The sequence below is a fragment of the Crotalus tigris genome, unplaced genomic scaffold, assembly GCF_016545835.1.
Source record: "Crotalus tigris isolate CLP2741 ecotype Arizona unplaced genomic scaffold, ASM1654583v1 scf7180000019066.130152, whole genome shotgun sequence".
Lineage (NCBI taxonomy): Eukaryota > Metazoa > Chordata > Lepidosauria > Squamata > Viperidae > Crotalus > Crotalus tigris.
In genome coordinates this window covers 48,578-120,666 of record NW_024097357.1, presented here as the reverse complement: position 1 = coordinate 120,666, position 72,089 = coordinate 48,578, and the positions used below count along the sequence as shown (strand labels likewise).

Below are 72,089 nucleotides of genomic sequence, written 5' to 3'. Positions count from 1 at the left end.
GCATATCACTTTGCCAGCTGTAATTTTTTTAATAGCCCAATTTAATAAAATGTAGCTTAATACATTGGTGAGCAGTTTTGGGGATATTATTAGCAAGACAGGCCAGATATCACAAATTTTCAAAGTTTGAAGGACAGAAATGTTAAGGATTTTGATTTGGAAAGAAATTGGTTTCTTAGAACTGGAGTTAATGTACTAATTCTACTCTTAAAAGTGTGCAAAAAGCAACAAGTAGCTGAATAGAACTTTAAGTATTTAGTTAATCAATATGTCCATAGTTTCCAATTTAGCTTCCAAACACTTACCAAAGGCTTTGTACATTCTGGACTTGAATATTCATTATCAACACGTTTCTGGTGAATAGCTTTAATGTTTGCTGACAGTTTTTTCACCTCCTCAAGTGTGTCATTTGGTACATTTTTAGTGAATAAGAGTGAAACACTAGAAAAAAGTTAAGATGAATTTTTTTAAAAAAAGTCTGTGAATAGCAACATATTCAACAGTGGAATCCTTGGTGCTTTCTGAGCTTGGCTATTCATTTGCAGACATTTTATTACCTAACTAGATAACATCATCAAGCACCAAGAATTCCACAGTTCAACCTGAACTATATTTATTCTCTTCTGTTGCGGGAAAGTAGATGATACAGAAAAACCCTGAGAAGGGCCTGGATTCCATTTTCCTTTTATTCTGACTCATGATATGCTAGATATATCAACAAACGCTGAACAACAGAGACTATTCCATCTTAGGGGAGACGAATAGCAATTTTATGATGATTTTATACCATTTTTTTATTGTAAGCCATCACTATACTATAATTTTCAATCTCTGTGTATGGGATATCTTTTATTATTTAGCTTTATAATTTATAAAGCTAAATTATTTAGCTTTATAATTTATCACACAATTTTCTGGAAGACTTATATGGCACCAAAATCATTAGTTGATATTTGATAGGCAAAGCTAATGGTCCAATGATGGTCATCTGTAAAGAAAGTAGGGAACAAATTTTACTCACTGTTACAGGAAAGAATTATTATTCTTTGTCTCCTTGGTAAACAATTATTTAGTATGATATCTTATATATGAGAACAAATTGATGTATTCAAAATTATTTAAAATATTGAAAAGATTGAGGAGAGCTTCAGGATGTACTTTCATATTATTATTATTATTGTCAATCATCGCACAGTCAGCCAGATGTTCAGACTGGATTTGGCATTTTGTCTACCTATCGAGTCCTTACCCAGGACCTGGGATAGGCAGATGTGGATGTTTGATGGTATTACAGTATCGTCGCAGGATGGAAGCAGTTCCTAATAAGGCCGCCTTTTGCAATTGACTAATAGCAAATTTGTCAATGCCAATGGTGTTCAAGTGGTGCTCCAGTTGTTTTGGGATTGCACCCAAGGAGCCTATGACTATTGGTACTACCCTTGCTTGCTTTTGCCACAGTCTTTCTATTTCTATTTGTAGGTCTTTGTATTTTGTTATCTTCTCCAGTTCTTTCTCTTCTATTCTGCTGTCTCCAGGCACTGCCACGTCCACTATCCAGACTTTTTTGTCTTTCTTATCGACAATTGTTAAGTCTGGGGTGTTATGTTGCAGGTGCTTGTCTGTTTGAATTCTGAAGTCCCAGAGCAGTTTAATTTTATCATTTTCTATGACTTTCTCTATTTTATGATCCCACCAGTTTTTGCTTACAGGCAAATGATATTTTTTGCAGATCTTCCAATGCACCATTGTTGCTACTTTGTCATGCCGCTGCTTGTAATCAGTCTGTGCAATCTTCTTGCAACAGCTTACCAAGTGGTCCACTGTTTCTTCAGCTTCTTTGCATAGGCGGCACTTACTGTCTGTTGCTGTCTTCTCAATTTTGACTTTGTATGCATTTGTCCTTAAGGCTTGGTCTTGTGCAGCCAGAATTAGTCCCTCGGTCTCTTTCTTCAATTTTCCTGCTCTTAGCCATTGCCAGGTTTTATTATTATCTGCTTTCCCAGCTATTTTTTTCATGTATTGGCCATGTAGTGCTTTGTCTTCCCATGCCTCTATTCTGTTCTTCATTTGGTCTTTCTTGTAGGCCAGTTTGGTCTCTCCAGTAGTTAGTAAGCCTTCCTGATATACTAATTTCAGTGCATCTTCATCATTGTTCTTCAGATATTCTTCCAAAGCCATTTTTTCTTCTTCAACCATCTGATGTACTTGTAGCATTCCACGCCCACCTATTTGCCTTGGTAGATAAAGTCTATCAATGTCACTGCGTGGATGAAGGGCATGATTCATTGTCATTATTTTTCTGGTCTGCCTATCCATTGCTTTTAGTTCTGCTTGAGTCCAGTCCACTATTCCAGCTGTGTACCTAATGACTGGGATTGCCCAGGTGTTGATTGCCTTTATGGTATTTCCTCCATTGAGTTTGGATTTTAAGATCTTCTTCACTCTCTTGATGTATTCACCTCTAATCTTTTTCTTGACTTCAGTGTGCTTGATGTTGTCAGCTTGAAGGATACCCAAGTATTTGTAGTACTCTTCCTCATCCAGACTCTTAATGTTATTTTCGTGGGGCATCTTGATTCCTTCAGTTTTCACTATTTTTCCTTGTTTGATAGTAAGTGTGGCACATTTGTCCAAGCCAAACTCCATTACAATATCTTGGCTATATATACGGACAGTGTTGAGCAGCGATTCTATTTCAGATGATGTTTTTCCATACAGCTTCAGATCATCCATGTAAAGGAGGTGGGATAGTCTAGCAGATGTTTTTGATGTTTGATAGCCATGTCCTGAGTTATTCAGTATTGTTGACAGAGGAAACAGTGCAATAACAAATAGTAATGGTGATAATGAATCTCCTTGAAATATTCCTCTCTTGATATTAACCTCTCCCAGCCTCTCACCATTGATCTGCAATTGTGTCTTCCATTGTGCCATCGATCTTTGCACAAATTTTCTGATGTTTCTACTGACTCCTGTTATTTCTAGGCACTTTATTATCCAATCATGTGGCAGAGAGTCAAATGCCTTTTTGTAGTCAATCCATGCCACATTCAGGTTGGTCTTCCTTCTCTTGCAGTTTTCCAAGATCATTTTGTCTATTAGGAGTTGATCTTTTGTTCCTCTGCTATTGGGGCGGTTTCCTTTCTGCTCAGGTGGAAAGAGATTGTTTTCAACTAGATGCTGTTGTACTGCATCAGCTACCACACCAGTTAGTAATTTGAAAGTTGTTGGTAAGCAGGTAATTGGCCTGTAGTTACCTGGTGTTGCCCCTTTTGCTGGATTTTTCATTATTAGGTAGGTTTTCCCAGTTGTTAGCCACTTTTCAATTTCTCCTCCTTGTAGTATATTGTTGAACTGTTTGGCAATGAGTGGGTGTATAACAGTTAGATGTTTCAACCAAAACCCATGCAGTTCATCTTCACCTGGTGCTGACCAATTTTTGATTTTCTTTGCTCTTTTTTCTACCATTTTTGTTGTTATTACTAGTTCTTTCATTTCAACTTCTGTTTTATTTGCATCCACCTCTTTTAACCAAGCCGCATCCTTGTTGTATTTCTTTGGGTTATCCCATATCTGCTTCCAGAATTGCACTGTTTCTTCCTTGTCAGGTACTGACTGATTCCTTGCAGTTTCTCCATTGATGGATTGGTAGAAACGTTTCTGATTGGATTGAAATTGGAGGTTCTGCCTATAGTTTGCAATTCGAGCTTCATATCTACTGATTTTCCTGGCTATAGCTGTTATTTGTTGCTTTATTATTTCCAGTGCTTCCTTGATCTTCCTTGTTTCTAAGTGGTATTTCTTGATTAGGTATTCTTTGGTCTTCTTGTTCTTCAGCTTCTTTTCTTTCATCTGTTCTAGCTTGCTTGCATGTGATCTTAACTTGCTGATCTTATTTTCTAGTCTAACCTTCCATTTTTGTGGTGCACTGTTTGTTTGTTTTTCTTTTTTGTTGATTTTACATCCCAGGTATTCTGTTATAACTGCAGCTGTGCTGTACATTAATTGGTTTGTTTCTTGCAGTGAATTGGTGCTTATACTTGCTATTGCAGTATTTGCATCTTTTAATGCTTGTGCTAGCTGTTTCTTTGGAACAAGCTTCAATGCAGGCAGCCTTATTCTGTTGTTTTTGTGCTGTTCTAGATGCTCAGTTATTCTTTGTTTCAATTCTTTTATTTCTTTAGTTAGAGGGTTTTGTTCTTCCTGAGGAAGAGGTGCCTGGTTTCCAAATGAGAACAGTTGTATATCTCTGCTGGATTCCTTCACTGCCAACTCCCCCTGGTTTGCCTCTACATTCTGAATTACTTCTGGTAAGGCTTTGATTTCTTTGCCCTGGGTAAACCTTTGCAGTTCGTCCAATTCTGTTTCTGTAAATACTTTATTTCGTGTTATAAATCGGCGTTGATCTGCTAGTCTCTGTTCTGTTATTTCTGATTCTGGATGTTGTTCTTTCCAGAACTGGTGCATTCGTTTTAGATATCCTCTTCTTGTTGGACTTGATCTGTAGTAACAGATCATTATTTCTTTGTTTTCCATCACTGTGTATCTGCGACGGGTAAACACCTTTTCTTCCAGTAGTTCTGCAGCTGCTGGCCCTGGTTGCTCAGCCAACAGTCCTGAGTCCTGTAACCCATTTTTCACCAGATATCCAGGAACTCCAATATCTAGTGCGGACCTTGTTAACCCGGGCGACGTCCGAGCCGGTATGGCATTCTGAAATTTACGTCTCACCATATTTTTTATGGGAGAGACACTCTTTGTCTGACTCCTCTGATGAGACCTGTCCAGTATGGTTGAACCTCTGGCATAGCTCTCATCTTCCTCAGAGTACACAAGCCCCACAACCACGTCAAGGTAGTGCCTCACTGGGGGTATTATTATTATTATTATTATTATTATTATTATTATTATTATTATTATTATTATTATTATGGCAAATCTGCCGAATAATATAAATAAAATTCTTACAAAATAGCTTTGTTTTAAAATTTGATTTTTTTTTGTGATGAAACAAAAGACTGCAATACCCTAGGGATTGGGCGGCATATAAATTTTATTAATAAAATAAAAAAATAAAATAAATGTATTGCAACTCCCAAGAACTACTTGAAAACATCTTATGTGGTCTTCTTGGCAATAAAACAAAGTTGTTTTATCATTTCCTTCTCACAAGTATTTAGATGCCTCAATGGAACTACCTTTCTTCTAATATTTCTTAATAGTCCACTATATTACTAGTAACTAGATAAGATTCAGCTTAGAATTTGGAAATAAATCAAAGTCAATGAATTTTGCAGAAAAAATAACTTCTTAGTAATTTCCTATAAGCAACTAATATGTTTTACAGTATTATACTTGATTAGAAGAGATGTCAGAGGCTGGAATAAAGAATACTATGATTTGTGGCACGGAAAATATACATCAAGATTGTTAGTCACATAAATAACATTTTGGATTTACTATGGGTATTTCTTACCCTCCAAATATTGCTAATTGTCACAAGCAGATCCTATTATAATAATCAATCAAACGTAAGTCACTGGGAAAACCTTGGATAAAAAAAAACAATTAAAAATGCGAAAGATTCATTCAGTCTGATGAAAAACTAGGTATACTCTAGAAAATTCTATTTAGTCCCTGGGGACTAAGCTTTTACTCTGTGCTTCCAGAGTACTACTATGAATTCAATACAAATCTGAACAATCAAATGAAGATCTAAAAAGTGAGAATGAGAAACAGAAAACATCATATTAGTATGCCAATATCTTCTAGGTAGGTTTTTCAACTCAGCAAAGCCTACCAAACAAAGCAAAGAGATGAATATTACCCACTTCGTGTTTCCAAATTGTTTTGGGGCTAGAATGAAGAAAGTAGGAAGAACACATGGACAGAGGTAACTCATCACCTATCCTGTATCCATGGAAAGATCAAAGGAAAAACACTTGTTAATAATTCCTGTAATAGAATATTTGCCCATTTTATTTGGTAAAGACAAATCGTGCCTGAAGAAATGTCAGCATTTTTTTTTCAGAACATGAATAAATAGACTTTTGGCTTATCACACTTCAAAAAAAGTAAAGTAAATTGTTTTCTCTCTTGTCCTACAACCTTAAACCATTGGAAATTTTGTTCAAAGGTGAATCAAATTGATGTGGTTGGACTAGCACTTTTGTGTCAGGTTCAGAGCAAAGGTCATGATGCCAATTGTCAAGGCTACACAAACATTTGACTTTTGCAATTCTGGGCTAGAAACTAATAATGATGATGTCTATACATGTGTAATCTCTTCATTAAAGGGAATTTTATGTATTGGATACACTCTCTCTGTCTCCCCTCTCTTTCCCACCCTTGTGTATGTATGTTTGTGTGTCTACATGTATGTATGTGCATTATCATAATTTCAAACCTATCCCAACAGGCTGGTACATCACTGATTGTCTAAGAAAGAAAGTATAATAATGGACAAATCAAATTAGAAAAATACTTTTTATTTTCATTTTAAGATGTATTTTTCTATTATTTTAGGCAACTTTTATAATTTATATTCACCACACAAAAATAAGACTGTTTGCTTCTATAATAGAGGGCATTAATAGTGAAATTCCTTTGGTATTGTGACTTCATCTATTTAAAGAGGTATGCCTGCATTCTGCTTCTTAGAAGCCTGAAATAGAGAAAATCGGCCCAAGTTTGTTTGTTTGTTTATTTATTTATTGTTTTTTAAAGGAAGCCTAAACTAATACTCTTGGACTTCAAAAATCTGGATGACAGCAAATAGTTAATTATCTTAGTTTTTTGCAATCTACATCTGATAGTCCTGCTTAAGGATGTCTAATGTTTAGGGCTTTCTCTTGTCCTTTAATCCCCCCAAATGCACATAGCAAATAGATTTGAAGATTGTGCTCATCTCAATCTAGTGTCTATGGGACTGCAAATGAGTTTCTCATAAGCCGTATTCACATACAAATTACAGGCTTCCATTTTTGAAGCACTATGTAGAGAAGAACCTTATTCAAGGGTCAAACTGAACAGATGTTGAAGAAGGAACAATTTCAATTGACAAAAATAACTGAAGTGCCTTATAAAATTCTATACTATGGGAATCTTTGTCAGAAATGCAATTAATCGATTCTGCAAATAAATCTTTCTGTTAAATTCCACTACCTTTCCTTCCTCAAACATCAAAGATATTTTCACAAATATGGAATTTAATGGAGATCATCTACTGTATGAAACCTAATTGAACTCTCTTGAGAGAGGGGTTCATCTATTCAAGAAGCCATTGTTAGACTCAACTGTTAGACTTACAAGTTGTTAGGGATGGATTCAGGAAGACTAAAGATTAGAAAAGATGAGATTGAAAAGGAGAAAAAGAATAAGAATCCTTCAAGTATTAATTTCAGACTGATTCTAACTCCATATTTTCCCTCCTTTGAGAAGATTGTAGGAACATTTGGTTTTTTCCAGTAGTTTGGCTTATTTTCTTCAATTTCTCAAAAACTAACCCAAAGTGATTGACATAATACTAGAAAAAATAGATCAAGTGCACAACTGCAGTATTACCATTTTTTTTCAGTATTTTGAAATATTCCAAGATTATCTTTCTCTCTGTGGATCCCAGCTTTGCACATATTGCTGTTTTGAATTAGATGTGTCTTTGGAATCTTACAAATCTGAAGTGAAGAGCAGTTTAAAAGAAAACTCTAAGAAAACTTTTATTTAATCCAGTTTGTTCACCACAACATTCCAGCTGAAATGGGTTTTAGCAATTTGAAGAACTAAATCCTGGTTTGACATTTGTTTATTTATTAAAGTCTTAAGGTTTTATTACTTTATGCACACTCGCACACCACTTTGGAAGGATTTTTTTTAAAGAACTAGATAAACTTGGAAGAAATATAAATTAAACATTTTTACATCATTTATATATCAATTTATTTTGTATGGATTTTCATTGCACATTTCTTTCAATACCATCTTTGCAAGCATGTAGTATTTATAGGTATCTTACAGTAAATTGTATGTTTCCTACATTTTCAATATTTCATGCTGGGAAACAGATTATGGATATAATAGAGATAATACAGTACATACTGTATTATATACTGTAAACAAATACTGAGGATACAGAGTATAAATATAAGAATGTCTGTTTCTATTCATAGTGATTCACAATGGAATTAAGACTGTCTTGCCCTCATTCAATCAATCAATTTTTATTATAATCACAGACCAACATTACAAGTAAAAGTATTAAAAATAATAATAATAGTAAAAATAAATAAAGGACAGGCAGAAAAAGATATTGTGGTTGGTGATGGTTTATTAGTGGGCAATTACAGTCTGCCTAATTTTTCATGCAACATAACAGAATTTGATCACATTCAGATCTGATAACAATAGTTGAACATATAAAAAGATCAGTATTTCCTGAATATTTTATTAGGTAAGATGTTATAAATTGAGTCCATGAGTCTCTCTAGAAGATGCAATATAGAAGAATGGGAGCTATAATGTCCTTATTACTATATTATATTGTCAGAAGAATAATTTGAGGTCCCAGTTCAAGCTGAGATTGTGCAACAATAAATCAGAATTAAATCCAGATACGCTTTCATAAAGCAGGGGATTAATTATTCCTAAATGCAAAGAGCTACACGGGTAGCTATAGAGAACATAAAGTACAGAGAGGGTGTTTTATAGGGGGACATCCTGTGGTGTTTGAGGGACATGGATGTGTGTACATGCTAGGTCTAATGTGTGACTCTGTCAAAAAGTCCATTTTAATTGACCTTCCTTGGGTCTGTCAGCATGCCATTGTTGGCTACATGGGGTCTGGGCAGCCCATTTGTAGGTTGGAGCAGTATGGATGAAAAAGTTTTTTGTTTGATTAATTACTCTTGTCTTGGTTTTACTATTTATCAGTTGATTGTTTAGCAGAGATCTACTTTCAATGATCTTTCTTAAAATGTAGCTATTTGATTGCAAAATACTATGGCTTTTAGTCTTGATTGGTTATCTGAGACAATGGGGAAAATCTGTGTGATTATTATTGATTAAACTTTTTCCTGCAATATATACATTTCATGTTGTATATTTTCTGTTCTAAATCATTTACTTCTCATGTGAATGAATTTCTAAGAGAGTAATATTTCATGAAATCTACTGAATCATCAAAAACATATTTGAATTTCTTTACTCTCACTAATATTATTTTTTGCTTACAATTTGTGTTCCAGTAGTAACTACAACTACTGATCATAGTTAACATTTGTAGTAACTACAACTTACTTAATCATAGTTAACATTTGTATAAATCCATCAGGTATTTGAGGTATTTCATATGTAGTCTTTTGTTTGGATCTCAACCCAAGGGAAAATGGCTTAATTATATCAAGTAATTTTACATGGAGTTTGATTAAACCAATCTTCTTGATTTGACATTTGAAGCCATATTCAACATTGCATCAAATGTCTTAAACAACCTAGGACCAATAAGCTTACAAAGTATAAATAATATGAGAAATATGGAACAAAATGAAATTGGTTAGAGGTGCTCATTTAGAAAGAGGATTTACTTATTAAAATCCTAAATTTGACTATTAATGAATTGTATCTACATGAAGGGAAGTATGTAGTGGGGTGCCCCAGGGCTCTGTTCTGGACCCAGTGCTCTTCAATATCTTCGTCAATGATTTGGATGAGGGGATAGATGGGGAACTCATCAAATTTGCAGACAACACCAAGCTGGTAAGAATAGCCAACACTCCAGAAGATAAGCTTAAGATACAGGAGGATCTTGATAGACTTGAACATTGGGTGCTGTCTAATAAAATGAAATTCAATGGTGAAAAAAGTAAGGTTCTACATTTAGGTAAGAAAAAACAAATGTACATGTATAATATAAGTGGTACCTTGCTCAAGAGTAGCAACTGTGAGAGGGATCTCGGAGTCCTAGTGAAAAATCACTTAAATATGAGCCAGCAGTCTGCTGCAGCTGCCAAAAAAGCCAACACATTGCTAGGCTGCATTAACAGAGGGATAGATCAAGATCATGTGAAGTGTTAATACCACTTTACAATGCCTTGGTAAGGCCACACTTGGAATACTGCATCCAATTTTGATTACCACGATGTAAAAAAGATGTTGAGACTCTAGAAAGAATACAGAGAAGAGCAACAAAGATGATTAGGGGACTGAAGGCTAAAATATATAAGGAACAGTTGCTGGAATTGGGTATGTCTAGTCTAACGAAGAGAAGGATGAGTGGTAATATGATAGCACTGTTCCAATATCTCAGGGGCTGCCACAAAAAAGAGGGAGTCAAGCTGTTCTCCAAAGCACCTGAAGGCAGGACAAGAAGCAACAGATAGAAACTAACCAAAGAGAGAAGCAACCTAGAACTATGGAGAAATTTACTGACAGTTAGAACAATTAATCAGTGGAACAACATACCTCTAGAAGCAGTGAATACTCTAATACTGGAAGTTTTTAAGAAGAGATTGGACAGCCATTTGTCTGAAATGATATAGGGTTTCCTGCCTGAGCAGAGGGTTGGACTAGATGACCTCCAAGGTCCCTTCCAACTTTATTATTATTATTATTATTATTATTATTAGTAGTAGTAGTAGTAGTAGTAGTAGTAATAGTAGTAAATCTATAATCTATGGTTGTCTTGATAAATATTTTTATCAGTTCTCTTGCAAACAAATATAACGTAGTGCTGTTTGTGTAACAAAAAGTTGTCTACTAAATATCCTGTGGATTCTTTCTTTCTTTCTTTCTTTCTTTCTTTCTTTCTTTCTTTCTTTCTTTCTTTCTTTCTTTCTTTCTCTCTCTCTCTCTCTCTCTCTCTCTCTCTCTCTCTCTCTCTCTCTCTCTCTCTCTCTTTCTTTCTTTCTTTCTAGATTCCTAACCATGTTGATCAACACTGATGACAAAAAAAGCTAACAGGAGAAGATGACAAAATTCTGTAGAATCAACCAATTCAAATAGAAAGAAGCTTGTAATAGTGGTCTGGCTTATTATGTTTTGTATTTGACTTTAACATCTCCTCACAAGATGAATCCCCAACTGCATCCCCCCCCCAAATGGCCATAAATCTATATGGATTCTAGATGGGGATTCTGCTGAGATAATCACTAAAAGTGAAGACTCTCTGATCCAGCTATCAGATGGCAATCAGAATCAGAGACAGAGGCATGCCTCAATGCCCCACACAAATGGTGGGGCTATCTTTACTGATGTCCCCATAGTCTTGCACAGGGCTTTTTCTTGTCACAGAATGCCCAGAATGGAGTTCCGGCACCTTTTTTGGATGGGACCCTAATTCTTGGTTAAATGCAAATAGTATTCAGCTTTTGGTGACAACATCACTCATCACAATTGTTTTCCAACAAGTGCCCCTACTGAGAACCTGAACTGACTATATGAAGGCCAGTGCAAGAAAAATACTTTAAACATCATGTCACGGTATCACATAGCTTGGTGGTATCGATTTAGAGACCTTAATTACTCTGATCCTCTAATAGATAAGGATATCATTTTGAGATTTGGACTGTTGATGATCTTCTGTTTAATGGCTATCATTCATGTAAGCTAAAAGCAAGGCCAGGCAGAGGCCCAGGGAGACTGAAAGGATGACTGGGTGTATTTATTTCTAGCAACTCGAGAGCAGAGCCCACACTGCTCCCTTTAAAACATGGTTTTAAGAAAAACTGAAACCATTTCTGTATGGCTGGAGTTGGAACACTATATTAGTAAACTCCTCGTGGAACACCCAAATGCCAGGTCCTACTAGGGGGAGATTTCAATGCTATATTAGGACCAGATGATTATACATTATTTATGAAATACTATCAATACCCACCATAGGAGGTTCCCATACAAATCAGCACCTCCCTCACATGACTCTCTAAAGATATTAGAGCTAATTATGCTGTCCTTTGTCTTGCAAAGATGGTGAATAAATTTAACTTTTTCATATCCAATGGCTCATGGGCTGACGACTATCCTGGCCAGTTTACATTTATGGCATATAATCAATGGTGCCAAAACTAGCACCATTGATTATATCCTAACTTCTATGAACTACTACATTATATAGAAAATTTTGACTTCCTACCTTACCTAGAAAGTGATTATCTACCACATGAAGCTCTTTATCTGGCAGGTGCCCTTTGGGGACCATTTTATTCCTGTAATTTCTATAGCAGGCCTAACAAGATATTGGGTCAAATGGACCCAACAACTTGACCACAAGAGAACAACTTTCAAAAAATCCACTCAGCCTTTATATCAGCCAACCCCTTACTCAAGATTTACTAGAACTATATAAAAAACATAGATCATAAACTACAACCACTACTAGCACAGGGCCAAAACCTCTCAGCTAAGAGGCTGTGTATCACCTTCAAACCCTGCTTTGATAAGGATTGTGTAAAAGCCAAGAAAGCTCTTGCCTTGGCATATAAGGTAAATGAGACTGGAAATGACAATAAACTCTTAAACATCTACTCACACTCAAATAACAATTTAACCAATTGATTGCACACAAGAAGAGACAGATCTTCCTGGGAACAGCTCATTGAGGCAGCAAAGCAAAAGAACTCTTTATTCTGGTGTCTAATAGCTTGCCACTCTGAAAGAATCTATACCCCCATTAGACTTCCATATATCTCCTACAACCTGGGAACTCCACTTCTGGAGAATATACAAAGACCCTCCAGTGAAAGAATAAGGTATACAATGAGGGATTTACCTGATGGCCTCCAGTTTCAGAATCTGAAATTAAATCCCTCATTGGCCAACTCAGGACTGGGAAGGGTCCAGGAGCTGACTGAATTTCTGCTGAACTAATAAAGAAATATGGAGTGGTGGATATGAGTCCTGCTGGCACTATTCACCTATATAGATTCCACTGGCCATGTCCCAGAGGATTGGGGCTTGGCAATTGTGGTCTCAGTTTATAAAAAGGGAAAGAGAGATACTGTAACTCTGGCAATTACAGACCAATAACTCTGCTAAATATAATCAATGGCTGGATCTTGGGAACTTGATTACTGAAGAGCAAACTGGGTTTAGAGAGGAGAGAGGCACCATAGATCAATGCTTAGTTCTCCATCATGTGATTGAAAAATATGTATCAAATAAATCTGTATCATTATGCTCTGTCTTTATAGATCTCAAGGCAGCTTTTGATACAATTACAAGGGTTAAGCTATGGGAGAAACTGGAAGCTGCTTCAATTGATCACAGGCTTCTCCATCTGTTACATGCCTTACATTCTCTGCAGCCTCAATACTCAAATTGGACTATGACCAAGCAAAACAAACCTTGCACAAAGGGTGGAGGACATAGAGAAGCAAGTGGACTTAGGGACAGCTCCGCTGTTTCTGGCTCCAGACTCTATTAGATATGCTGTTACTCCTACCACTACTGGAAAGCATTTTCGCTCGCATGAAGCCATGCTCTTCCATCGGCCATCCTGTACTTGCTGCATAAAAAGACTGAAACACTCTGCTCCTGTGGTTCAGGAGAAGTGGAGACCATTGGACACATGCTCCTTCAATTCCCTTTCTATAGGGATATTCAAAAAACCCATATTCTCCCAATAATTGATAGGTATCCTGCCCATTCTGACACTACTTATTTCCAGTGGCTGCTTAAGGAGGAACAGGCTATGATTATGGTGCAGGTGGCTAGATTCTGTGCAGTAGCACTGCGGATTTGTAGGAAACATAAATAAGATAAATATTATTTTTAGATATTTTTAATATTTTTTTAAAATTAATTTTATTATATGTATTCTTATTCATCATTAAATCGTGCTCAGTGCATTTTTATATATGTATATATGTAAGTAGCCTACAACTGGATATTTTATTGTTTCTGGCCATATGGCAGTAATAAACTGATTTGATTTGATATTTACTATGAGAAATAAATGATTTTATTAAGTAAGAATTACAATTTTATACCCAGGTTGATTATATTAAAGATTAATTTCAAGCATCAGATCCAATTATATTCTCACAATGTAGAGAGTCTACTGTATTGTTGAATTTATAACATTTTGGTAGAGACTGGGATAAAATCTTAAGGAACAGAGATTGCTAGTGGCCAAACAGATGTCAATATTTGTCACAGAGTATCATTTATAGATAGCATTTCAGGGAAAATAGATTAAAACAAATCTACTTTCCTTCTAAATGTCTATGGGGAATCCAAAACAGTATATCTCCTATAGGTAATGTAAGAGTACAATTACATTCTGATAGCCACTGACTATTGGAAAAATTATAAGTAGAATGTTTGAAAAAGAAAAGCTATTGAATCAGATTTCTACTCTCAACACCTTATTCAAATTTAAATAAAACTTCCTATGGAAGAATTTTTGGCTATGTCTTAATTTCCTGCGAGTCCTCTGGACTACAAGGTGATCAAACCGGTCAGTCCTAGAAGAGATCAACCCTGACTGCTCTTTAGAAGGCCAGATCCTGAAGTGAATTCAAATACTTTGATCACTTTCTCTTTGGAGAAGAGCCTAATGCTGGGAAAGATTGAGGGCAATAGAAGAAGGGGACGACAGAGAATGAGGTGGCTGGATAGAGTCACTGAAGCAGTAGGCGTGACCTTAAATGGACTCCAGAAGATGGTAGAGGACAGGAAGACCTGGAGGAACGTTGTCATGGGGTTGCTATGGGTCGGATATGACTTTGCAACTAATAACAACAACTTAATTTCTATAGTAATTAAATAAAATACCAGCCCATATACATTATAGTGGATTGAATATGAACTAGATGAGAAAATTTCCCGCATTTAAACAAAAACTGGATAATATGTAATTTAGGAAACTTGCTGAATTATAATTTAACTATAAACATTAATATTATGAGTGATAAATTATAATTTGATATTATAATATTGAAACTGCTCTTTTAGTGACATTATATATGTACCTGAAAGCTAAACATTCTACTCCTTCTCTCTTCCCTCCCTCCTAAAAGATTAAGTTTTACCTCAACTTACTTCACAATTATTCAATTTTTGCATAAATTTTAAGGGAGCTGCTTGGCTAAAGCTTTAATTTGTGAGGGAAATATGCAGTCAGCCTGAAACCTTTGTAACTTCTCATCTAAGAAATCCTGTTTTAGAATATAATAGTACTTATTTGTTTAATGTTCACAGTACACTTCCAAAATAACTTACCTTTTCACTTCTCTTCAGCACTGTTCTTCTGAACAGGGATGAGAGAAATGTGACTGAGAGGATCAACCATTTCCTATCTTGTTTGCATTTCCAGAACTTTTATTTTCCACATTTATAACTGTATCAATATCTAGATCAGGGGGAGAAACAAAAACAGCTCAGTGCATATCCATGGGGGAATTATTGAATGCCTTAATCCTTTTTGGAATCCTCTAAACATCTCTCCTCATGTTATAGTATTCATTAATGAGAATACAAATGTCAGACTTTTCTGTTTACAGATGTAGAAGGAAAACTTGCTTATGTTTAAAATGTGAATTTTAGTGAATTTTCACTAAATATATTATCTTCCATTTTAAAAAAAATAGGTATTTGGACTGTTCATTTAAAAGGATTTCCACCACACAGATAACTGACTTATCCAAAGCCCATGGCAAAGTATTTCCACATTCTAAAACTACTGGGAGTTCTCTGTAAAATTATTAGCAAAAATATTACTTTATTTTTGATGTATTAATTACTGGATCCTCTCAATGCACCCAGAATTTCATTTTCTTCATTCTCTTTTTTTCATACTGTTGTGTCCCGAGCCTGCAAAGGCAGGCTCGGGACGTTGCAATGGTCCCGGGCATGCGTGAGTTGCGGAGCATGCCAATTGTTGCCATTCGGCCTGGGAAAATGTTCTTAAGGGAAGCAGAGAGGCCTGCGAGCCTCAGAGCTGAAACGGAGCAGAAGAGACTACAATAAAGGCTTCTTGACACTATGAGATGTTCTGTGCTTATTCGTCATTAAGCTGAGGACTCAACACTGGCGACGAAGGTGGGATGCCTTACAATTAATTAAGAAGAATTGTAAGCTTACCCAGGAGTCCTGAGAGCAGCCAGGAAGACGGCGTTAAATTCAGCACCTGCCTGCCAGTACAGCATGGCTGATAGACCCCTTCCTTACAAAGGAGAAAATAGCGAAGATAGGGAGACTCTCTGAATTTGATGTCACGCATCCAGAAAGATGGGAGTCTTATGTGGCCAGAGTAGAAAACTATTTTAGAGTAAACCAAGTAAGAGAAGATGGCTTAAAGGCCGCTACCTTGCTGTGTGTCTGTGGTCAAGATGCATTTGAAATTGCTGAAAACTTAGCAGCCCCTGCGCCTCTTGAATCTGTCACCTACATAGATTTAAAAAAATTACTAAAAGAACATTTTCAGCCCAAGTTGTCTGTTATTGCATGGAGACATACTTTTGAACAGAGGGATCAACGGGCTGGTGAATCAGCTAAAGAATACATTGCAGCTTTAAGAAGAGCAGCTAAGCCTTGTGAGTTTAAAGACTTAGAAGAAAGGCTTAGAGACAGATTTGTATGTGGGCTTAGAAACAGATATTTGCAGCAGGGACTTTTTGCAAAGGAAGACATATCATTCCAAGATGCTTTGAGAGAGGTTACTGCAGAAGAGGCAGCAGGTGGGGCAATCAAGAATATGAGGCCTATACAAAAATTTCTGCTTATTTAAAGGATCATACACAAGAAAGATATATCATTGTATGGAGAAGATGGATAGATTATATTCAGAAAAAGTATGGAATTAAAAAGTTTCATTTATTTTATGAATGAATATTATAACAAATATTATAGAGAATTGTCTTATAGGTTATGGATTTAAAGGTTAATTATGATATTTTTTTTCTTTTCTTTTTTCTTTTTTTTTCTTTTTTATTATTATAAATGTTGTTATTATTAACCCTGTATTCTGCTCTGGGAAGTGAAGAGAGGGGGGGTTGGGGGTGGGAGGGAGGGCAAGGGGGAGTAAGTCTAGTATTGATAATGGTTGTTTATAGGAGTGCGGCCCGGGCACTCCCCTTATGCTGCGGTCAAGTTTTTTGATAGGGATGAGAGGAGAGAAGGTGTAGAGAGGAAGTAGGGTATTGAGAGGAGAGGGGGAGGGGAAAAGAGTAGGAGGGGAGGAGAGAAAGAGGAGGGAAGTAGGGAATGTTTTAAGAAAGGGTGAACACAGCCTGGGGGGAATGGGCGGGTCGCACCAATGGTTATGAATTTATCTTATTTTAAAATTGTATTGTATTTTTTATAATGCTTAAATGGAAAAAATAAAAAAAAAAAAAGAATATAAAAAAAAGAATATGAGGCCTATCAGAAGCACTCCAGAAGCTGTTTCCGTGCACCATGAGGGAGTCCAAGAGAGCTCGGAAGAGGATCCTGAAGAAGAGATGGATCATTTCTACCCAGCCAAAGAAAGGAAGCAGAAGGAAGGCAAAGAAAAGTCTGCAGCTGTACCCAAGTGCTTCGGGTGTGGAGGTCGCCACAAGAGGATCGACTGCAGGTTCCGTTCTGCAATCTGTAGAGCACGTGGGAAGCAAGGCAACATAGCAGCTGTGTGTCTGGGCCATCAGAAGGTACAACCCCGAGAAGAATTGCACCTGAAAGGTACCAGGGTCCCCAGCCAAAACAGGGTGGGTTTCTGTGCTTCACAAAGAAGCATTTATAGGACAGGCACACACAAGCCACTCAAAAAGAAACTGTCACTTAAAGTGAAGTTGCAAGGAGTTCCATTGGTTATGGAACTAGACACTGGGTCTGCACTTTCAATTATTTCCATTCACACATTCAGAAAGATTTGCTCCAGCAGTGGATTCCAGGCCAAGCTTAGGCCATCCAGTATAGTTCTAACAGACTTTCAAAACTCCAAAGTGTGTGTTAAGGGGGAGGCCACCCTTAATGTACAATATAAGGATTTTGAAGGTCCATTAGATGTATTGGTAGTTGGGGGTGAGCGCACGAATCTCATAGGACTCGATTGGTTTGAGGCCTTGGGAATACAAGTTACAGGGCTTAACAGTTTGCAAACAGTAGGTCTACAAGAACTCTGCAAAGAATTTGCAGATGTCTTCAGCCCGCAGCTGGGTACATACAAGGGGCCCCCAGTTTCCTTAAAGTTGGACCCCACTGTCACTCCTATCAGAGTAAAAGCAAGGAGAGTACCTTTTGCTTTAAAAGAAAAAATTGATGCTGAATTGGACAAATTGATTCAGCAAGGAGTCTTAGAACCTGTTGACTCCTTGGGAAACTCCCATAGTCATGCCTCTTAAAGCTAATGGGGACATTCACATCTGTGCAGATTACAAATGCACTCTAAACAAGGCATTGCAACAACATGCATATCCTGTACCTGTAGTCAGCCATATTCTGGCTTCCCTCAAGGGGGGGCGTGTTTTTGCAAAGCTAGATTTAGCACAGGCTTATAAACAGTTACCTGTTGATGAAGCTGCTGCTGTAGCACAAACCATTGTAACACACAGGGGGGCATTCAAAGTCAAAAGACTACAATTTGGAGTAAATGTGGCTCCTGGAATTTTCCAAAGCATAATGGAAAATACTTTGAGGGGTATACCAGGGGTTTGCCCCTATTTTGATGATGTCTTAATTGCTGGAGATTCCACTCAAAATTTAGCTGAGAGATTGAGGGCTGTCCTGCTGCGGTTCTGGAAAGCAGGCCTCAAGCTTAAAAAGGACAAATGTAAAATTGGGGTGCCTTCTACAGATTTTCTGGGATTCAAAATCGATGCCAATGGCATTCATCCTGCTGAGTCCAATTAAAGGCTATTATGCAAGCTCCTAGGCCTAAGTCCAAAGCTGAACTACAAGCTTTTCTGGGCCTCTTGAATTTCTATAATGCTTTCATTCCTAACAAAGCTAATGTAGCTGAACCACTTCATAGGCTTCTGGACAAACAGGCAGTGTGGCAGTGGTCACAAGCACATGAAGCAAGCTTCAATGAGGTTAAGGCCTTACTTACATCCAATAATGTGCTTGCACATTTTAATGAAACTCTTCCTGTGTGCATCGCTTGTGATGCCTCCCCTTATGGGGTGGGAGCAGTACTTAGCCTTCTAAGACCTGATGGAACTCAGGTTCCTGTTGCTTATTACTCCAGAACCTTGTCTTCTGCTGAGCGAAACTATGCCCAGATAGACAGGGAGGCCTTTGCTGTTGTTGCTGGAATTAAAAAATTCCATGATTTTTTATATGGAAGACATTTCACGGTCTACACTGACCATAAGCCTCTGTTGGGGTTGTTTACTACAAACAAACAACCCCCCCATATCATCTCCCCCAGGATGCTGAGATGGTCCATCTTTCTGTCAGCCTATGATTTTTCTTTAGTTCACAAACCTGGCAAAGAAATGGGCCATGCTGATGGCCTCAGTAGATTACCCTTACAAGTAGTGGAGGCTGATCCTGCCCCTGCTATCAACATCCTTTCCAGTCAGGCGCTGCCTGAGTCACCTTTAAATGCCAGGGGTGTGGCTGCTCAGTCAGCCACAGATCTCACACTCTCTCGTGTCTTATCCTGGGTTTTGTCTGGATGGCCAGAGAATTGTCCAGGTACTGAGTTTCAGAGCTTCTGGCTTAAGAAACATGAGTTATCCACTTTTCAGGGTTGTCTACTGTGGGGCAGCAGAGTTGTTATTCCTACCTCAATGAGATCTAGGGTCTTAGGTTCCCTTCATGAGGGCCATCCTGGCATTGTAAGAATGAAGGCGCTTGCGCACAGCCATTTGTGGTGGCCTGGGTTAGACAAGGAAATTGAGGCGAAGGTGCATGTCAGCGCTCATGCCCAGAAATGCCCCAGGCTCCTGTACATAGATGGGAGGAAACACAGTCACCTTGGTCTAGGGTGCACATTGATTACGCTGGGCCCTTTCAGGGTCAATTCTTCTTGGTCATTGTTGATAGCTATTCAAAGTGGCTTGAGGTTGTACCTGTCTCTTCAACCACCGCTTCCAAGACCATTCAAGGGGGATTTTTGCTGCACATGGGCTTCCGGATGTTTTGGTGTCTGACAATGGCCCTCAATTCACCTCTTCCAAATTCCAAGCTTTCTTACAGGCCAACATGATTCATCATGCCACCTCTGCACCATTCCACCCTTCCACCAACGGTATGGCTGAACGGATGGTCTGCATCACCAAGGATGATTTAAAGAAACTGACCTATGGGGACTGGCACCACAGGTTGGCAGACTTTCTTCTTGCGTACGGCACCACACCTTCAACTTCTACTGGGAAAAGCCCAGCTGAACTTCGCTGGGGGCACAAACTGATTACTAAACTTGACCGGTTGTACCCGGACATACTGCCTCCTAAGGCTACACAACCCACGACACCGAGGTATCTGCAAGTGGGTGCCCCGGTATGGACCCATAATTACAGGCCAGGTCACTTGTGGGTTCCTGCTGTAGTATGCAAGGTAACTCGTCCTTTGTCATACGAGGTCTCATTGGATGACGGTCATGTCCTTCAGTGGCATATTCACCAGCTGTGTACAAGACTGGACGTACCCTCAAAAGTCCTGGGCCTTTTCCGGGGGGAGGGGGACCACTATGGGCAAAGGGATGGGTGTTGGCAGCAGCCGGGCCCCAACAGAGAGGCCACAGACAGCCTATTCCAAGATTCCGCAAGTGTTCCAAACAGGAATCCATGGGAACTAGGAAGCACACAGGCACCAGTGCCTACTCCAGCCAGGGAGTTACCCAGGGGGCATACTCATCATTCACCAATACCATTCAGCACTCCAGTCAGGGAGAATAACTGGGAGCATCCTAATAATTCAAACATTGCAAGAGAGCTGGCACATAAACAGTCTAGTTGGCCCAGTACTGCTACTGTTTCCAGAAGGAGGCATTCACACAGGGAGTTGGTCGGAGAGGCAAATCCCAGTTCTGACACTTCCGGCACAGATGGGGGAGCAACTGAGTTTTGGGGAAATACTGAAACCCCAGACAGTCCCGTTACAGGACAGGGAGCGAAGGAATGCAGCCCCTTGATAGGTCCAGTGTGGGCCTGCGAGGCTCTACAGAGTTGCCTAACAGTGGCAGTTTTATAGAGGGGCCAGAGAGCCTACAACTAGGCAGGTCAACCAGGTTATTGGGAGAACAAAGTCCTGGTCTGACGAGCCCAGTGGGCAAGCAAGCAGACCAGGTAACGGGGCACGGTCCATGGGGACCACCAGGGTCTGAAAGAGGGGGCAACTTCATGTCATCCTCTGTGCAAAAAGAAATTGGGGATTCTCAGGGTCTAAGGAGATCACAGAGAGTCAAGAGATCTCCTAAGTATCTTGAGGACTTTGTAACTCTGCTGGCAAAGCAGAAACAGTGAGAGGATGTCTGTTGTTGGGAACAATGGAAATACGGGCATTGGGTATTAATCACCAGAACAATAGCCTGGTACCATTTAAAGCATGGGTTAGCACACCATGCTTGTGTTGAGGTCGCGTGTAACTATTCATATAGTTTATTAGTCTTAGCCGGGGGAGAAGGGGTGTTGTATCCTGAGCCTTCAAAGGCAGGCTCGGGACGTTGCAATGGTCCTGGGCAGTTGCAAGCTGCCCGGGACCAGACTGGCTGGCACCAGCCTCGTGTGCATGCGCGTGGCGCGGAGCACGCCAATTGTTGCCATTCGGCCCGGGAAAACGTTCTTAAGGGAAGCAGAGAGGCCTGTGAGCCTCAGAGCTGAAACGGAGCAGAAGAGACTACAGTAAAGGCTTCTTGACACTACGAGATGTTCTGTGCTTATTCGCCATTAAGCTGAGGACTCAACAAATACTATCTTTTGCACACACAAACATATACATACACACATATACACATATCCATACATGGAAACAAATAATCAAAGGCATGTAATAGCATATCTTTTTAGCATTAATTTGTAAGCCAATCTCTCCTTTTAAAGACTTTATTTATTTTCATTTTAAAGATTACTTCATTAGAAGTAATTTTTACACCAGAATTGGTTGTCCTTGGCATTAGAAGGTTGACATGAAAGCAGCAACCAAGAATGTTTGGGAACATTTGGATTCTTTATCTCCAGCATTCTTCCATTGTGGAAGCTACAAAAAAGAATAGGACAAAACTGTTATTTCTGGTACCAAAGATATAGATATAGAATATTTAAATTCAGTTCTCAAGAATTAAGGAAAAAGAATTAAGGTGAGAAAATGAATTTTGAGAGAGAGATTATGAAAGAAATATGTTTTAGTGATAATCTCATTGCTAGTGTTTTACATGAAACATATTTTGGAGACAACAATGCAAATGGCAACTGAGCTAAAAATAACCATGACACTGTATAAGAATCTATGTGTTCCAACATAAATTATGGCAGCTGGATAAATAGCTAATTCAACATTTCATTTTGTTGTGGTCTGTTATAAACACAAAGAGAAAATATTAGTTTAAACAAGAGGATTTTGAGAAATAATTCACTTTGGATTTTTCAGGAAGGATTTATTTAAAGAGACTGAGGAATCGTGTTATCTTAATCTAAGGGATATCATGATTGGATACAGGTTTATTCATACATTTGTATTTTCCTATCCCATTCAAGCATCATCATCATAAAATCACTAAAACATTGAATATATTTCCGTATTAGCTCACCTTAGAAAATTACTGGATTATATGATCATTTTGGATGTCTTCAACCAGTTTTTGACCCTGAAATTGAATATATATATATATATGCTGAACAAAGTAAATTATACAAATCTTCATCCAGTTGAATAAATTAACTATGTTCCTCCTAACAGCCCTCCTAAATTAACTATGTTCTTCATAAGAGTTCTACTAAAAAAATATTCATGGGGACATGCTTCTTAGATTTGTCAGTTTCTCATTCTACAAGAAGATACAGAAGATGTGAAGATGTGTGACTTTATGTTCTTCCTAACAGCCCCCCTAAAACCTCCATCCTCATATTCATGGGGACATGCTTCTCAGTTTCTCGTTCTACAAGAAGATACAGAAGATGTGAAAATGTCTGTCTTTATATATAAAGTGACTGTTTATTGGGTAAAAACAATGGTTTGTTATACAAACATCTGTCTGCTACCTGAGCTTTCGTCAGTCCCCTGTCAATGTCATCAGAGTAAAAGCTTGGAGTTTGGAGAGTCTGCTTATAAGCCTAGTTCAGTGGTTCTCAACCTTTCTAATGCCGCGACCCCATAATACAGTTCCCCATGTTGTGGTGACCCTCAACCACTTATACATCACCGGGTGCCAGGGGTGTGGCCAAATAAAAGGAGGAAAAAATGGTGGATAGTCTTGTTTGGCGACCCCCATGAAATGGTCATTCGACCCCAAATGGGGTCCCGACCCACAGGTTGAGAACCACTGGCCTAGTTGTTTTGGCACTCTGCTCATTGAGTGTGTAATTGGCCCATTCGCCCTAAATGACTGTAACTGCCCTGAATGCCTCACATCCCTTTGTATGCCATTTGATCCTACTGCCCTTTCTCCTCCCATTATTCCCTTCCTTGTCTGTTCCACTTTGCCGTCCCAGTTGGCTTTGCCCTGTGTGGATGTGTTCTGTCCATAGGTGTGCATGCCAACCTTGGCACCCCTTTTTCTCTCAGGGTGATAGAGAAGGATGAAGCTAGTAGGTGTGGATTTTTGGTCTGCAGCCCTTTTGTAGTAATACACAAGAACAATCCATTTATTTTGAAACTGCTGGGAATTTTATTGCAGCAGTGACAAAACTTCAGTTTTTCTTTTTGTGCTGCAGATCTGCAGTATTATCTTCTAATAGGGAAATTACATAATACTATCAAACTTTAGATGACTCTGAACACTGTACCCTAGATTTCTGATTGTTTTTCACAGTGAGATGCATCTCTGCTTATATTATAACAGTAGAACCTGGCTAATTGCAGCTGTGACTTATAGTTAAATATTAAAATTATACAAATTTAAAATTTAAAACTACTCAAAAGTCAACACTAAGATAGATGGCATGCAGGTCTTCTTATCCCATAAACCAGCATAATATATGCTACACTTTCTCACAATTGTCACAGAGTCCTTAGTAATAAATGGGTGACTGGTTGACAAAATTCTAGGAGAACATTTATAAAATACCAGCTCAAACATTTTTCTGCATATAAAAGAAGGAGGAAATTAGAGCTGGAATCCTTATATCTGTTCCCATTTCTTTTACATACAGCCATGCCAACCGAGAACTGTAAGACTGATAACTTACTGTTCTAAATTGGTGCTTATTTGATAAAGGGAAATTTAAATATTGAGGCAGCAATAAGGAAGAACACTTTCTTAAACTCTCCCCATCCATTTTTCTGTTTCAGATATACCTTTGTGTCAAAGCATTCCTTTTTGTTTTCAGCTGCACAGCAATCTGCCTGGAGGTTACGGAAAGCTTCAATTGCAGAGGCAAGCATATCATCTGAGATAGTAGGTTTGGATTTCATCAAGTCACTAAGCAAACTGCAAGATAAACAGTAACTATTAAATTCTTTGTTGAAGCTAAGAGCTACTATGAATTCACTCTCTTCTAGTTCCCCAAAATGAGAAATATATAAGTTCATGTATATAGAAAATTATTTTTTTAATATGTACTTTCTTAGTGCAAACTCCTTGGGGTAAAACTATAAAAAAAAGAGATGAAAAAAGCTGAAAACAAATGCTTCAAGATAAATCACCAAAGACATTTTGAGAAGGCAGGTGTCCTAAGAAAGGAGACTGATATGGGAGGTAACTAAATAAAATCAGACCTAGCATACAATATAGTTCACTCAGAGGTATGACATATCATGGCTTGTTTGATATAAAACCTGTAACAGGACATCAGATTAAAAGGACTTTGTTTTCTTACCCTTGTTTACTTTCCTGCACAGTCTCTTCATTGGGTGAGCACAAATTTTCAGGAGCATCCAGTGCTTTAGGTCTGAATGGAGGAGGGACATGTGATGGATCTGGTCCTAAGTTACTGATACAATCCCAACGACTGATAAAGGAGGAATCACAGCAATGGCAAAGTTGTTTGTTTATGAAATGTTCTTTGTGATATCTACATACAGATCCTATCACTTTATCCGTCTGAGAGGAGAGAGAGAGGAAAAAAAATATCCCATGAAGTTCTTCAGTTACATGATACAATTATTGTAAGATGAATGTTATGCACATAACGTTTCAAGATTTATGCTTTATTTGATGCTAAAAAGGTTTCATGAAAGGTAGGTCAAATGGAAGACTTGCTAAATTAATAGCTTTTTTCTCTGAATGTTCAAAATCACACTCTCCTTCCTTCTTGGAGCAAAAACTTCATTGAGATGTGCCATAGATAACTGCTGATTCTGTCTGTCTGTCTACCCATCTGTCTCTCCATCAGTCTCCATCCATCCCAAGAAAGTAACAGGAAACAAAGTTTCATCTACTGAGTTGACTCAGTAAATTGTTTTACAGAAATATTTTATCTGATGGCTTATTTGTTGGTAGCTGGAGATTTTAAGATTTCCGATTTATAAATTTATAACTTTTATTCATAAATTAAATATAAAAAAGACAATGTCATAATTTTGCCTTTGAAAGCTAATATTTCTCCACTGAGAATACACAGCTTCTAATAAGGATATAAAAATATTTTGAAAATGGATTTTTGAATTAAAACAAAATGGATGGTACCCTCTTAGTCAGGAACACTGTATTAACTAATTTGAAAGAGATATGTTTCAAAACGATACATCAGAAAAGCATGTAATGGAGTATTATTTTAGAAAAGTATATTTTAGTATGCATTGAAAATGAAAATATTTAAATTATTTGCACTGAAATAAGATTTTCCCAGAATTTACAGAGTTATGAGCATCAAGGGAACATATACAGCTCTATAAATGAGGAAAAATTAGGAACAACAGAGGTGCAAATATGTTTTGATTATCTAAGGATTAGATTACTGTCATAGACATCTAAGAAGATTTGTAACTAATCCCTTAGTTAGATTTGATTTAAGATTTCTTTTCTGCTCTCACTTCAGTTTTAGAGCCTTTAATAGAACTTTTGTTGCTTGCTGACATGTTTGTGGAAGACTCTGCTTTGTGCCTTTCACTTGCAGATAGAGTGCTGAGAATATTGGCCCAGGGGAAGAACATAGCTTTGAAAGCCCACACAGCCTGTCCTTCCACTGAGAACATCTAAAGACTTTTTGTTGTGATGTATTGCTAAAGGAGGAAATGGAATAGAAAGCAAAAGACCAGAATATATGGCAGAAATAATACTCACATTTTCTAAAGCACATGAGACTTGGTGATTACTATCTAAATTACAGCATTTCTCAGCAACCTTTGCCACTCTTTTGGTGATCTCGATTAGATTTGAAGTTGGAGCCTGTGGTATACTTTTGCTATATTTGATCAAATATCTGCAAGAAAAGGCCAACAGACACTATGTAAACCAGTGTGCTGTTCATTAAGGCAGGTTTGTAAAAGCACTAAAGGATGCTAGGGAAAAAAGAATTGCTTTCCTAAAGCTGAAGATTAATTTCCAGGGTTTTAGTAAAATTCAAACAATCTTTCTCTTTCTACAAAAATCTAAAAATCTTGACTATGCAAACATATCTCAGCTCTTGCTCAGCTCTTCTGTTTAGGACATTAGAGAAGCATCTGAGTAAATTGTAATTTTCATGTTGATTTAAATGATTTAAACTTGTGGGCAAAGCATTTTGGTATTTTACTCCTTTGGTGCACCTTAAAATCCTTGTATACCTAGGAAATTTTACTATTTCAGCATTTTAATACTATTAAAATATATTTGTAGTTACAATTGAATCCTCTCCTTTATTCATAGGCTGCAAAACTTTTATAAATTACTTTCCTGAATATTGTTCTAAAAAAAGATTGAAAATCTGTACAGGTGTAGGAGAACTTCAAGACATTTAGTGGAATAATATTTTCTTTCATCCCCTTATAAAATAAACAATTCTGCATCCACACATGGTTCGGCTTTTTGAACATTTGCGAAAGAATCACTCAAAGAAAAAACTTACACATTTTGGAAGAAGTACCCTCCTAGTTCTTTATAATTATCACAATTATCCTTCACAACATCTGTAATCTTAGTAATATATAATTTAAGTTGTTCTTCCTGAAAGAAAATATTGTTTTAAAAAATATCTGCAATAACAATGAACAGACCTAGGAAGAAGCAACATAAATAATGCTGGGAGAAAGTCAGAGAAATATAAATAATTTTTACTCTGGAGGAGACAGCTCTTACTCTGGAATTGGTAACTTTGGATTTAATCCATGTTAGAAACAAATGTGAATGGAAAAGAATGACAAAGATCATGATTTGTTAAAAACAAGTTTGGTGTCATGATTACGTATGCAAATATTGTGACTCTAAAGAAAGGAACAAACAAATGATATCTTCTAATCAGGCTGGTGTCAGGTATCCCTTTCAGATCTAGGGTTTTTATTTCCACAGTGTTTTCTTTCCACATTTGTTTTCTTGCCACCTCTATTCAAAATTCAAAAATCTTTAGAAACCTGCCTTAGTCATCATAACTTTGGAGTAAGTCTGTACTCAGTGATTCACTTCATACAAATGTCTTTATGCCTCATTCCATTTTGAAGAAGGGCCCCCAAAGCCATTTATATTAATTAAATAGTACAAACAACTGTACTGCCTTTGTATAGAGCACTGCCATAGCGCTATGATTTGAACCTATTTTGTAGATTAGATATGTTACAGCATCTTCTAAATTAACATAAAAAGATAAAGTTTATTTTAAATAGAAAGAAGTGATATTTAGGGATTTGTAATAACCAAAATCTGAAATTTGGCCTGGATATGAAACCAGTGTTAGTGTTATATGTAAAGCTGTGTAATATAGTCAAAAAAGCAAATACCAGAAAGCTATCTGGCTATGATACTCTGCAACAGTTATGATTCCAAATATTTTTCAAGAGCTGCTCCACTCAATCTACTTTATAATAATCTAAAACCTGACTTTTGGTGTAATGAATGCTTTATGTTTCAAGGAAAATAAAACATATCAAAGCAAAACAAAGAAGTAAACAAACAAACAAAAACAACAACAGCCACACAGATTGCTTAAGACTGAAATTTTCCATTCTATGTATAACATTTAATAAAGAATGCATCTCTACTGGTAATTTGTTTTTCAGTTTCTGAATAATGATTAATAATGCCTCAAAAGAGATGGGAAGGTCAGGCAGGAGTGGGTAGGGATCAATAGGAAGTGCCCTGCAGAGAGAGAAAGGAACTCACCCCTGTATGCAAACACTGTACGTGGTCTTCTAATTTGCAGCATTTTTCCAGCAATGCTTTATATTTATTAAAAATTTCCAGATCAAGCAGTTTAGAAAGTTCAGGATGATTTATTGTTAAAATAAAGAGGAAGCTAAAACAGGTGAAAAATGGGATAAAAATAAGAAAGGAGACAATATATTCCATGTTCTTCAACTGTATTATTTCAGTAATCTTTGAAAAATATTGTCATTATACAATTCTAGACATTGCAGATGTCCTTCTGGATCAACCATTTTAAATTATGGTGCAAAAAGGAAAGAGTTGTATGTCAATTTCCAGCATGTTTTATAGTATGCCTCATTTATTTTGATATCAGTTGGAAATAATACTTTGGATTACCTAAATGTATATCTTTTCCAAGATCACTTATGAATCTATGGTTCTCTCTCTCAGGTTAGTTTGCCAGATCATTTTGCTACTTAACTACTAATTCTGCTTCTTTTCTTTTTGCCTCTTATTCCTGTCTTAGAGTAGAGAGATTCATTAGCTTTTTAATTCCAATGTCTCATCTCTAGGGCATCTAACTTTTTTGCCTGAACATTTTACCACTTGAAACAAAGGATAATAATATTTTCTCCACTGAATGAGCAAAACTCAACTGGACTAGCAACTGAATATTGTTTCAGTGCTGGCAATGCAGTTAAATCTTACTGAACAAACTAATTTAGAAGCCAAAATAAAGTTATAAGATAAAAATAATATTATCTCCTTTGAGAAGAAACTCCCAGTCTCAATCCCCAGGCTGCGGTCCAATATCAGACCGACAGCTGTTTAGAAGCAGGCCGTGAAAGTGGCAGGCAAGCACACCCATACATGGGCAGCTCCACTTGCACAAGCAGTGTGCAAGCATGCACATGTGCAAAGGTTCATTTGTGTGAACAGCAGATCCATCCCTCTTCACCTCCCCCTGCTGGTCTACAAAGCCAGAGAAGTTCATGGCCACTGCTTTAAGGTTTAGAAATAATACTTAAAGGAAAACAGCCAATGCTCTACTCCAATACCCATTGCCTTATTTTATCTGAAGTTAGAGTAGGAACTGTTCCATATATTCAGAGCATAAGACTTGTTCTTGCTTTTTTTTATACAGTCTAGCCCTACTAGCTGTACCTTTCCTTGTGTCCATCTCCATGTTCAGCATACAATTTACATGCTTCTGTCTCCTTTAAGATTTCTCCAGCTGGTGGGGGCAGATCAGGAGACCTTGCATCATTTTCCATAGTACTAAGGCAGCTTGGTCTTTCCACGAGAGGCTTTTCACAGCAATGATCAAGGTTAGAAGATATATCATTTTTGTGTGCACAGACATATTGTGACAGGGATGCCTATAAGAAAAGAGAGAGTTTGAGTCTTTGGAAATAGGCTGGTTATAATTGGAGGAGCTATAGACTTTTGCAAAACTTTTCAAGACTTCTTTCCAAATAAAATTAATAATAGTGAACACATAAGTCTTAAAAGATCTTGCTTTGATGTAAGTTAATAAATCTGTGGAACCACACAATACATCAGATATCTTAAAACAGCCTTTTCCCACACAGATGTACAATGTTTATTTATTTGTCTTTGCAAGTGTTTGATCCTGCAGGGAATCACTAGTTTTTCTCTTCTGTCATTTTAGGAAACTGAAGTGAAGAGAGAGGTATTGTGCTGATGTTTCTAGAAAAAATGATTAGGTAAAAACATTTAGAGGGATGCATGAAAGTAGGATTTGAGTTCATTTCTTAAAATTCTATATGTCAGTTACATACAGAGGATCATGTAGTTTGCCAGATTATTTCTCTGTTTTTAAGATGTCAGTATTAATATGCTTCATATTTGTTTGCTTGTGTCTTTGGTAATTTTATATAGCCGTCCATCAAAGTCCATCAAAGTGGTCAAAGTTTTTTTTTAAAAAAAAAAAATAGAACTACATAAATCTAAATAAACTCTGCCCATTTTATGTCATCACCTAACCCACTGAAGTTGCTGCCCTCTTCAGTAGTATAAACTGGTCTCACAGCTATCTCCTACTTGTCTTCCTGTTCCTCCTCCTTTTTCTTCTTGCTTGGTTGTAGACTTGCTTATTTGCATTGTGCTGGCCTACTTCACACAGCAAAACAAAAAAAAAATCTGATTAAAGAAAGAGTTTTACCATGATGGTTTGGGATTGAGAAATTGATTTGTCCAAGATCAGCTAGCGAGCTTCAGTGCTTGAGGAGAACCACAACCTGGGTCTGCATATTATCTATCATCTATTTGTATTATCAATCTTCAGTTGTGAAAACAAAATAACAAAATATATCTGTTTGTATGTATGTGTGTTGAACTCCATTTTCAAGTATTTAGAAGATTTGGTTTGAAAAAAATCACTGGAGAAATTTGAAAATTTCAAAAGGAAGTTCTAGAAAAAAAAGACCAAGTAAAAAAATAAAACAAAACAAATCCTTGGGATTGAGACAGAGCATTTAAGAAGCTACCCATTGACTTCTACAGTATATATGATAAAAGTTCATTGAACAAATATCTTATCTGCTCAAAAGCATGGTTGAGTGCTTTGAAAGCATAGTAAAAAAGAAAAAAAAGAAAGAAAACAGCTTAATAAAGTCAAATAGGCAAACAAAAAGAGCCTTTTGAAGCAGCAGACATGAATACATCTTACTCTGTCAAGTAAAGCCTCCAGGGTATCCCCCTTACAGAGTTCTTCATAGATGTGCACAACATCATTAGCAATATGGGATATAGTTTCCTGATTAGCATTGATGAACTTCTCATGTGTCTCAATAAATTTCCTAGACAGAAAAGCAAAGGAAAGCATTAGGATTATTTCAAAGCAGATTCTAATAATTTCTGCCATGTTCCACAAGCAATTGCAATGCCATATAATAATATACTCTTCCATTTAAAATATGACCATCTCCATAGTTGCATAAGGTACTAATTTTAATTTATTTTGCAATCATATTTGGGGCTTTAGGTTTCTTTTATTTCACAATCACACTGGTACAGATACAACTATTTTTCTTTCAATGAACAATAATTGCTCCAGCATAGCTCCCTATGCATCAGGGAATTTAATTTCCAGGGAAGAGATTTTGTTGGAATTCTTCCCATGGGAAGTTTTCCAAAATAAGAAAAATAAATAACCACATTGTCTTGAAAGATGTATTTGAACTCTGAGCAGAATCCTCTCCTTTGCCAGTAGAAAAGCAAGTAAGCTAAAAAGAGCTATAAGAAAAATCTGAAAATAAATTCTCAAGAATCATGAATGTATTTTTTTAAAAAAACAAAAACAAAACAAAGAATTATGGAACAGATTTTGGCATACCATCAGTATTTAACAACAATAGGAATCTTTCCTGAAATTTACAGTCCCAAGAGTATTTTACGTATTTAAAAATCAGTCACTTTAATAAACATAAAAGATAGAGGTTGCCAATAGTGTGTCACAACCAGTGATAGTACCGTTTGACCTTTGCTGATGTCAAAAAACTACATAGAGTTCAAGCAGTTTAGTGTTTGCCTGGGAGATCACATCAGGTACAAGGGTTGTAAGTAGTAGTTAGCACTTAGTCCAATTGGCAATTGTTCTATTGAAAAATACTGGAAATTGAAGAATAGCTGTCCTTAGATCAATTGTATTAAAAATGCATTGACCGAAAAATTAACAGAATAATCATTAAATCTGTTAAAGCCCTAAAAGTAGTTATCTGCCTAGATAACTCTCTCAGCCCACAGAAAGAAAAGGAGACTATGAAGCAGCTTAGACGGGGTTATCTGCAGTTTCCCTGAATGTAAAAATAAATGAGTGGAGAAGTCCTTTCAGACTTGTAAGTTTCTGTTATTCAAAGATAGCATTTATAAGTTACAAGTTTGTGCTTCTAGTCAGCACTACCTAAAAGAGCTGATTATAGCAAAGCATTAATCTATTAAACAAGTATAAGTCATTCTCAAATGGTCAAAATGCAGAATGGTTGCCCCCAGACCATGTTATTCATATTATTTTGACAGGACTTGAGTCTCTGGGTAAATAAAACCTGAAAAATTATAAAAACCTGAATAATTATATAAAAAATTATCCTTAGTCCAAGGGTCCCCAACCTATGGGCTGTGGGCTCTGGGCCAGTGGGCCACAGAAATGGCTGGCCAGGGCATGCACATGTGGGAGCACATTCCCCCCACTCATGCTAGCATCCACGGTCCTGTTTGTTCATGCTTGTGGGCACAAACGAGAACACTAGCATGGGTTCATGCATGCCCCATTTGTGCATACATGAATGGGCTGCTAGTGTGGGCATGTATATGTGTGGCCCATTTGCGCATGTGTGAACATGCATTAGCTGCTACAGGGTGTGCAATCATTCACACTTGCACATGGTTCCAATGCATGCTGCATGCATGAACATGGCTGCTAGTACTGCACCAGTGGGCATGGCCTCATTTGCATGCATGCATGCTCGTGCACATACAGTAATTTGGAAGCTGCTCTCCCCTCTGGGCCACACATTATTAAACTGATTATTTGGATAGAGAAAACATATTGCCTCATGAAACCTATTGACATATACTCAAGATGGTCTCAAAGGTCTAAGGTATATAATTTAATCATATTTGATGCGCATTTCTAGGAATTCATTCCCTACCACATCCCAAATAAACCAGACTTACAATGTATGTAAAGTATCCTTTCCATATTTCTCCAGATTAAAACAAGTATACTCATATTCCTCAATTATTTCCCTGAATTTCTTTTTGGCTTCTGTTGCCTGTTACAAACCAAAAAAGAAGAAGAAAAAGAGGGGGAAAAAAAGAAAACATTTTTATTCAGTCCAGTACAATAAATAGATTGGGAAAGAGACATAAGAAAAGAGTAATAATAGCAACAAATAGAAATATAATGACTATAGCAAAAGGATATAAAGGTTGCACCAAGTTGCACACATCTTGCTTATATTTCCAAACAACTAGAGCAACACCATCAACTTTGACAAATTATCCATCATTCAATTGCAAAAGACAGCCTTACTCAGAACATCTTGCAACAATACCTCTAATACTAGCAAACATCCACATTGTATACCCCAGGTTCTTGAGAAAAAGCTTAATATGTGGATAAAAATGCCAACTCCAGTCTGAACATCTGGCTGACTGTGCAACAAATCAAAACTTTCAAATTGCTAACTGGCATGGTAGCTGTTGCAGTCCAACAGCATCTAGTAAAAAAAAAAAATGTTCTTTGCCGATAAAGAAGAATATTTGTAGCTCAGCATTGAAATGAGGGATCTTTGGTTGAGTTTGGTGGTTTTCTTGCAGACATTTCATTACTCAGCTAGGTAACCTTGTTAGCAATGATTATACTACAATCTGCAAGAAAACAATGAAGCTTGGAGAGCATCAAGGACCATTCAAGCTCTTAGCACTTCAGCAGAAAGGAAACTGTCCAAAGAGGAGAAGAACAAAAAAGCAACTCCTAATTGAGAAGATGATTTTGGAAAATTGCAACAGAAGGAACCCACTTGAATGTAGAATGGACTCCCTGCCACTGATTGGTTAACCAAATGTTTAGCAATAATCAGTCAATAGAAACATCAGAAGTTTGTGCAAAGATTGATGGCACAATGAAAGACATGATCATAGGTCAATGGTGATAGATTGGGAGAAATAAATATCAAGAGAGGAATCTTTCAAGCAGACTCAATTTCACTAATATTATTTTTCTTTGCACTGATTTCTCTGTCAACAATACTGAATAACTCAGGTGGTGGCTATCAAACATCCAAAGCATCTACCAGGTTATCCACCTCCTCTGCATAGATGATTTCTAGATGTATGGAAAAATATTATCTGAAATAGAATTTCCCTCAACACTGTCAATATATATATAGCCAAGATATTGTAATAGAGTTTGGATTGGACTAATGAGCCATGCTCACCATCAAATGGGAAAAAATAATGAACACTGAACTCAAGATACCCTATGGAAATAACATCAAGAGTCTGTGATCAAATGAATAGATGAAGATGATCATTATAAGCACCTGGCATTCTTCAGGCTGACAATATCAAGTACACTGAACTCAAGAAAATTTTTTGAAGTGGATTAAGAGAGTGAAGAAGAAGAGGAATGCTGTGGATATAATTTACTTGGACTTCAGTAATGCATTTGATAAAAGTAGATCACAACCTACTACTCGATAAGATAGAAAAATACGGGTTAGACAGCATCACCACCAGATGGATCCATAGCTGGCTGACCAGCCATACTCAGCGTGTGGTCCTCAATGGAACTGCATCTACATGGAGGGAAGTGTGTAGAGGGGTGCCCCAGAACTCTGTTCTAGGCCCAGTGCTCTTCAACATCTTCATCAATGATTTGGATGAGGGGATAGATGGGGAACTCATCAAATTTGCGGATGACACCAAGCTGGCAGGAATAGCCAGCACTCCAGAAGACAGGCTTAACATGCAGGAGGACCTGGACAGAGTTAAACACTGGGTGCTATCTAACAAAATGAAATTCAATGGTGAAAAAAGTAAGGTTTTACATTTAGGCAAGAAAAACCAAATGTATGGGTATAGTATAGGGGGTACCTTGCTCAACAGTAGTAACTGTGAGAGGGATATCGGAGTCCTAGTGGACAATCACTTAACTATGAGCCAGCAGTGCGCTGCAGCTGCCAAAAAAACCAACTCAGTGCTGGGCTGCATTAACAGAGGGATAGAATTAAGATCATGTGAAGTATTAATACCACTTTACAATGCCTTGGTAAGGTTACACTTGGAATACTGCATCCAGTTTTGATCACCACGATGTAAAAAAGATGTTGAGACTCTAGAAAGAATACAGAGAAGAGCAACAAAGATGATTAAGGGACTGGAGGCTAAAACATATGAGGAACAGTTGCTGGAATTGGGTATGTCTAGTTTAACGAAGAGAAGGACGAGAGGGGACATGATAGCAGTATTCCAATATCTCAGGGGCTGCCACAAAGAAGAGGGAGTCAAGCTATTTTCCAAAGTTCCTGAGGGCAGGACAAAAAGCAACAGATGGAAACTAATCAAGGAGAGAAGCAACCTAGAACTAAGGAGAAACTTTCTGACAGAACAATTAACCAATGGAACAACCTGCCTCCAGAAGCAGTGAATGCTCCAATACTGGAAGTTTTTAAGAAGAGACTGGACAGCCATCTGTCTGAAATGGTGTAGGGTTTTCTGCCTGAGCAGGGGGTTGGACTTGATGACCTCCAAGGTCGCTTCCAACTTTATATTATTATTATTATGGATCATCGCACAGTCATCCAGATGTATTATTATTATTATTATTATTATTATTATTATTATTACTATTACTATTATCTTAAAGAAAATACAGGTCGTCTTTGACTTACATCTGTTCATTTAGTGACTGTTTGAAGTTACAACAGCACTAAAAAAGTGACTTATGACTGTTTTTCGTACTTACGACCATTGCAGAATCCCATGGTCATGTGATCAAAATTCAGATGCTTGGCAATTGATTCATAGTTATAACAATTGCAGTGTCCTCTGATCACAACTTTCTGACAAACAAAGTCAGTGCAAAAATCAGATTCACTTAATAACTATGTTAGTAACTTAATAACTGAAGTGATTCACTTAACAATTGTGTCAAGAAAGATCATAAAAAAGGGAAAGGCTCCCTTAACAATTGTGTCATTTAGCAACAGAAATTCTGGGGTCAGTTGTGGTCATAAGTTGAAGACTACCTGTACCATCAAGGCAATTAACACCTGGGCAATTCCAGACATTAGATACACAGCTGGAATAATGGCCTGGACTCAAGCAGGACAAGAAGTCCTGGATAGAAAGACCAGAAAAATAATGACAATGAAACATCATTTCATCCTCACAGTGATGTTGACAGATTCTACTTACCAATGAAAATAGGTGTGCATGGAATGTTGCCAATACATCAGATGGTTGAAGAATAAAAAAGGGCATTAGAAGAATATCTGAAGGCAGTGAATACGAAACACTGAACCTATTATACCAGGATGGGTTACTGAGTACTGAAAAGACAGAACTGGCTTACAAAAAAAAAAAAAAAAAAAAAAAACCAAATGAAGAATAGAAAAGAGAGATAATGAAGGAAAATATAATATTTCCAGTACATTACAAGAATAGTAGGCAAAGCATACTAGATGACTAGATGCAGGAAAATTGAAGAGATAGGGGGATTCATTGTGATGCACAAAATCAAGCCTTTAGAATGAACTCATACGTTTGTACACAAGTCAGAATTGAAAAGAGAGCAACAGATAACAAATGTCATCTCTGCAAAGAAGCTGAAGAAATTGTGGACCACCTAATTACTGTTGCAATAAGATTGCACAGTCTGATTCCAAGCAATGATATGACAAAGTAGAAAAATGATGCATTAGAAAAAATATCATTAGCCTCAAGCAAGAACTAGTGGGCCCATAAAATAAATAAAGTAATAGAACTTGAAGAAACTAAATTGCTATGGGAATTTAAAATTAGATAGGCACCTGCCAAAAAGCTCAGATTTAATAATCATTGAAAAGAAAGACAAATATGTCACAATAGTGCAGATGACAGGCGGCAGGATAGAAAAGAAAGAACTAGAGAAAATCATGAAAAAAGACCTGCAAATAAAAGTGGAATGACTGTGAGAAAATAATGTAAATATAGTATCAGTATTAATAGATGCTACAACTTATTTCTACAAAATTTCAAGATGCAAAGTGAAATACCTTTTCATGAATGCAAGCATCTTTATCAGCTGCTGCACAGCAAGTTTCCATGATTTTTTTATAGTTTTTAGATGCTTCAAGAAGTATAACAGTTAGTGCTTTAGGATATCTTCTGGAGAGCTCATAAATATATCTATGAAAAACAAAACATGTTTGTGTGTTTGCAAAAAAGAGAGAGAGAAAGAAAGAGAGAAAAATGTTTTATTTTGTTTTCATCACCAAAGAACTCTTTCATTTCTTAACCTGAAATTATTTTCAATGGAAAAGGAAATGTTTAGAAAGAATTGCAGAAAAGGACTAGAAAGGGAGAAAAAAATATATCAAATCCACAGATGATCAAAAATATATACAGCATGCTTAAATCCATTGGTTTTAATACAATAACATTTATTTTAATAAAATAGATCTAACCTAATTTTTTGTCTAGTAATAAATTTGAGTGTAGGATAATACAGATCAAGGATTTTTTAAAACAAATAATTATTCTCAAAGTTTCCTTTTCTTAAATTTATCACTCCTTGTATTTAAATTTCAGTAACATGTATTTTAGGTGCAGTTCTCACTGGATTTTGATCAGAGAAGTTTGATCAATCACAAGTATACTTTTATTCAATTCATATACTCATATCCAAAGTCTATATCTGTGTCCTTTAGAATCTGATGAAATGGTATTTACGGTATGTTACATGAAAAATAAAGCAGATGAACTTTTTCTAAAGTTAGCCAAAACCACAGTTCTTTAATAGTCTAATGAGAATAAATTTCAAACTTGATATCCAATATTGATGATGGACAGAATAGTAACAAGACCTGAAATAATAAGGTTATGCCTGAGATCACAGGGGGATTATGCTTGCATTGCAGCATCTTTTTTTTTTTAAAAAAAATGCTGTTATTATTGAGCAGATACATGGTCGAATCTCCCCATTTTAATATATATATATATATATAAAATATATATATTAAAATAATCTAACTGCCCTGCCCTGCATCAACAGATGGGTGCTATTGGAATGTTATAGAATGAGACTTCCTGGAAGAAGTGAGGGATAATTGAATGAAATCATAAGCAGGAATACCCTCTTAGAAACAGTCAATAAAGATTATGTATTGTTTGCATTTGATAAATGAATTAAGAAGCAGCATGTGTAATTTTATATTAGCATCATTCACTTAAACAAGATTTAATGATTCTAAGCTACAACCTTCAGCCAATTGACTTACTGGGCTACAACAGCATTTTGGTCATTGTGATATGCTTCACAAGCTTCTTCTGCAGTTGGATGAACGAATGAAGGAACACTTTCTTTGAATGAAAGTTTATGGGACAAAATACATTCATTTCTTTCTGGATCAGTCTTAGTACAACAGTCATTAATTCCATATTTCTTGGAAAACTCTTCATCATGGCAGAGTACGTCCAGGAAGACTATACCCTGTAGAACAAAAAAGAAAAAAAAAGTGTCTCTTATATAAGCATTACTTAGCAGTGATTTATATAAATAATATTCATATCAAATGATATGGGTTTGGGGGAAAATGAGACATTAGATCCATATTCCATTAATTTTTGTTTAACTCAGATATAAGATTGGGATCCAAATCCAAATATAGAAGATCAGATGTTTTCTGCCTGTATACCTGTATACTTGTTCCCCCACAAAAAAAAAAAGAAATCAGGAGAATGAGAAATGAGAAAAAAAAGTTAAGCAGTGTGTTTCTGCCCGTTTTTCATGGATTCACAGGGCTAATTAAGTAATATTGTCCAGTGTGTGTATGTATATGTATGTGTATACACACATATAAATATATATGATAAAGTACTTCAGATTACTAAATTTACTGTTTTAAACTCCTTACTGTTCATGTTTACCTTTCATTTATAAACTATTTTGCTAGACTGATTGTTAGAATAGGACTATAAGCTAAGTTATAGTTATTTTTATCAATAGGGAGTTTGTGTGTGTGTGTGTGTGTGAGAGAGAGAGAGAGAGAGAGAGAGAGAGAGAGAGAGAGAGAGAGAGGGAGGGAGGGAGGGAGGGAGAGAGAGAGAGAGAGAGAGAGAGAGAGAGAGAGAGAACTGAGTTCCATATCACATAAAAATTATTCCTTCACTTAGCTTTGTATCTCAAAATCTTGAAAAATTCTAACAAGCTACATTAAAAATCAGATTAATGGGTTTCATATGCTTTGGAAATGTTTTTTGTCTTTATAATGGTATTTTCTTGAAATTCTTCACAGCATTAGGAATTTCTGGAGATAAGGATTAATATTCTGAATTGCCAGCAGTGGCCGTGCTAGCTGGGGAATTCTAAAAATTGAAGTCTTTGGATCTCAGAGTTTCCAAGTTGGGAAATATTGAGTTAAAGACTACAATATACTGATTCAGAAGTAAGATGCTCTGAGTCTTTGTTGAGTAAGTTTGCATAGGCTTTCTAGCAAAAGGGAGTATCCTAATGGACTTCAGAAATGATAATTTGGTTCACACATTGTGTTAAGTTTATTTGATTTTTGGTAAGTGTATGATCCTGCCAGCTGTAATGTGTCTAATAACCTAGTTAATAAAATGTAGCTTAGAGCAGGAATAAGCAATTTGGGGAGATATCATTAGCATGGCAGGCCAGATATTACAGCCTGGTTGGAATCTTGAAGGACAGAAATGCTAAGGATTTTGATTTAGAGAGGAATTGATTTCTTAGGAATGGAGCTAATATACTTATTTTACCATTAAACGTATGCCCCCCCCCAAAAAAAAACTCTAGCTGAAAAGAACTGTAAGAACTGATGATGGGCTCCACCTCCAGCCCCCAAAGCTTTGAAGAATAAACTTTTGATTCTGGTAACTGACTCATTTAGGATCCTGTAAGGACTTAGTTAATCTATATGTCTATATATACTCCAAACGCTTACCAAAGGCTTTGTACATTCTGGGTCTGAATGTTCATTAGCAACACATTTCTGGTGAAGTGCTATAATATCTGCCGACAGTTTTTTCACTTCTTCAAGTGTAGCATTTGGTATACTTTGAGTGAATAAGACTAAGGTACTGGAAAAAAGCACAAGTGATTAAGAAAACAGTCTGTGAATAGCAATATATTCTAAAATAGATTCTTTGGTACTTTCTGAGCCTGTTTGTTTGACTGAAGAAATTTTATTACCCAATTAGATAATATTATTGGAGCACCAAGGACTCCACAGTTCAGCCTGAGCTACGAATATTCTCTTTTACTAGGGACATATTTTACAAGCAGTGGAGAATGTAGAAAAGCTCTGGGAAGTGCCTGGACTCTAAGTTCATCCTGTTCTGACCTTGAGAGTTTCATGCTCCGGATTCTATAGCATTAGAAAAGAAATGATTAGAGCAAGAGAGACATTCTTCCTTCTGAAGGTGAAAATATGAATCTAATAAATCCTGAGATATGAGATTTACAGCAGGTCTGCCTTTTCAATTTGACATAAAATTAGACATATCAACAAATACTGAATCATGAAGATTTTTATTTCTTTTTATGGGATGAAGAATAGCCATTTTATGGTGGTTTTATACTTTTTTATTGCAACCCATTTCTCTACTATGATTTTTAATTACTGTTTTATTATTTAGATGTGCAATTTATAGCACAATTTTCTGGAATACTTACATGGCACCAAAATCATTAATCGATACTTGAGAGGCAAGATTGATGGTCCAGGGATGGTCTTCTATAAAGAGGGTAGTGAACAAATTTTACTCACTAGTAAAAAAGTCACTACTTCTAAATTATTTCAAAGATTGCAAAGATTGAGGAGACCCTGTCCTCGTCAGAATGTACTCTAATAATTTTGCAGATCTGATTAATAATATAAATAAAATAATTACAAAATAACTGTGTTTTAAATTTTCATTTATCTTGTAATGAAATAAAATAGACTAATACATGTAATTCAATTCCCAGGAGCTATCTGAAGACATCTTAAGTGATGGCAATAAAACAAATTGGTTTTACCATTTCTTGCAACAAGTTGTTTAGATGCCTTCTGTCTGATATTTCTTAATAGCCCACTACTAACTTGATATGAGCCTGCTTAGCATTTTGAAATCTGCTGAGGTCAACAAGATTCTATTTAGTAATCTTAGTAATACCCAGTAAATATTTACAGTATTATACTTCATTGAAAGAGATTTCAGGAATAGAGAATGCTATGATTTGGGACATGCAAAATATTTAAGCATGGAAGATCAGTAGGCACATAAATACCATTTTGATATTATTGTGGGTAATTTCTTGCCCTCCAAATATTGCTAACCATAACCACCAAACGTTATCAATATTTTTACAGACAATAATAATAAAACAAACATAATTCACTGGAAAATTCTTGGATAAAAATCCAGTTGAAAATATGAAAGATGTATACAGTTTGAAGAGAAACTAGGAGATACTCTGAAAAATTCTATTGAAGAATCATATAATTCCCTGGGGACTAAGCCTTTCTTTCGTGTTTCTAAAATAGCAGTATGAACTCAATATCTGAGCAATCAAATGAAGATATAAAAACTGACTTTTTAAAAAAGAGAGTGAGAAGAAGAAAACATACCAACATGCCGATATCTTCTGGGTAAATTTTTCAATTCAGCAAAGCTTACCAAGCATACCAAAGAAATGAGTATTACCCACTTCATGTTTCCAAATTGTTTTGGGGCTAGAATGGAGAAGGTAGGAAGAACTCATGGACAGGTGGAACTTTTATAGTATATCGTCCTGGATCTCAGGGTAATCAACACCCACTTTATCCTGTACCCATGGGAAGGTCAAAAGAAAAACACTTGTTAATAATTATAGTAATAAAATATTTGCCCACTTTGTTTGTTAAAGACAAGTATTGCCTCAAGAAATGTCTGCATTTTTTTTTCAGGAAAAAATAAATAGACTTTTGGCTTATCATACTTCAAAAAAGTAAAGTAAACTGTTTTCTCTCTTGCCCTATAACCTTAGACCTTTGGAAATTTTGTCCAAAGGTGAATCAAATTGATGAGGATGGAGTAGCAGTTTTTCATCAGGTTCAGAGCAAAGGTCCATGATGTTAATTTTGAAGACTACATATTTGAGCAAATATTTGACTTTTTTGCAACTGAGTCTGAAAATCTAGGCTAGAATCTAATAACTAGTAGAATAGCAATCCTATTAGTCCATGCACATCATCACATGAAGTGTGTCTATGTATGTGTGGTTTTTCATTAAAGTTTAATGACCATTAACTATCATGCTGATCCAGTACTGGGTGACAGAGAAATTTTAATGACTTTCTTCAGTTTAGGGTTGAGAGAAAGTGAGAGATCCAGAGTAATCCATCTGGCTTTCATGCATAAAAGAGGAACAGAACTTGCATCTCTCTGATCCTAGTCCAAAACTCTTTCTATCTATGTATAAAATGTTGTTATCGTTATCATCATCCCCAAACAATCCTTTAAAGTTAATAGACAAATGATTTTCAATTTATCTATTTATGATTTTCTTAATTTGTAAAGAAAAGAATAATATATGTAATTAAATAGGAAAAATCCTTTGGGCTGAAAAAGAATGGCTGGCTGAAAGTCACCCAGCTGGTTTGATAAAAGACTATATATTGCATTTCCCCACAATACAATATACTGGCTGCCATTCATATCTCTCTGTCTCTCTCTGCCTCTGTCTCTGTCTTTACCATCTATCATATTGTTCTATATCTATATCTAATCATGTATTATTATTACTTCTGCTGATTCCTGTCTGCCAGCAGTTTACAGTTCAAGTCTCATCGGCTCAAGGTTAACTCAGCCTTCCATCCTTCTGAGGTCGGTAAAATGAGGACCCAGATTGTTGGGGGCAATATTCTGACTCTGTAAACTGCTAAGAGAGGGCTGTAAAGCACTGTGAAGTGGTATATAAGTCTAAATGCTATTGTTATTGATATTACACCATTTATATATCATTTCTATCATTATCTATCTATCTATCTATCTATCTATCTATCTATCTATCTTTCTATCTATCTATCATCTATCTATTTCTTACTGGTAATGTTTATTCTTACTTACTTCAAAATGGAACTTTTAGTTTTGGCTCCATTACTGAAATTGCTATTGCTTTATGGATGATTTCCTGGACATGTCTTTTGAGCTTCATTTTAAATCAAATTAATGCTCACATAAAATAGCAGAGGATTTTGCTTGAGTGAGAATGGGGAAATTGTCCTGTACAAAAGAAGTACATGTTTCTGAAAATATTATGGTAAACAGAATAGGTGTGGCTATATTGGCTTTCAGTTTCTTTCCAGGTGTATTATAGGTGCTGCTCATCATCTTCAAAGTCTTATATGGCACTGGGCCAGGTTATTTGTGTCAAATATAGTGGTCATGCTCCTAGTCCTTTCCCCAAAATATTGTCAATTGGTGGGAACTAGGAAATCTACTTAAAGAGATATCCCTGCTTTTTGCCTCTTAGAATCCTAAAATAGGGGAAATTGCCCCAGATTTTTGGCTTTCTTTGTTTGTTTGTTTTCCAAAGGAAGCCTTAAGCCTAGAGATAATTCACTTGAATTACAAAAATCTGAATGACAGCAAATAGCTGTCTAATGGCATCATGTTTTTACAGTCTGTTATCTAGTATCTGTATTTAAAGACTTCTAAAGATTAAGATTATTTATTTATTTATTAAATTTATTTGCAGCCCATCTCACTGTGGGGTTACTCTGGGCAGCTTACAACAATAAAATGGGGAAAAATAATAACAATACTAAAGGAATGAAATAAATAAATAAATAGTGGAAGTACAGTAATAGTCAAGCATGGGAAAATCAGAAAGTCCAGGCAGTTCAAATGAATATAATGGGTTTATTGCAAGTTTATATTCTCTACTGAACTATAATGATCAAAGCAAACAGGCAGTAGATAAGAGTCAGTGGAATTCAAGATGGGGTGGACTTAGATCTCTTGTAGTTCAAGGAGTTTCGAGACTGATGACATGTTTGACCCCTCCCTCAGACTCAGCCTGGTCATTTCCTATTGTAATACAAAATTAAAATATAAGTGGAGGGGGAGCAGGATGTTCCGAGGAGAGATTGGGGCCAGCAAGTTAGCCTAGCAAGGACAGCCATTTGTCTGAAATGGTATAGGGTTTCCTGCCCGAGCAGGGGGTTGGACTAGATGACCTCCAAGGTCCCTTCCAACTTTACTACTATTACTTACTATTGCACTCTAACTCTGCTGACTGCCGACTGTCAGCAGTTCAGCAGTTCGAGTCTCACCAGTTCAAGGATGACTCAGCCTTCCCTCCTTCTGAGGTCAGTAAAATAAGGATCCAGATTGTTGGGGGCAATATGTAAACCAGTTAGAGAGAGTTGTAAAGCAGTGTGAAGTGGTATATAAGTCTAAGTACTATTGCTATTATGTGAATATACTATTACATTTAAAATCCATTGTAATAATCTCTTTCACTCTTTCTCACTTCTTTCCTCAAGACTTGTATTTATTTTTAGGGATAATTTCATGATTACTTTAAAAAGAAAGTATTCATTTCAAATTTCTTCTGTATTCTCTGTTGAAAATAATGTACCCTGAACACTTAACATAATTCCCTGTGGCAGATGTGCCCAGAGAGATTAGGTCTTTGGAGAAGAAAGATAAATAAGCAACAGATATAAGCTTGAACATTACTAATTTCATCAATGCCTGGAACAAACTGCATTACATTTCTTTGAGGGTCATGTATGTTGCAGAGGAAATGGAAATTAATAATAATACATCCAGTGCTTCTGATAAGTTGAGACATGAAGTCAAAGCATCAACGGATGACACCAGTTTGAAAATACAAAGGTCTGTTTCTGTCTCCATGTCTTCTCTCTCTCTCTCTCTCTCTCTCTCTCTCTCTCCTTTCTGAATAATGGCTCCCAAACAAATAGATTCTTCATTTAAACATTACCTATGCATCCTTACACATTTTTCACAAATTTGGGTAGTGCACTTATGATAATAAACCCTAATATGCAAAAAGAATTGTGCTAATGGTATTTAGGACTATCCCCTCTCGATTCTATTAGCAAGTTTACTGATAAGGAAGAATTTATTGAAGTGTTTAAATTATGTGAAAGATTGCATTAAACTAGTATTAGACATAGAAATTGGAAATATGTGAACCCAGAAAATAGACTCATTAAAAAAAACAACACTAAAGCTTTTTAAATTTATATGTATAATTGTATATTAAGAAAAACAATACATACATATATACATAAATATTCACAATACACAGATATTGTATATATACATAAATATATACAATAAATAGTTATAAATATAAATTGGACAATAGCAAATGTGGATGCAAGAATATGTATTGTGAAATATGCATATGTTCAGACAATTTTTTAAAAACTGAATTTTAAAGTAATGTAAGATAAAATTAAGCTATACAGGATAATCCTAATGAAAACCAAAACAAAAGTATTCATAACTAAAATTCACCTTATTAAAATATATGCTTCAGCATAAATGTTAATTATTTTAGTATAAAATGTCTAAGATTGTCCATAAATGTGGTGATCAATTTTCATCAGTATATGAGGAAAAAAAAAAAACACTGCAAAGCAAGACACCTAATCATTGTAGTCAAGAGTTTAAATAAGAACTTTTTATTGAACATTGCAATATTGTTTACAGAGTATATGGCCATTTGATGAAACATTCCATGGCTAAAGAGGAGAAGGATAATCAAACAATGGTTGCAGAATTTATCCTCTTAGGATTCAGAACTCTTCCTCAGTTGCAGAACATCTTTTTTGTTATATTTTTAATAATATACATGGTGACAATGGCTGGAAACATTCTTATAGTTGTAGTAATAATAGTTAATTGCAGTCTTCACAAACCCATGTATTTCTTTCTGGGAAACTTGTCTGTTTTGGAAACCTGCTATACTTCAACAATCCTCCCTAGGATTTTGGCCAGTTTTGTAACTGACAACCATAGAATTTCTTTTAGTGGGTGTTTCCTCCAATTTTATTTCTTTGCTTTTCTAGCAGGAGCTGAAAGTTACCTCTTATCTATAATGTCTTATGATCGGTATATAGCTATATGTAAACCATTGCATTATATAACTATAATGAAAAACAGGTCTTGTATTCAATTATCCCTTGTCTCTTGGATGGTTGGCCTTGTAGCTGCTGCGGTCACCACCTTCTTCACTTCTCAATTAACTTTCTGTGGCACCAACAAAATTGATCATTTCTTTTGTGATTATGCACCATTGTTAATGCTTTCATGTAGTCCCACTGAGCAGACTGAAATGGCAATGTTAGTCTTGGGTTCTGCATGCACATTACCACCTTTATTTCTGACTATGACCTCCTATATCTTCATTATCAGAACCATTTTAGGAATACCTTCAACCACTGGAAGAAAAAAAGCATTTTCCACTTGTTCCTCTCATCTTATTGTTGTAACAATTTTCTATGGGACCCTCATAATTGTGTACTTATTACCAAAGGACAGCAAACTCAGGAATCTAAACAAAGAATTCTCAGTTTTCTACACAATCCTGACTCCCATGATCAATCCCTTTCTTTATACTCTGAGGAATGGAGAATTTAAAAAGGCTCTTGGGAAAGCTATTGGCAAACTTGCGCTACTGAGAATATCACTGGGTATACAACCCAGATAAAATATCCTGAGATAGTAGCAGGGATTGTGATATTTGAAATGTAAACAGAAATGTCATTTTTCTGATATGATGATGATGATGATGATGATGATGATGATGATAACAACAACTACCTATTCAGGATCTTGGGAATAGGTAGACAAAAATGCCAAATCCTGTCTAAATATCTGGATGACTGTGCAATAATTTATCTTTCAGGTTACAATGCATAAATAAAAAGCCATTATAATAAAATATAGAAAGTGTGAGAATGTGAAACATTGAGACTTTTTCTAGGAACAAAAAAAATGCATGCATATTTTTATCTGTTTGTTCTTTCAAAGATAAACTTTCATTAATACCAAACTCATTGCCATCCTATCTGCAATCTGAACTGGTAACTGCTAACTGAGCAGTGATCTGTCACACAATGTTCCTTCCTTTTCTATCCAAAAGGCAATTACAGCCACCATGACCTTCTTCTTGGCATTTTCTATGTGGTTCTAGAAAATACTTTATCTCTCAATTGCATTGCATGTTCAGGTCAGTCCTTGTTTAAGTGGAAATGAAAGCTGCAAAGAATTTGATCTAGAGAAGATAAATGGGACTCCCTTAAAAGAAAAAAGAAAAATACTGCACTGTAAAATTTATAGGAATTTTATTATTTTCTAACCTGAATGAATTTTAGAGCAAAAAAAAAAAAATGGATTGAATGAAAAAAAAATGTTTTTGAAAGAAAAAAAGGACAGCAAGATGAATTTAGATCAAATACTGTAAATTATATTGTGTAAAAATATACAGATTTTATTAAAATGTCCACTTACTTTATGTGAGGGAATAGAAAATATGTTTATTATCCCATGGGTCTTATTCTATTCCAGACATGAATTCTTCTTTCTATCTATAGTAAAAGATGGATATGCAACAATAGGATATATAAAAGTATCTGTATCACTTTAGGTATATTATCACAACTGCCTTTACTCTCAAACATTTCAAATTAACATTTTTTATTGTATAAAAAGTATTTCCTTTCTAGTTCCATAGGAACATCAGCATGAAAAACCCTTTTCTTAAGGAATAGAAGAACACAGTTTATGGGATATATGTTTTGCTTCTCATAAGCCATTTGCCATAAGACATGCTATTTTATCACTGGTTCAAAGCTGAATTTTGGTCTTCCAATCAATTGGTGGAAGGATCAAAAAGAACCAGTAAGAAAAAGTGTATCATAAATATAAATCTGGTTGGCTCTTTGCCAACTGAGAGATCATTTATTTATAGAATGTAATAGTGCTTATGATAAATAAGGATATAAATTGCACATAATTTGTATAAACAGTGGTCAGACATTTTAATAGTAGAGGCCAGAAAGAATAATGACAATGAAGAATCTTTTGTTTCATAACTGAATATCTTTGGGGACATTTCTTTTGGGTTGAAAGTACTATGTTAAATGTCAGACTGATTAGGGAAAACATCTTGGCAAGAGAACGCATAATTACATCGATTGACCTCTGGAGTTGAACTGATGCCTACAGATAGTTGACACATTGGCCTGTCCTTGTTCAATTTTTTCAAGGAAGGTGGGGATGATGAACGAAAGTGAGAAAAAGCCAGAATAATGTAACTGGAAAACTCAAAATAAGTCTGCATACAGCAGAAAAATAGAAATTGCATTTATCTATCATCATTGTATATATAGTAATAGCAATAGCCCTTAAACTCATATATCACTTCACAGTGCTTTACAGCCCTCTCTAAGCAGTTTACAGAGTTAGCATATTGCTCCGAACAGTCTGGATCCTTATTTTACCAACCTCGGAAGGATGGAAGGCTGAGTCAACCTTAAGTTGGTGAGATTCGAACTGCCAAACTGCTGGCAATTGGCAGTCAGCAGAATTAGTTTGTAATACTACTGCATTCTAACCACTGCACCACCATGGCTCTTTATTTAACAATTTATACTAACAAAATTATACTAACAATTTATACTAACAAAATATAATAACAAAATTGAAAAAATAATATTGAAAAATAAATAATGAAAAAGTTGACAGATAATTAAGTATGCATAGGAATTCATGAGTACTAAGGAACATATTGGCACTCTTGAAACACCTAGAGGAAGGCAGCATATAGATATAATTGTCTTTTAAAATTATATGAATTGTTTAATAAACAATTCATTTTTCTTTTATTATAGACAATGCAAGAAATAGGATTTTCTTCTTTCCTCTTGTATCATTGCCTTACTAATTTTTTTATTTTCTTATCATTTTTATTCCACTAAAAAGAGTTTTTATTACCACTAAGACACACTCACTTGGTAAGTGTCATTGATGAGCTCAAGGTTCAGAAGAAGGTTTTGTTGGGGCAATCTATACTTTGAGGAGAAAAAGAGGTGAATCAGAGATTCCCTCAGCATGATTTCCATATTGCACATACTCCAGAAGTACAAGAGGTAAGCTCTCTGGGCTTTCATTTTCATGTTTTAAAATAGTGGTAAATTTCACAGATCAACCACCAACCAACTAGTTTAAAAAACAGAGGGAGTGGGAATGTGGAAACCAGGGCTACAATCTCTTTAATGGTCAAATCAGTGAAATTCTAGACCTAAGTCCAAGGTCCAGGTAGAAAGGTACAACTTATAGCAGATGAACCAGACCAACTGGATGTAAGCATATTGCTACTTCTAACTATTTATTTATTTATTTTATGAGACTTATATACCGCTTTAAGTGCAAGCACTCTCTAAGCGGTGTACACCAGTAAGCAATGTATATATATATTTACATTGCCCCCAACAATCTGGGTCCTCATTTTACCTACCCCGGAAGGATGGAAGGCTGAGTCAACCCTGAGCCGGTGAGATTTGAGCTGCTGACCTGCAGAACACAGTCAGCTAAAGTGGCCTGCAGTACTGCACTCTAACTGCTGCGCCACCTCGGCTCATATGTCACTATGTCACCTCAATTCTCCTTCATGCAGCTTTTCAATTTTCCCACTGGAAGGGCTTGAACCAGGATGAGAAGAAAACACTATCTGCATCAATTAAAACCATCTTGGCTTATTTGCAACTGATAGTGTACTATTTTACAATGCACCAAAAGGCAAGACAAAAACAATGGATGGATACTAATCAAGGAGAGAAGCAACCTAGAACTAAGGAGAAACTGCATGGGTGTAGGTTACTTGGCACATTTCAAAACACTACTCTGCAGGTTTCATTGGTTGCCAGTGTGCTTCTGGATGCAATTCAAGGTTCTGATTGCTATCTTTATAGCCCTTTGTGACATGGATTTCCCAGTTGTTTCTACCCATATAATTTATTCCAGCAGGATAGGCATGCTCTGGAACCTTCATTGGCAAAGATTTTGGCTTTTCACAAAATACTAAATATCTGATTCTGTATTTGATCCTGTGACTCTAATTGAGTAAAGGTTCTGCTAACAGCTATTCCTGGTTCTGCTAACAGCCATTCATTAAATTATTGGTCCACAGCTTTTATGTATTTTTTTTTTTGCATTTATGATGGAAATTTGTTTCTAACTTATTTTAAGATAGGTTGCCACCAATCTTAAGTCTGTTCCTGTGATTTAAAATAATAGATCATCTATATATTTCTAAACCTCGCATAACTACGGTGCATCACAGGGTAAAACTTTTCAACCAAGGTATCTTAAATGGCTAGGTTACAGAACTGAAGGAATGAAATTTGGGGAATTTGTGGCTGGTTCAGTACTGCCACTGCATTCCAATAGTAAGGTATAATCAGATGATCCTCATTTTCAATGTTTCCTGATAGAGGAGGGGATCAACCTATTTTTCAAAGAACCTGAAGGCAGAACAAGAATCAGAAATTAATTAATTAAGGAAAGAACTTAGAATGAAGGAGAACTTTCCTGACAATTAGAACAATTAATCAGAGGACAACTTGCCTACAGAAATTGTAGGTACTCCAACACTGGAGGTTTTTAAGAAGAGATGGGACAAACATTTATCTGAAATGTTATAGGGTTTCCTGCTTGAGTAGGGGATTGATCTACAAGATCTCTAAGATCCCTTTCAACTCTGTTATTCTCTAACTCTGTTAAGTCCAAGTGAATTCCTGTCTCTGTGCTCATACTGCAGTCTCTTATTCCCTTCACCACCTGGCAGCAGCCATTACTTGCTTGCTTTAAAAGGAAGAGAAAGGGAGGGAAGGGGAGGGGACAGATGACAGGGATAGGATACGGAAGAGAGGGGAGAAGGAGATTAGGAGGAAGGAAGGAAGGAAGGAAGGAAGGAAGGAAGGAAGGAAGGAAGGAAGGAAGGAAGGAAGGAAGGAAGGAAGGATGATTTCAAATGCTCATTGCCAGTGTCAAGCAAGAACATCCAATGTTAGCCAGCTTTCTCACACCTGGAAAGCTGAAAAGGTCAAAATTGCTTTGATTTTTTTTTTTTTTTTTTTTTTGCTCACCAATGGTCATTCTGTTTCTCTACTTAGGTAAGGAAATATCTCTGAAATGATTACCAAATGGGTCAAAGTTTGTCAAGTATTCCTCTGTAATTCCTCTGTAATGATCCAAATGCAAAGTTATAAATTTCCATACCTGAAGAAAAGTAAAACAATTTTTTTCCATAGTACCAATGTCAGCACTTTTCCTGGTGTGCCCTCAGAATGCTGGAATAGAATTTGTAATATAATGCAGAAATAATATAAAATTAATTAATTTTTAAAATTGTCCCTCATTCTGTTTTATATTATATAGCATACACTAGATCAAAATCCCTACTAAGGAATAAAAAACATATATTGAATTAATTTGATTTTGTAGAATATTTTCAGAATATAATTCTACAATTTAGAATATTTCTAGTATAGTTCAGCATTTTATTCTCAATAGTTAGTTAGATAATCTTGAAGATGTTAAATTCAGGCCGTGAAAGTAATAACCCTTTACACCAAACCTCTCCATTAATTATTAGCTTATTATCTCTGATAATACCAAGTACTATATTATGTGAAGAAGTGTGTGCTGATTTTATTTATTTCATTTCATTTATCAAATTTTAAAATTGCCCATCTCCCTCACAGAGGGACTCTGGGCAATGTATAGTAAGGAAGAGGTCCCCAACCCCTGGTCTGTGGACTGGCACCAGGCTGCGGCATGCTAGAAACCACTCTGCACAAACAAGCAAAGCCCCATCCACAGGATGTAGGCAGTATATCAAACCACACCCCTCCGATCTGCAGAAAAACCTCTTTCCATGGAATCGGGCCCTGGTGCTCACAAGGTTGGGGACTTCTGTAGTAAGGTATTAAAAATAAAACCATATTGCCCATCCAATTCTACCTGGAGAATCTATGATCCAAACAAAAAACAGAAAATGGCAATATATTGATGGAGATATTTAGTCATCAAGGTAGAGTTGTCTTGAAGGTGAATCATGGCAACTGGATCTTTTTTTTCTTTTTGATTTGAAAAGTTTTGTTGCTTATCAAAGTAGCTTCTTCAACTTCTAGAGAAAAATTGTAAATTGAACAACATATTTTTTTTCTTTCTCTCCTTGTTATCCACTGAAATTTTCATACCAAGAAATTTATGTAAGTTGAATAAATAACATTGCTTCAATTAAACTGAGAAGTTTAAAAGCAAAGCAAAGTATTTTAAAAGTGGATGATGTATAGTATACAATAGATGGTACTTGGTTCAGCAGTTGTAACTGTGAAAAAAATCTAAGTACCGTGTTTTCTGCAAAATAAAACCCAACCAGAAAGTAAGTCCTAGCATGATTTTTCAGGCTGCTTGTAATATAAGCCCTACCCACAAAATAAGCCCCAGTTAAATCATCAGCCAGACTGATACATTTACTTTAGTTTTGTGGTTGTGGGGGGGCATGGACAGCTTGACATAGTTCACCCTCCTTGTCTTCTTTTCTCCCTGAGCAATTGCCGCTTGGCTCTTTCAGTGACTGCAGAAGGAGCTGAAAGGGAAGAAAGTATCTCCTCAGTTGCCTGTTCTTCCCTGGATCGATTTCAGAAGGTGCCGTCACTGCCTGGCCAGCCCTGAGGCCCAGCTGCTATGCCTGCTGGGCTTCTCCTGTCTGGTATGGGGTGGAGATCTATGACCTCCAAAGCACCCCACCACCAGCAGCCTGCAAGGGCCCATTCATCAGTGGCTGCTTGTGGAGCCGCATGGCCTGTGCTACCTCACCTGCCACTGCCTTTGGGCTGCTGAGCACTGGCCTGCATGCCTACTCAATGCTAAAGGGACTGGGCTATGGGCTGAACCCAGTATTGTTTGGGCCCTGGTCCTGGTGATGCTACAGCTCTCATGCTGGCTATGCAAGGAAGGCATGGGGCTGCCCCTGGACACCTTTGGCCTCTAACCTCACCTGCAGTTGCTCTGCCTTGAACTGCTGTGGACATCTCTACTTCTGCCTGGCATGGCCTGATCCACTGTCCCCTTGGCACTGCCCCAGCATGAGAAGCTGGCTTTGTATGACACGGTGGTCTATAGACAGTCTATTTCCCACTGGAGCTGCCCCACACACCCTTCAGGCTGGGTGGCAGACACCTCCCTTGCCTGTCCGGCTTCAGCAGCTGTCTGGCAGATAGAGGCAGGCAACTCCATCCTCCCACCATCTGCCTTACCTCGCATCACCTCGTGGCCCCCTCCCTCCACCTGTCAGACACCCGCTGAAGCTGTGCAGTCAGGGAGGTGTGCACTACCCAGCCTGCAGGGTGCATGGGGCAGCTGTATCCTCTTGCCACCTGCCTCATCCCGTGGTAGTGGCATTGACCCACTGGATGCACTATGTGGCTGCCTCCCTCCACCCTCCAAATCTGTGCAGGGCAGGGGAGGCATGCACCACCTGGCCTGAGGGATGCATGGGGCACATCCACCCCCCAAAAATAAGACATTCCCAGAAAGTAAGCCCTAATGGGTCTTTTAGAGCAAAAATAAATATGACCTGGTCTTATTTTCAGGCAAACATGATATTATAGTTGACAACCACTTAAGCATGAGCTGCAGCTGCCAAAAGAGCCCTGAGCTGCATCAACAGATAAACCAACAAGCCCAGAAGAAGTGATAATACTGCTTTATACCACACTAGTGTATTGTATGGTCACAACAATGTTCAACAAAAAAAGATGTTGAAATCCTAAAAAGAGAGCAGAAAAAAACAACAGAAATGATAAATGGTTTGGAGGCTAAATTGTTTGATGAATAGCTGAGAGAGCTAGGTATGTCTAGCTATTGAAGAGAAGGATTAGGGGGAGCATAACTGTCTTCCAATACTTGAAGGGCTATCATAGAGAAGAGGGGGATTGACTTATTTACCAAAGCATCAGGAGGTAGAAAAAGAGGTAATGGGTGGAAGCTTGTTAAAGAGAGATCCTACCTAGAGGTAAGGGGAAGTTTTCTAACAGTGAGAACCATTAATCAATGGAATAGCTAGCCTTCCAGAGTCATGGTACTCCATAATTGGAAGTTTTCAAAATATACACTGGACAACCACAGGAATGGTATAAGATTTTCTGCCTTGAGCTGGGGTTGAACTAGAAAAACTCCAAGGATCCTTCTAGCCCTATGATTCTATGTTCTAATATTCCCTAAAGGCACATCTTAAATGGAAAATTACTCTACATCATTTTATTATGTTTAATTTGGAATTCCCTAGAGCATAAATGTCCAGAAGGATTTTGTCTGAATTAATTGCAGGATTATATTCAAATAATGCAGACTCAGACATTATTACAAGTCTCATTTTCCATTCTGTAATCATGTGCAAATTGTGGAGGAAATGGAAAAGTACCATAGAATCTTTATGTAATCTGGTTTTCCTAATATGCTGAAGAACAGGTCAAAGCACCATTGGGAAAGAATGTTTGATGGTACAAAGATTTGTGTGAATAGAAGATAGATAGAGAGAAAGTATCCTACAGATGTTACAAAAGTATCAGGGGTTTGACCTCTCTCAGGACCTGTTACAAATCTTTGGTTTATTTTACAACAGAGTAAATAGACTTTTGGTATTTTTCTTTCAAACATCTAAAGCTTTTTTGGAACTGGTACAGAGTATATTCTTGCTAGTGTAGAAGTAGAGCTTCTATACATTTCCAAATACCCAATGGAAAGAGCATTAGGAAATCTTTCTGATATTCTTATAAGCTATGAATAAACTGGTATAAGGAAGTTTGATAGACTTGTCCTGATTAAGTGTCTACAAAACCTTCTGAGAGTTGAATATTCTAAAGAATTCTGCAATTTTTTGTTCTTTGGCCAAACAAAGCTGACCCAACTATTCTGGGGTGATATAGTGTTTTTCTGGAAGTTAATTCTCTAACCCAGAAGCAGATGTGATCTTCAGAATTTGGCCTGGCTTAAGAAAATACTTATCCAGGATATCCCAAATTTCTTCCAGGAATAATGTCTATCTATCTACACTCACAAAGGCTGGATTTGAGTGATCAGAAATAGACCAAAATATTAAAGAATTTTCATGGAAAATATATACAGTACAAAGCTAGATCTGAGGTTGGGAGAGTCCCTAGATACCCTTCCTGAGTTTTACATAAACCTATGGAATCTAGGCAGTCTCGATGCTTGGAAGGGGGTCTTTTCTTTTCAGTATCATGTCTAAATGACTTATTCAGTTAATTCAGCATATTGTAATAGTATACAGTAGTCCTTGACTTACAACAGTTCATTTAGTGACTGTTCAAAATTCCAATGGCAATGAAAAAAGTGACTTATGACTGTTTTTCATAGTTACAACCTTTGCAGAATCCCCATGATCATGTGATCAAATTTCAGATGCTTGACAATTGGTTCATACTTATGACCATTGCTGTTTCCCATTCTGTTCATCTATTCAAATATAACTATTTGAACAGATTTATGTTTTACTACCTATGGACCCCATGTTGGAAATAATGACTGATACTAGGATTTATTTTTTCATGAAATAATTGTACACAAGGAGCTGCAAGCACTAATAAAGTATTAGAAGATATATCCTCTCTGTGTGTGGGGAGGAGAGGGTTTTATACTGTAGATTCATTAAACAAGGACTATGTGTATGAAAGAAATTAAACAACTATGCATATTTGCTCTTCTTTTTAATTTTCATGCTTTTTCAATGTTCAAGTGCTAAAAGTTAATTTATGTCAGACATGATTAATAAAGAAACTAGCACAAAAATAATAGTCAACACAATAGTCATAGAAGAATAGCAACTTTCACTTTTTTGGTGATGAGATAGAGATGAGTCTTATGACAAATATTTAGCTATCTATAAGCCCCTGTCCTATGTAACAATCATGAACCTATGTAACAATCATGAATCATGAGTTCAATTGTCCCTAGTGTCTTGGATGATAAGCCTTGTGGCTTCTGCATTCACTACATACCTTCCTTCCTATTTAGCTTTCTGTGATCCAAATGAAGCACACCTTTTCTTTTGCGATTACTCACCATTGTTAAATCTAGCAAGAAGAATTGGGGATAAATGTCCTAAGTTCTGCTTGTATAATGCTAGCCTTATTGAGGACCTTGGCTTCCTATGTTTGCACCATCAGAACCATTTTAAGAATTCCTTTCAGGACCACCAGAAGAAAACATTTTCTACCTGTTGTTCTCATCACATTGCGATTATAATTTCCTATGGAACCCTTATCATTGCTTATACATTACCAAACTATAGCAGCCTAAGCAATTTGAACAAAGTCTTCTCTATTTTCTGCACAATCCTAACTCCCATGATCAATCATTCCATCAACAGCTTATGAAATAGGGGATTTAAGAGGGCCTTCAAGAAAGGATCCAGCAAAAGTGTGTTACCCATATCCCAGGAAGTACAATCCAAGAAAAATATTCTGTACTGTTTGTAATACTTGAAATTGTAAGAAGAAACCTATTGCAGTGCTCCACTGAAATAAACACACAAACAAACAAACAAATAATAAAATAAATCTTCTCAACTGCTCCAGTGCTTAGAATAAAAACAAACAAATAAAAGTGTAATAAATGACAAATTCATATTAGAGAATTTTTAAACACTTATTCATATAGACCTATGAATAGGAGTTGTTGTTTTGTTTGCTTTGGTTCTGATTTTATTGTGCTAAGCTAATTATCCCATTTGCAATCTGAATTGGCAAATGACAAATGGTTGTGGAAAAAGCGTTCTCTGCCTTCCTTTCTTTTATAAAAGGCAATTAAAATTGGAGAAAGATACTGCTTCTAGAACAGAAAACATGCAAGATTACTTAAAGAGCTCTTTTTCAACTAATAATTGAGACTACAATTATTTTACATTATTTTTTTTTCTGTTTGGAATTGAGAAATATCTACTCCTGGATGCCACTACATATTTAGATCAGTCATTGGATGTAAATAGAAATAACAAACACTTTGGTCCAGATATGCTTAAGAAAAAATGAGCAGCTGAAGGGAAAAGGGGGCAAGAGATGAGACCTTTCAATTGCTCCTTGCCAAGAATTGTGGCCATCAAGACCCCCTCCTCTTCATAGGTGCCTGATCATCCAAAGGTAATCTCAGATCCTTCCTTCCTGTAAAAAACAGGGAGTAGTGCCACAAAATAAGCTTTGGTGGCAAAATCAGTTGTTAGTCAGCAGGAGAAAAAGAATCATCTCTTATTCAGCACACCATCTTGGGAGAGGATTGCTTTTCAGATTGATGAGTTGGAACCTGATCTATTGCTGTCAGTTGTGAAGAAGAAAATATTAGTTTAAAAATATAGATCTGCTAGAAAAAAATTGAAAGGAATATAATATAAGAAATTGTGAGATAATAAAATTGATGAAGGTAGACTGGACTTTCTTGGCAAGAGGAATGGTGTGTTGTTAAGGAGAATTTTTTTTAACAATGGATGTTGCAGAGATATTTACAACAGAGACTTATGAACTTTGGAAATTACTTGCAATTGTTGGGAAACTTTCCAATTAAAAACCTAAGGAAAGGTTTCATTATTAAGAACTAAATGAGGATATTGATCCTGGACAGATCACAGATAATGATTGGGATGATTTAAAGTAAATAAGAAATGTGTAGACTTTATACAATGAAATTAAAATAACAGTCTAGTAACAGAGTGCCTTAAACTTTAACTTTGCTTTGTTGTTAACTATTTTTTATTTCATATAGTTAATATATGATAGGTTAATTGAGTTGCAAATAAATGTAGAAGCTTATCAATTTTGGACCTGATTTGCAAGGGGGAAAGCTATTATAGTTGCAATAGACTTGTCAGTGTTCAACTAGGGGAATAACATGGAGTCTTTTATTTTTTTTAATTCACATTTTTATGTTCTTGTCTAGCTTTGTTTTGTCTTTGTTAATTTTTTTTAATTTTGTATTTTAATCTTGTGAATAAAATAAAGATTGAAAGAGAAAAAAAGGAAAACAAATGAATATTGTTAGAGAATTTTAATTTCTCTATTGGTGAAAAAATAAATCAGAAGCTCTCACAGTTGACTGCATTTAGCTGATTCAAAATAACTTTATATTCATATCAAAATATTTACAATACTATACATTCTTCTTTACAGCAACATAGCTCAATTGAAGACTTCTTACAGAGAGATACAGAGACAAGCCTGGGACTGAAAATTCAGCTTCTAACTCAATACTCTTTTGCACAGACTCAGTAGCACTTTCTTCACATTGGCTGACTGAGTTACCACATGACTCTTCCTGCTCATGAATATTCCAACACTCCTCCCTTCATGACAGGAAGAGACATCAGACCTATTAACTTAATACATTCTTTAATCATGAAAAACCTTGTGCCACTAACCTGGCCTTATGCTGTACATCATTATTTGGCAATATCTTTTTCTTATATACCCACTTACAGCCCACAGCTTTGGTTCCCTGTGGCAAAGTCACTGATTTAAATACTTCATGGTCTCCCATGGATTTCATCTCTTTATCCATGGCATCCTTCCATCTTTCTTGTTCAACTTTTGGTAATGCCAACACCTCTTTATAACTTCTTGGCTCATATCACACATTGCAAACCTTTACCTGCTGGCAGAATACCTGTCAGGCATCCCTTCAAATTTAGCCCTTTTGCAAAATCTTGCATTTGCTGCAAAACTTTAAAGCTTGCATGGCCAAGTCTTCTAGGTAGAAGATGAACACATGAATCATGCTCTGCAACATTCTTAAGTATATGGGAACATTGAACCTTTTGTCCCTGCAACACATATAGATTATCTTCCTTTATGCCTTCTGCACAAATATTCCCATTCCCTTTGATGAGACACTTTCCATTTATAAAAATGATCTCAAAACCTTCTTTGTCTAAATTAGACACACTTAACAAATTATGCTCCATCTCAGGTACACAAAGCACATTGGTAAACTTTTTTTTTATTAAAAGTTTTACAAATTACAATATAAACCCACCCATCCCCTCCCCCCTCCCCCACTTCCCAGAGCTAATTACAGGGTAACAAATAAACAAACATACTCTAGTTAACATAAACCAACTGTTATGTCCCAAGCCTTGCAAACGGCTCGGGGCATTGACCCGGGAAATGCCTATATAAGAAGCTGGGAGGTTTTGGGAGCTGCTGAAGCCATCTACTTGTAAGCTGAACACAGAATAAAGAAAACTGAGAACTACAACTGCTTCTCGTGTCTTGCATTTCCGCGAAGGACTCAACACTGGCGACGAGGATGGGATGCCTTACATCGCCTGGAAAGGAAGAAGTGTAAGCTTACCCAAGTGAGTCCTGAGTGGCGGAACGGCGTTGACTCGGCAGCTACTCGCCAATCCAGTGCGCATTCGGGGGTAGGCTGGCTGATAGACCCGTCTCCTGAAGATGGCAAAGGTTGGAAGGCTTTCGGAGTTCGACGTCTCACATCCAGAGCGGTGGGAGTCCTACGTAGCCAGGGTGGAGAACTACTTCAAGGCAAACCAAGTGAGGGAAGAGAGCTTGAAGGCTGCCACCCTGCTTTGTGTTTGCGGTCAAGACGCCTTCGAAATCGCAGAGAACCTTGCAGCACCTGTCCCATTAGAGTCTGTCAGCTACGCAGATCTAAAGAAGCTACTGAAGGAGCACTTCCAGCCCAAGATGTCCGTCATCGCATGGCGCCACACCTTCGAGCAGAGGGATCAACGATCCGGTGAGTCGGCCAAAGAGTACATCGCCGCATTAAGGAAGGCCGCCAAGCACTGCGAGTTCAAGGACCTCGAAGAACGACTGAGGGACCGATTCGTGTGCGGGTTAAGGCATCGAGATCTACAACAGAGGCTTTTCGCTAAAGAAGAATTGTCCTTCCAAGATGCCTTAAGAGAAGTCACCGCAGAAGAAGCAGCAGGCGGCGCCGTCAAGAACATGCGGCCAATCAGAAACAGTCCAGAGGTTGCATCCGTGCACCAGGAAGACGTCCAGGGGAACTCCGAGGAGGATCCGGACGAGGAAGTCGACCGTCTCCACCCCACGAAGGAAGGAAATCAGAAGGGAAGCTCTTCAGCTCCACTCAAGTGCATCGGCTGTGGAGGTCGCCACAGGAGAACCGACTGCAAGTTCCGCTCCGCTACCTGCCGGGCATGCGGCAAACAAGGACACATTGCAGCTGTGTGTCTGGGCCGACGAAAGGTACAACCTCAGGAAGAACTGCGCCTGAAAGGTACCAGATTCCCCAGCCAGAATAGGGTAGGGTTTTGCGCTTCGCGAAGAAGCATCCTTAGGACAGGCACACACAAGCCCATTAAGAAAAAGCTGTCACTCAAGGTGAAGCTACAAGGGGTTCCATTAACTATGGAACTAGACACAGGGTCTGCCCTTTCAATCATCTCCTTGCATACATTTAGGAAGATTTGTTCCGGCAGTGGAACTCAGGCCAAGTTAAGGCCTTCTGACATTGTGTTAACAGATTTTCAAAATTCAAGAGTGTGTGTTAAGGGGGAGGCCACCCTTAACGTGCAATACAAGAGTTTTGAAGGTCCACTAGACTTATTAGTAGTAGGGGTGAACGAACGAGTCTCATAGGACTCGATTGGTTTGAGGCCCTGGGGATACACGTCACAGGCTCAACAGCTTACAAACACTCGACCTACAGGAAGTCTGCAAAGAATTTGCAGATGTTTTCAGCCCCCAGCTGGGCACATTCAAGGACCCCCTGTGTCCTTAAAAGCTAGACCCCACTGTCACTCCCATTAGAATTAAAGCAAGAAGGGTCCCTTTTGCTTTAAAGAGTAAAATTGACACTGAGTTAGACAAACTGATCCAACAGGGAATTCTAGAACCTGTTGATTCCAGTCCTTGGGAGACCCCCATTGTCACGCCTCTAAAGGCAAATGGGGACATTCGCATTTGTGCTGATTACAAATGCACTCTTAATAAGGCATTGCAGCAACATGCCTATCCTGTTCCTGTGGTCAGTCACATCCTGGCCTCTCTCAAGGGGGGGCGTGTTTTTGCAAAGCTTGACCTAGCTCAAGCATATCAACAGCTGCCTGTTGATGATGATGCTGCCATAGCTCAGACTATTGTGACCCACAGGGGAGCCTTTAAGGTAAAAAGGCTACAGTTTGGAGTGAATGTCGCTCCTGGGATTTTCCAAAGCATAATGGAAAACACACTACGGGGTATACCAGGGGTTTGCCCCTACTTTGATGATGTCTTAATTGCAGGAGACTCCACACACATTCTAGCTGAAAGGCTAAGGGCTGTTCTGTTAAGATTCAGGAAAACAGGCCTCAAGCTCAAAAAAGACAAATGCAAGATTGGGGTGCCTTCTACTGAATTTCTGGGGTCAAAATTGATGCTGCTGGGATTCACCCTGCTGAATCCAAACTAACTGCTATTTTAGAAGCACCTAGGCCAAAGTCTAAGGCCGAACTTCAGGCCTTCCTGGGCCTCCTGAATTTCTACAATTCCTTCCTTCCACATAAAGCCAGTGTAGCTGAGCCTCTTCACAGGCTACTAGACAAGCAAGCAGTGTGGCAGTGGTCACAAACGCATGAGGCTTGTTTTAACAAAGTCAAGGCCTTGCTCACTTCTAACAGTGTACTTGCACATTTCAACGAGTCGCTTCCTGTGTGCATCGCTTGTGATGTGTCCCCTTACGGGGTAGGAGCTGTCCTGAGCCACCTCAAGTCTGATGGAACTCAGGTTCCTGTTGCATATTACTCCAGAACATTGTCTTCTGCTGAGCGCAACTATGCTCAAATAGACAGGGAGGCTCTGGCTGTTGTTGCTGGAATTAAAAAATTCCATGATTTTCTATATGGCAGGCATTTCACGGTCTTCACTGACCATAAGCCTCTGCTGGGACTGTTTACCACACGTAAGCAGACTCCCCAAATCATTTCCCCTAGAATGCTTAGGTGGTCTATTTTTTTTGTCTGCATATGATTTTTCTTTACTCCACAAGCCTGGGAAAGAAATGGGCCATGCTGATGGCCTCAGTAGATTGCCTCTGCCAGTAGTAGAAGCTGACCCTGCGCCAGCTGTCAACATTCTATCAATCCAAGCCTTGCCCAAGCTCCCTCTTAGTGCCAGGGATATTGCCACTGAAACAGGTACAGATCACACACTTTCACGTGTCCGTTCCTGGGTTTTGTCTGGTTGGCCTGAGCACTGCCCTAGTCCTGAGTTTCAGAGTTTCTGGTCCAAAAGGAACGAGCTGTCCCTTTCTCAGGGTTGTCTGCTTTGGGGAAACAGAGTTGTCATTCCCACCTCAATGAGGACTAGGGTCTTAGAATCTCTCCACGAGGGTCATCCTGGCATTGTTCGTATGAAGGCTCTTGCGCGCAGCGACTTGTGGTGGCCTGGTTTAGATAAAGATATTGAGGCTAAGGTGCATGCATGCCACCTGTGCCAACGATCTTGCCCAGAGATGCCCCAAGCTCCCGTGCATAGATGGGAGGAAACACAGTCCCCATGGTCTAGGGTGCACATTGACTACGCTGGGCCCTTTCAGGGCCAGTTCTTCTTGGTCCTTGTTGACAGCCATTCAAAATGGCTTGAGGTTGTACCTGTCTCATCCACCACCACTGCAAAGACTATTCAGGTACTGAGGGGGATTTTTGCTGCACATGGGCTTCCAGATGTCATTGTGTCTGACAACGGCCCTCAATTCACTTCCTCCGAATTCCAAGCTTTCTTACAGGCTAACATGATTCGTCATGCCACGTCTGCACCCTTCCACCCGTCCACCAACGGTATGGCTGAACGTATGGTGCGCATCACAAAGGACGCCTTGAAAAGACTCACCTACAGGGACTGGCATCACAGGTTGGCTGACTTTCTCCTTTCTTATCGCACCACACCGTCCACTTCTACAGGGAGAAGCCCAGCTGAACTTCGTTGGGGGCGTCAACGTACTACTAAACTTGACCGGTTGCATCCGGATAGATTGCCTTCATCTACCTCACATCCTAGGGCACCTAGACAACTACTTGAGGGTGCCTCGGTCTGGACTCGCAATTACGGGTCTGGTCATACATGGGTCCCCACTTCTGTCTCCAGGGTCACGGGTCCTCTATCCTACGAGGTAGCCCTGGACAACGGTCGTGTCCTGCACAGGCACATCGATCAACTCCGCCCTAGGCGGCATCTTCCAGCTGAGACTCCTGGGTCTTTTCCAGGGGGGAGGGGGACCCTTTGGAGCAAAGGGAAGGGCACGAGCTGCTGCCCATCTCCACTGATGGAGCCACTGACGGCCCATTTCAAGCTTCCGCAAGTGCTCTGAAAAGGAATTCATGGAGCTTACCCACACAACAGGCACTCACGCCTACTCCAGCCAGGGAGTCACCCCGGGGGCATACTCACTTTCCACACACATCACATAGCACTCCAGTCACGGAGGATAATCGGGAGCATCCCAACAAATCATTCCCCGCAAGAGAGCTGGCACACAATCCCCAGAGTTGGCCTGACCTTACCCCAAATCCTACAGGGGGTCAAACATACAGGGAGGTGGTCGAGGAACCAAGTCCCGACTATAACACCTCTATCCCAAATCAGGAAGTAACTGAATTTTGGGAAGGTACAGAATCCCACACAAGCCCGGATACAGAACGGGACTTAAGGGATGGACAACCCTCTGACAGGTCTTGGTTGGACTTACGAGGGTCTGCAGAAACGCCCAGCAGTGGCTATCACTTCAAGGGGCCCGAGGGCCTACAGCTAGGCAGGTCAACCAGGTCACAAAGTGACAGGAGCCCTGGCCTGACGAGCCCGGTGGGCAAGCAAGCAGGCCAGGCATTGGGGCAAAGTCCTTGGAAGGCACCAAGGCATGATAAGGGGAACAGGCTCTTGTCACCCCTCAGTCAGGGAACACCTGTCAGAAACCCAGAACTGAGAAGGTCACAGAGAGCAAGGAAATCTCCTAAATACTTAGAAGATTACATAACATTGCTGGCTAAACAAAAGCCAGGTAACGATAGGAGCACTGGGAAGCAGAACACTGCATAAAATAAACGATTATATGTTGGTAGTAGTTTTAGCCCGGGGGAAAGGGGTGTTATGTCCCGAGCCTTGCAAACGGCTCGGGGCGTTTGCAGGCAGTCCCGGGCAGGTGCAAAGCTGCCCGGGACCAGACAGGCTGTCGCCAGCGCCTTGCGCATGCGCGGGTGCTGGCGCGGGAAAAGTATCGCATTGACCCGGGAAATGCCTATATAAGAAGCTGGGAGATTTTGGGAGCTGCTGAAACCATCTACTTGTAAGCTGAACACAGAATAAAGAAAACTGAGAACTACAACTGCTTCTCGTGTCTTGCATTTCCGGAAAGGACTAAACACCAACTAAACTATCAATCAAAACCATAATACACTTTAACTCCTTCTCAAAACAAATATTAACAAATTAAGACAAAAATAATACCATTAATACTATTAATAATTATCTAAAATCTATTCAAAAGCAAGATAATACTTTTCAGTTTCATACTTCTTCTGAATATAATCAATCCATCTTCTCCAAACCATAATATATCTTTCTTGTGAATGATCCTTCAAATAGGCGGAGATTTTCGCCATTTCTGCTAAATTAGACACTTTAAGTATCCATTCTTCCAAAGTAGGCAATAAGTTTTTCTTCCAATATTGCCCCACCAATAATCTTGCAGCAGTTATGAAGTTCAACATCAAATTAGTTTCTTTAACATCCAAATCTACAATAATACCCAACAAAAATAATTGCGGAGTAAACTTTATCTTTTTCTTAAAAATCTTTTGAATATTCCACCAAATCTTAATCCAAAAAGCTTTAATATCTTTACAAGTCCATCAAATATGAAAATAAGTTGCATCTAAATTTCCACATCTCCAACATTTGGGCTGTAATTTCGGATACATGCGGGACAACTTTTGGGGATCCAAATGCCATCTATAAAACATTTTATAAAAATTTTCTCTTAAATTTTGTGCTTGAGTAAATTTTACATTTCTAACCCAAATTGTCTCCCATGTATCCAGTAAAATTGGCTCTTGGATATTTTGTGCCCATTTAATCATACAATCTTTAACTAACTCCGTTTCAGAGTCCAATTCTATTAAAGCATTTTAAATTCTTTTTATATGAAATCGACTTTGATCTTTAATCTGTTTTACCAAATTCACATCCTCTAAAATAATACCAACCTTTTTATCTATATTCCACCTCAATAACAATTGATTATAATAAAACCAACAATATTTTATTGCTTCAACTCAGTTAAAGGCTTTAATTGCCAATGCTGCCCAACCAAACTAAGTAATTCCTTATAAGAAATCTTATCCAAATTTACTCCCCTAAATACTCCCTCTATCACGTGTCCTGGAACCCCACAAATTGGAATTTTATAAATTAACCTATAGTAATACTTTTTCCAGACACGCAGCAAGGCACTTCTCAAAATATGGGTTTTAAAAACCTGATCCACTTTTTTATAATAAATTAAATATGCGTGCCATCCATATAATAAATCCCATCGCTCAAGAGATAGGATATTATTATTAGTTAAGTTGAGCCAATCACTAATCAAGGTTAAAGCCACTGCATTATAATACAATTTTAAATTCGGTGCCTTTAATCCTCCTCTTTCCCGTGTATCCTGCATAATTTTAAATTTAACTCTCGGCTTTTTCCCTGCCCAAATAAATTTATTAATTCCCTTCTGCCATTCTTCCAAATTGGCATCTTTTTTCAAAATAGGTATCATCTGAAATAAAAAAAGAAACTTTAACTGCATTTTAACTGCAGAAATTCTCCCCAACAAAGATAATTGTAATTTTTTCCAATTATTTAAATCCTTTTACACTTTTACCCATAACATCTCATAATTATTTTTATATAATTTAACATTAGAGGACGTTAAATAAATTCCTAAATATTTGACCTTTCTCACTATTTCAAAACCTGTTAATTTAACTATAATATCTTTTTCCTTCATAGACATATTTTTCGATAATATTTTAGTCTTATTATTATTTACCTTAAACCCAGAAACCTTCCCGTAAAATTTCAACCAAATCCCTAACTGAATATGTGGGTTGAGATAATGTCACAACCAAGTCATCAGCAAAAGCTCTCAACCTATAATCATTCTTATTTATTGTAGGTGACTCCCAAATTTTAATAAGTAAAATCTCCCATGGTTAAAACAAATAACAATGGGGATAAAGGACATCCCTGTCTTGTACCCTTTTCAATTTTAAATGCTTCTGTTAAACCCCCATTAACTATAATTTGTGCAGATTGCTGTTGATATATTGCCTTAAGGGCAAATAAAAATTTATCCCCAAAATTCATTTCCTCTACTACTCTGAGTAAAAATTGCCAATTTAATTGATCAAAGGTTTTTTCAGCATCTAAAAAATTCAAAGCCGCAGGGATTTGATTGTTCTTGTCCAAATACTCAATTAGATTAACAATTTGTCTAACATTATATTTCATATATCTTCCAGATATAAATCCAGATTGATCACTATGAACCAGTTGCTTCAAAACTCGCATTAATCTATTTGCCAATATTTTTGAGAAAATTTTATAATCTGTATTCAAAAGAGATATAGGCCTATAATTTTTGGGCTGGGTCAAATCTTGATCCTCCTTCGGAATCAATGATATGAAAGCCCTTCTCCACGATGGAGGTACCTCTGCTCCCAACAGAATATTATTAAAAAGTTCCTTCAATGGTTCTATCATTTCTTCAGATAACATTTTATAATAAATTGCTGTTAATCCATCTGTACCTGGAGCCTTACCAACTTTCAATTGTTTAATTTCCCAAATAATCTCATCAGAAGTAATTAAACCATTAATCTCATCTCTTTGATCAGAAGTAAGTTTAGGGAAATGTGATTCCTGTAAATACTTTTCTATATCTAAAACATGTATGTTTTCACTGGCATATAACTTTGAATAAAAATCTAAAAAACTCCTTTTAATCAAATTTTGTTGATAAACTTCTTTACCTTTATAATTTATTTTTTCTATAATCCTTGATTTCTGTTTCTTTCATAGTTGGTAAGCCAACCACCTACCAGGTTTGTTCGCATTGCAAAATATGTTATGTTTCATATACTTCAAATTAATTGCAATCTGATCAGCTATTAACATATTAAATTGCTCCTTAAGCAAACTAATAGAAACCTTTAAATTATTATCTAATGGATTTAAGATAAGACCATATTGGTAAACTTTGATTCCAAATATGGAATTTTTACATTGCCTTTTCCGATGACTTTTGCTTTCTGGCCATTTGCCAAAGCCACAGCTTCTTGTGCTACTGGAACAAACCTGCAAAATAATTCAGAGTCATTAACAATTGTTTGACTTGCCCCACTATCTATTAGCCACTTGTCTTTGTTGTTGCTATAGCAAACTTCTGCAACACCAAAATGTTCCTTTTGCAAATCAGTCCTTTTTGGTTGCACAAATGTCCTTTTCTGCAAATTGTTCCTTTGCAAACAGTTCCTCTTCAGATGTGTCTTATCTCCACAAATGTAGCAATTCTTTTCTTGTTTAGCTCTCTGCCTGCAAAATGTTTCCTTTGTTGCAACTTGGTGTGGGTTCCATCTGCTTGCTTCTCCTCCAGAGACTTGCAGTCTGGACCCCCTCCTCAGGAATTTCACCTCCTCGTGGCTGCTTCTAAAATGGCGTTTTTCTTGTTCATTAAACAAACATGCCTTTAAAGTCTCAAACTTTAAGTCTTGCTCTTCTTTACACTCAAATATGGCAGAAACTGTGTCCCAGGTTTTATCTAAACTGTTCAACACCAATAAAACCTTCTGGGACTCAGGGAATTTAATCCCACGTTGTTCTAAGTCGAAAAATAAACTTTGCATTTTATTTAAATGCTGTTCCACAGATTCACCTGGTTGCAAACAGGCCCTGTAAAGTTTTCTTGACAATTGCACTATATTGTATGCAGAAACATTCAAATGCACAGCTCTCAACTTCAACCAAATCTCCTTTGCAGTCTTTAAATTTGCAACATTTAGAAATTGTGCATCATCTAAATTCAAGATGAGATAAGCCATTTCTTGATCATGACTCTTCTGATCAGCAGCTGCAAATACTTGTGGTGGATTTTCTACAATATACCACAGCTCTTTAGCTTTCAGCAAACATTCCATTTTTGCAGCCCATTCAATGTAATTCTTCTGGCCCAAACGAGGCACAGATTTTTCCTTAAATTCCATTGCAGCCATTCTGCTTATTCTGCCTTGTTCTTATACTTTCTAAACACAGGCAATTTCTTCCAGCTTTAAATTACAATGCAGTCCTCAGTAAGCTCTGGGCCCATAACCTGTTAGAGAATTTTAACTTCTCTATTGGTGAAAAAATAAATCAGAAGCTCTCACAGTTGACTGCATTTAGCTGATTCAAAATAACTTTATATTCATATCAAAATATTTACAATACTATACGTTCTTCTTTAGAGCAACATAGCTCAATTGAAGACTTCTTACAGAGAGATACAGAGACAAGCCTGAGACTGAAAATTCAGCTTTTAACTCAATACTCTTTTGCACAGACTCAGTAGCACTTTCTTCACATTGGCTGACTGAGTTACCACATGACTCTTCCTGCTCATGAATATTCCAACAAATATAATTCTTTTAAGAGAAATTAATATGCTAGTATACAGTTAATATTGGAGTTAAATATGATCTCCTCTAACCCACAAAGAAGTGGATTTGAATAAAAGTTGTTTTAAACAAAATACCAGTTTTTTAAAAAATAGATATAATAAATAATATTTTAAAATAATATAATTCAGGTTAAAATTATATGCCTAGATATTTGGTGGAATGTTCCATTAAACTTAAGAGGGTTGTCGTGGCATGAAAAAAATACTTTTTCTATAAACAATGGTTGCTTTTAGTCTAGACTTTATTTATTTATTTTATTTATGAGACTTATATACCGCTTTAAGTGCAAGCACTCTCTGAGCGGTGTACACCTGTAAGCAATGTATGTATATATTTACATTGCCCCCAACAATCTGGGTCCTCATTTTACCTACCCCGGAAGGATGGAAGGCTGAGTCAACCTTGAGCCGGTGAGATTTGAACCGCTGACCTGCTGAACACAGTCAGCTAAAGTGGCCTGCAGTACTGCACTCTAACTGCTGCGCCACCTCGACTTGTGTTTCATATGAGTAAACTGAAGGAGATTTTCTTTGCTATTCATGTATAGCATGCTCTAAAAGAGAGTGTATAATCAATTGGCCCAACATCAAATTTATAATAATTTACCATTAAACCAACTGTTGAAATATCACTGGTTGAAGTTGGACCTTCCATTCAATTATTCAAACCATAATATCTATGAGAGGTGAAGTAAGGCTAAAGGCAATTTATTCTTTCTTTCTTTCTTTCTTTCTTTCTTTCTTTCTTTCTTTCTTTCTTTCTTTCTTTCTTTCTCTATTGCAAATATATTACTGCAATTCTATATTATTTTGTATGAATGTCTCTTTACAATTATTCCATAGAATAGGTGCATTATAAAGGCATAGTAAATTTGATCCATTAAAACATGTGGGTTTTAGACGTGAGTTTCCATTTTGCTTAATTGGCATTCAGTTAATTGACACTGCATTCTTCTTACCATTATTAATATGTTTTCGCTGAATATTAATTTGATTTGATGTTAATTCTATATATCATATTGTATATTGTATTTGAAAAGTATGGTTCAAGAAATAATTAATATTATTGCTTGAACCATAAATATAATAAATGTTGGAGAAAAGAAACAGAATGTTTTGGTCAAGAAAAAAATCTCTGTATGTGAATAATAATATGGAATAATTCAATTTGGATATTCAATTCAAGGCAATGTTATTGAAATTCTAAATCACTTTCTGAATTGAATTGGATATAAAAATGAATATGAATGATTCAGACTCTTCTGTTTATGTACAGGAATGTTTGCCCCAGATCATATCAAACCAATTCAAATATTCAGTTTGAACAACTAAATGAGATTCAATCAATTTTTAAAGCACTTTGAAATTTCAGATGGAATTCACTTTGTTGAATATAATCAATGAACTGAAATCAGTTATTGCATAAACCAAATATGATTTTTTTTCCATCAAAACTTCCCTACAGTTATGTACATCTATTTTCATATCACCTTGAAGTTTACTTTCTCATCTATGCTCGGTATTTATCCTTTAGCTCATTTATGATAGTTATAAAAATAACATAATGGGAAAAGAACAATTTATTTCTTAAAATAAAATTCTAATTGTTATAATGCTTCCTAAAATAAAGGTGATTTATAAACAGAAAAAGGCGGCATGTTTTACTAATAATATAAGAATATATATACTTTACATTTTGTCACTTTTTTACTTTAATGAATCAAATCCTATTTGGGTTAAATAAAAAAGAAAAAGGACAAAAATTTAAAAAGATTGAAGTAAATTACAAACCAGCAGTATTAATCTGTGTTGGCCATATTGAAAGTACTACACCCATACTTCTAGATACTTTTTTTAGCCATATTTCAGGCAAATTTTGCCCAAAATTCAGGCAAAATTTCTGATCCGGGTATCAGCACAATAGCTGGCAATACTTGAGTAGATTAACCCCAAAGTAATATCTATCTATATTGATATCCATATCTGTCTGTGTCTGTGTCTGTGTCTATATCTATATCTATCATCTATATCCATGGTGGTGAACCTATGGCACACATGCAGAGCCATCCCTGTGGGCATGCGCGCCATCTCCCCAGAGGGACGTGGGGATGGGCTGCTCCCCTCCACCTCTCCACGTGCACCAGTGCTCTTGCTCTCTTTCTCTCTGCACTGGGAGTCAGGGAGCAGCTGCAAGAGCTAGATGGTGGAGGCAGGGCATTTTTTTGTCATACAATGCATGGAACGGTATTCCAGCACCTTTTTTTGAATGGAAACTGCCAGCGCAAGTCCAGATATGCCTGCAGAGCAATTTAGTGGACCACCAGCAGCCTGATCCAGGCTCTGGAGGCCTGGAAAAGGCCTCTGCTGCCCGGATCTATGGCTGCGGAGCAATTTTGCGCCCCCCCCCCACTGCTGATCCAGGTTCCAGAGGCCTTTTCCAAGCCTCCAGAGCCCAGATCCATGGCCACAGAGTGATTTTGCAGCCCCCGGTGGCCTGATCTGGGCTCCAGAGGCCTTTTCCAAGCTTCCAGATCTCGTATCCATGGCTGCGGAGCAACTTTGCAGCTCCCCAGTGGCCCAATCTGGGCTCCAGAGGCCTTTTCCAAGCCAGATCCATGGCCGCTGAGCGATTTTGCAGCCCCCCCCCCAGCAGCCTGATCTGGGTTCTGGAGGCCTTTTCCAAGCCTTCAGAGCCCAGATCCATGGCCGCGGAGCCTTTGGACCTTTTTTTTGCCTATCGGCATGGAAAGCACTCATCTTGGTGGAGTGATTTTGCAGCCCCACAGCAGCCCAATCTGGGCTTTGGAGGCCTTTTCCAAGCCTCTGGAACCCAGATCCATGGCCACTGAGTGATTTTGCAGCCCCCCCAGCAAACAAATATGGGCTCTAGAGGCCTTTTCCAGAGTCCGGATCCATGGCCGCGGAGCCTGTGGACCTTTTTTTTGCCTATCGGCATGGAAAGCACTCATCTTGGTTGCTCTGGGCTTCCAAACAGGTGGTCATACCATTTGCTGAAAAAGGGGTGGGTGGGTCGTGTGAATCTAAAATACTTCATTTTAAGCTATATTATTGGACGCCTTATGTGTTGCGGTTCTAAAGCAGAGGCCCTAGTAAGCTTTCTCTCTGTTCCATCAGTCCAGTTTACACAACTAAGTATGTATATCCTCTCTTTTTTACTCTTTCTATCCAACATAGCCTTCTTTCATTCTTGTAACATGCTGTATCTTCATAGCATTCGCAAAATTAT

General features: G+C 37.3%; 2 protein-coding genes across 2 annotated transcripts; one reads left to right on the top strand and one right to left on the bottom strand.

Annotated features, from left to right (window-relative positions):
* Positions 1–21,943: 21,943 nt before the first annotated feature.
* On the bottom strand, positions 21,944–41,810 carry LOC120315063 (serum albumin-like). The gene is made up of 15 exons (XM_039358742.1): positions 41,653–41,810; positions 40,716–40,776; positions 39,985–40,120; positions 38,299–38,510; positions 37,075–37,207; positions 32,990–33,087; positions 30,984–31,113; positions 29,456–29,670; positions 28,307–28,439; positions 27,060–27,157; positions 26,297–26,435; positions 24,891–25,114; positions 24,370–24,502; positions 22,664–22,720; positions 21,944–22,113 (listed from the first exon to the last, which is right to left on the bottom strand). The coding sequence occupies exons 1-14, from the start codon at positions 41,735–41,737 to the stop codon at positions 22,673–22,675; spliced, it is 1,845 nt and encodes a 614-aa protein (XP_039214676.1). The 5' UTR covers positions 41,738–41,810; the 3' UTR covers positions 21,944–22,113; positions 22,664–22,672.
* A 3,948-nt stretch (positions 41,811–45,758) lies between these two features.
* On the top strand, positions 45,759–46,751 carry LOC120315064 (olfactory receptor 2AP1-like). The gene has a single exon (XM_039358743.1). It carries the CDS (start codon positions 45,768–45,770, stop codon positions 46,749–46,751), a length of 984 nt encoding a protein of 327 aa, XP_039214677.1. The 5' UTR covers positions 45,759–45,767.
* Positions 46,752–72,089: the final 25,338 nt, after the last annotated feature.

Bases quoted from the DNA above. Each gene is read 5' to 3' on its own strand.
- LOC120315063 (XM_039358742.1), bottom strand. From the start codon at position 41,737: ATGAAGTGGGTAATACTCATTTCTTTGGTATGCTTGGTAAGCTTTGCT. The intron at 37,208-38,298 runs GTAAGTCAATTG...TGTTTTTCATAG, and splicing joins CAAAATGCTGTTGTAGCCCA to ATATATTTATGAGCTCTCCA. The intron at 27,158-28,306 runs GTGAGTTCCTTT...ATTTTCTTTCAG, and splicing joins TACAGTGTTTGCATACAGGG to GAAGAACAACTTAAATTATA.
- LOC120315064 (XM_039358743.1), top strand. From the start codon at position 45,768: ATGAAACATTCCATGGCTAAAGAGGAGAAGGATAATCAAACAATGGTT.